The following is a 72,089-nucleotide window of genomic DNA, read 5'->3' on the forward strand; positions in this document are numbered from 1 at the left end:
TTTCTTTGTGATATTCCCTCTCCCCGACAGATACAATCAGAGTTTATAGTGTCAACTTCAGACGCCACACCACGAGTAACCCTAATAGTAATGCCTCAACCGGTAACAGGTAGAATTATGTATTTGAAGTGTGTATCAGAAATGTTGCAAGTATAAAGTTTGGAACCAATAACTTCAATTGAACTCCAAAATGTAATCTTCGAATCTGTCATATGTTGGTTGTGTTTATCCCGTTGTGTAGCGAAATGGCATGTTAAAGGTGCTCAAAGCGATGTCACGCGTTTTTTAGGCCAAAACATTTTTTGTCACATACAACAAACATCTCCTCACTATCCGCTAGCTGCCTGTCCTATGAACACACTGTAAAAAAACACGGTCTCTGCAAACACCCCAGGCTCCACAAACGGCAACAAAAACAAACTGGGCTTACCCGCACCACGAAACATAACAAACTGTTCCAGCCAATAACCGATAAGAAGGGTTTGGGGGGTTAGTTCGCGGATGAGGAGGAGGGAGGGTCTAGCTAGCCTTCGCTTTGTTTGACAATACTTTAAAAATCAACAAGAAGTGATGTCATCCAACATCGCTTTGAACACCTTTAAATCAGCAGGGAGGGGGTGGGCTTTTTGCCAGGCCACGCCTCCTTGGCATATTTTTTCTTGCGAGGCTCGTTGAGTGGCTCGGTGGAATAGGGTCCAGGAGCAGGGGTGGGGTTCAACATAGCGGGGGGCTGCACTGTTGTAGGCGAGAGATCCACCTCTGGCGCGGGGTTGGGGAAGGGCAAAGGCATCCCGCCCATGATAGCAGATGCCCCTCCTCCCTGACCTCCGCCCCCTTGTCCGCCTGCCTCGTGACTGGTGGGCGGCAGGTCGCCGTAGAGCCCAGCACTGAGCGGGAAGTTCTGTAACCGACGTGCTACGCTTTCTTCCAATCCCAGCGTGCTGTGGCTTTCCAGTTTCTTTTTCTGCTGTACAGAAGAAAAAAAATTCTTTAAAGGGGTGGTTGATTATGATTTCACTTTTTCAACTTTAGTTAGTGTGTAATGTTGCTGTCTGAGCATAAACAACATCTGCAAAGTCACAACGCTCAAAGCTCAAAGGAAATAGATATTTTCTTTTACAGAAATCGCTTTTTAAGGACTACAACAAACGGCTGGTAGGGACTACAACGAGCTTCTTCACAGGTTAGTGTCATCACTAACCCTAAAATTTACATAAACCCCAACCCCGGGAACGCGATTTATAGATTATCTTCTAGTCATTGATTAGTATATTCTGTCATGATAGTTAACTCCACATCAGCTACATAAAATTCATCAACTAACCATTCCGAAATGTCCTGTTTCATTCTACATGTTGTCACTTCTTCTTGAGTCTCTCCATCTTTGTATAATGAACATAAAAGGCTAAAAAAAATTGAAATAGTCAGTGTGTGTCCCCTTTAACAGCTCTAAGTAGCATGAAAAGAAAATAAGCTATTGCAAAGAACGACAAAGGCCTAAAGGCATCCAAGATTCAGGTTGGCTCTACATTAGGAGTCAGATATGACGAGTGAGACTATGCTGCAAACCAGCAGGCCAATGACTGTACCTTAATAGGAACAACAGCTGTCTGCACCATGTTTCTGAAGCGTCCTACAGAAGGGTCCACATCCTCTGTGTAAAGAAAAGAGCTTTTTAACTAAAGTCCCAACATGAACAAAGAATGAGAGAAGAGAGCATATAAAGACTAAGTCATTCCAAAAACAATTTAGATTAAAGTCGAAATATTTCGAGATTAAAGTCATAATATTTTGAGTATAAAGTCGAAATTACGAGTCTTTCGTATAAGTTTTCAACAAAAGGAAATTCTACAGGTGCTAATATACTAACATGGCATTACCATTTGTCTTAGGATTTTACAAAATATACTGCGCTGTAATAGACTTTACAGGCAAAAAAACACTTTTCAGACTGGATGTAGCCAGCTTTATATCTGAGGAAAGCGCGGGATCCGGCCAAATGATTAAATAAACAAAAAATATACGTTTTACTCCTACATTTCACAAAAACATGTCGCTCCTCCTTATTTTGTACTGAAGATATGTCTCCCACTCATAGATGAGATAGCAGTGTACAGGTCAATCTGTTTATCATATAAACAAATCTTGTCTCTTCAGAAAATTTTGACTAACCCACTCAGTTTATATGGATTAGTTTTATGTGATCTCTTTATAAACTTTTTGAAGCATCAAAATTGTAGTTGCGTATACTGTCAATGGAGGTACAGAAATCTCTCAGATTTTATTTAAAAAAATCTTAATTTGTGTTCCGAGGATGTACGAGAGTCTTTCAGGTTTGGAACGACATGAGTGTGGGTAAATAATGTAATTGTTTGGGTGAATTAACCTTTTAATTCGGTTTGCTAATCACACCTATTTGTGAACATTTGTGAAATGGACTAATCCGATAGCATCTGTTCCTGAGTTAACAACTCAAATGATCAGGTCGGAGTGAGTCTCCAGTTAGCAATTCATTGAATTGTATACTGAATTGTATACCCTATATGGTGCCCACACTACTATTGGCGCAAAAAGTAAGTTACTAATGCAAAATTTTAAGATTATTTATTGTAAATGAAAATTATATTTAGGTCACCAGTCAGTTTGTGAACTAAATCTGCTGTTTGTGAACTAAATCTGCTGTAAAATGGCGAGCTGATTAAACCCACTGTATGCAGTGTTAGAATGTGGACATGTCCACATTTGTGTATCACTGTCTGAATGGGGTGGGTTTTAGGTAAAAACTAAATATATTAATGTTCATGCATCTTGCCTGCTGCCATAGTACTTTCAAATAATATACAACTAGTGTTTGCATATCATTCTTCTTAAAATGAAAAATGAAAATTCTTCTTAAACACATTTTGCCCTCTGTGATTATTATTTTATTAATAAACATTTTATCAAGATACCTTGATACAGAGTTCAAAAGAACAGTATTTATTCTAAAATTATATTAATGTCACTTTAGCTCAATTTAATGCATTCTTGTTGAATAAAAGTAGTAATATCTTTCCTACAAAAAAAAAATTCTTACTGAGCCCAAACTTTTGAACAGCAATCTACATTTATATTTACATTCTATGAGTAGTTGTTTGTGTACCTGGGTTTATGATCTCCTCTTCTTCACTAAAAGACACTCTCGAGCTTCTCCTTTTCCTCTTGGGTCTCTGGATCTCCAGGTTTCCTTCCTCAATGGTGAGTGTAGAAATGCGTTTGTTATGAGCCGTGTTGAATTCAGTCAGGTTCTGTGTGTATGGGGGGTGGGGGGGACATTCAGAAAACTAGAAATTAACAACATGAAACTCCAGTGACACTTCTATATTTTGCATTTGCATAAAGCGTGTTATATACGGGATTTCACGTAAGCACTTTTAACATGCAATGACAAATATCTGATTAAACTGACACACTGTTTGATTTTCATTTGCATGAATGTAACATCAGTATAGACATGTTGTACTTTGAATGTACAATACATACATTAGACCTGCATGATTCTGGATACATTGAGAATTGGGATTTTCTTTTTAAATAGAAATCACGATTTTGAATAAACAACTAAACAAATATTTAAAATATATATGTAACTCTTTCCCTGCCACTGACGGAATTTTCCGGCTTTCCGTGTTTTCACTGTTATATGGTAGGGGGTGCTATGACAAATCTTCTGAAAGAGTACTGAATCTCCTAATTAAAACACGTGTGAGGAAGATGCAGAAACAAGAGATCTTATGTAATTACATGCACATGTAAAATAACGCGATAATCAACATTAAACAGCATATAAATCAAAACTGCCTAATATTACTGGATGAAATGTTGATCCAGGTCGAGCTACAGGACTGTGCAACTTTATCTACTCTATCTATGTTTTGATCATCATTCTGAATAAGATCCAGATGTATTCTTTGACAAAAAAAAGGTGATTTTTCCACTAATAAAACATTTTGTTGTATTTTTCGTTTAAGAGCAGAGAGTCTGTTCTTTCTTTTGATATATTGCCTGTTTAGATATTCATACAACAAAATATTCTGAGCCGGGGGTTATGAAATTTCGGTGAAAATGGTTAAAAATTGCTGGCAACTTTTCTTTTTTTTTAATAACGCTGGCGGGAAAGAGTTAATTTTTTTTTTATCTAATGACTAATACATTTTTTAACAGTCACTTCTCGCCACTTACTGGTGTATTGATGTAACTGATAGAATCTTTATTTGAAGCATCAAGTTACTTTTAAAAGGTGATTTCCTCTATTTTGATCGCTACCAGACATCAGTGTTTATATACAAACTATAAACTTTATTATAGTATTTCTGCGATAATATGAATTATTGTAAAAGACAGAAATAATGAGACTGTGTGGTTGAAAAGACATATCTACACATGACGACAACTGCTCACTCTGCACCAGCGGCAGAACCAACGCAGATCTGAACGTTCTCTGTGATCGTACTTGTCAAAGGTTTAATAGACCAGTGGTTCCCAACCTTTTTTTGTCTGAGACCCCCTTTTTCCCAAGAAAATATTTTAGGGCCCCCCTTCACATTTAATGATATTGTCGCTCTTGTAAGCTTGCAGCAAGGGTGACATTTTTTTTTTTTTAAACAAACAGTATGTTTTTTACTAAAACCAGATATCTTTATGCACAAATAATAGCGTATAATATTGAAAATACTATAACAAAAACATCAGTAGGCCATTTGTAATTTAAAAACATAAGCCTAGGATTAACTATTAATTGGCCCCTATCAGCCAGGGGATCATGAATAAAATTAGCTAATGTAATATGATCGTTTGGCGCTCTAGTGATTAATAAAAATGCGTTTATTAACAGAATAATGCGTCTTGCAGGAGAACATTGTAGCCGGAGCTACTTCTCTCTGTTTATGTCTATGACGAGTCACGCAGGCACTGGGCTACACTGCAGCGGTACGACCCGAACCAGTGTACAATAGTCCCAATATAAAACCTTATTATAGGTGTCCCATAGTGACTCAGGATAAGACAAAAACACGGTTTGGAAAATGGATTCATGATGTACTCGCTCATTATATAAATTTAGTAAATTTTGAACACAAAAAAAGTTACGGACTGCTGCTTTAATGCTCATTGTTCAACACTTTTCAAAATATGACGCGACCCCCCCAAAAAGCTCGCTGACATTTAGGAATAAGATCGCATGGGTGTCGAGATTCCAATCTTTTAATGATTAAATGTGCAGCTCTAACATACATATACAAACATATAACGGTAGAAGGTTCCCACACACTTGACAAATTAATTCCTGTCATTTGTGATTTAGCATTTTAACAAGAACACACTTCATATTCATTGACTACTAAAAATGTTATTATAATGGAAATAACAATTTTGAAAGTTCTTGAAACCCTGAAAGTGACATAAGATGTTACAACCACAGTGAACAGCACTCTTTTAACTAGAAGATTTGATTGTGAAAAGAATTAATCATTCTAGAATAATTGGGGTGACACGGAGTCCATATATTTTATACCTGCAAACCTTTTTCTTAAAATGAATTCTTAGAATAAGCAATTGAAACAAAATTCCCTCCATTGGCCCTTATCAACCATGGCCTCCTAATAATCTCCCTCCATTTAATTGAATTGTAAGATATGAACTTGCAATTCTGGGTTTTTTTTTCCCTCACAATTGAGAGTTTATATCAGAAACCAGCTTCCCCCGCAGCGTTGGTCTGGTTTCACAATCAACTTGATTCTATTGAACCCTGTTGCATTTTAATTTACCTTACATAATCACAAAAGTGAACGCCGCATGAAAGAAAACAGGATACAGTTCAATATATTGTATTTGTTTATCAATTTGATACTATTACGTATAGCAGAGTGAATGACACTTGGGTTTATGGAATGTTCATCGCATGAAAGCGGCTTTCTGCTATGGAAGCATATGGGTAGCAATATTCAATTTGAAACGTATTATGCAAAATGATAATGCAATATGTAAAATGGCAATGCATTTCTGTATTTAAATTTACATTTTCCATTACATTTGTGCAACGTTTGGTGCAAAATGAAAATGATAATTCAATTATATAATTTACATTTGCCATTTCATACACTAGTTTTAATTTGTAAATTGAATACATATTTTAAAGCTTTATAAGTTGCAAAATTAAAATTAAAATGTATTTAAGAAATGATTAGATCTGTTTAAAATGTTCAAGCAGAAACTGTAGCAAAACGATAATTTAAATGTTATTTTTCTTAATTGCATTTACACTCACAGTTAAGACACTTGCGATTGCATTTTCATTAAATGTCCCGCAATGAATGTAGCAAAATTTAATGTGCAAATTGAAAATACATTCCGAGCCGCCCTGCTCTTTTCAATCACTGCGTGAAGTTTGCACCGCTCCCACCCAATGCAAACCGTCGGCAAAATAGGCTCAATCGTTTTTACTTCGTTTGTGCTGTTACATCGCTTTTTTGTTTGTGCTGCTCCGGTTTTTTAGATTTATAGGTCATTCTGAGGTCACCCAGCCCCCCACATGGTCCAAATAAAATAGTCTTGTTCCTTTCTACCAGTTTGTGCCGGTTAAATTTTTGTTTGTGCTGCTTCGGTTTTTAAGATATTAGACATTTAATTAAAGGTTATGGCGGCACCAGCCCCTACCTCCAAAATAGGCTCAATCGTTTGTGCTTCGGTCAACGTTTATTTTTTGCTGCTTCGGTTTCTTAGATATTAAAATTATATTTATTGGTCATTCTGAGCAATAAAACGAACCAGCATCAGACAACAGCAGCGCAGCATAATGTTCACACCAAACGGGTGACGACTCCTGATAAGGCAGAAAATTATCACAGACGTTCCAACAACATACTGATTCTATCACCTGCAGAAGCGTAATAATCTTTGGAAACACTACAATTTCTCTGTTCACGCTCCCCTTCATCTGCCAGTATATTTAACGCTCGTATCAGCTCTGCCGCCGCCATGTTCCCTTCCAACAACTCAAAATATGTAACATATATAGCCTATGTTTACCTGTTGCCGAGCCCCGCCTTGATGCAGTGATTGACGGGTTGGGAGGGGGCGGTGACGTGATCGGCTCGGAATGCATTTTCAGTTTGCAAAATTGAATTTTGCTACATTCATTGCAGGACATGAAATGAAAATGAAATCACAAGTGTCTTAACTGCGAGTGTAAATGCAATTAAGAAAAATAACATTGAAATGATAATTTTGCAACAGTTTTTGCTTGAATATGTTAAAATATCAAATCATTTCTGTAATACATTTTAATTATAATTTTGTAACTTATAAAGCGTTAAAATATGTATTCAATTTACATATTAAAACTAGTGTATGAAATGGCAAATGTAAATCATATAATTGATTTTTCATTTTGCACCAACGTTGCAGAAAATGTAATGGAAAATGTAAATTTAAATACAGAAATGCATTGCCATTTTACATACTGCATTGTCATTTTGCATATTACATTTCAAATTGAATATTGCTACTCATATGCTTCCATATTCTGCTGCTTGCAAACAGACTCTTTTAACGAGACAGTGGACTACGAGGCATTCATTTGCTTCTCTGACTGCACTCACTATGCACAAACACACTGCACACTCACTCTCGCTTGCATCCAAGGTAAATCATCAGCACTTTTAACAGAAGCTTTTTGCACAGTCGTGGGGATACTGGCTAATTACCGGATGTCGCTAAGGATTGTGGGATTTGTAGTTTGTTCGATACCTTATGCATTTAATGGGCTCATTGGGCTGGCCTGCATAGGTTACAGTTTATATTGTTATTAGGGGCTCAAGGACCGAAGGTACTGATAACATCCTCCTCCTTCCTGTATTCTGCCAGTTGGGAGTGCTATAATAAGGCTATTTACATTTTAGATCATAACTTTTGAACCATAAGGGTTAGAAACAAAATTATTTTACAAACAGAATCCTCGAGTCATATCTTCCGCCTATTTCCGTTGTCATTGGCTAAAATGCATGTGCAGGTTACTTTACTTCCTTAACAAGTATGCGCCTGAGTACGTGCATCCACATTCATGCGAATCACGCCACAGTTCCAGTAAGTAAACTGTGTGACAGTTTTTAACAGTTTTTCATGCCACATTTTAAACTAAAGTGTCAGTGTGAAAGTACCCAAAAAGTAATTAATAACAGTCTGACCACTAAAGAGCATAATTTACCATGAGGTCAGCTGTATGTGACTCATTCACACAGGCACACACACCTCCAGCTCTGTCTCTTCCTCTGGCAGTCCCAGCAATCCCTTCAGCTCCTCATCCTCCACTCCTTTGCTGTCTCCTGCAGCCGAGCCGCTCTGTGTCTGAGGCTTCTCTCTCAGCGTGTACACTCGTGTGGACGCCCCAAACGACATGGTCGAGTCGATGGGCACCTGCTGAGGTTTGTTGGGCTCAAGGCGAATTCTGCCCAGAAATGTGCCATGGGCTAAACAAGGATAAATCGAGATAAGATGAAAGCAAAGCAATTCTGTTGATCATTTGTTACATTTGTGTCTTCTGCCGAGCTGCACTCACTACTGTTGAGGTCGATGAGAAAGACTCTCTTAAGGTGTCTGTGGTAGACCAGCGCCGCATGGACACGCGAGCATGACTGGTGGTCTATCGTAAAATCACATTGGTCTGGGTTCCTCCCAAACAGATAGAACTTCTTCTCATCAATAATCAACTTCTGCAGATGACAAAAAGGATGTATAGTCTGGGTTATTAAGACCATGGAATTAATTATTCCATGCTTGTTGGAACCTTGTTTAATTTTCTCAGCAGAATACCTATATTTATATCATGTGGAAACTATCCCACCACGACAAAGTTCAAGGGTCATAATAATAATTTCCATTATACTCAGTTAACACAGTCTTACCTCTACTAATTTGTCTCCTTTAACCACGTCCAGATGGAGTCCAGGTGGAGGTTTTCCTGCCCTGAGGTTAAATTTAATTTAATAAACAATCAATGGGACAAAATTCATTAATTCTCTAATCTCTTAGAACTTTCATATTAACAGTTTAATTTATATATGCTCTATGCACAAATGTATGAGTGCATTTATTTGTAAGATTGATGTACTATTTATCTTAATACATTATAATATTAAAGTAGAATAAAAGGCAGATTAGTCTGCCTGCTTGATGCGACCTATGAACTTTATTCAACACTAAACACCCGAATCGCCAATGCATCACTAGATCACATCCCTGGATTTATATATACCATAAATCAGACATAAAAGAGAATTTAAATATTTTAATAGGCTAACGTTATATTTTAATGCATTCATGCTGAGTGGTTTGATATGCTGCTGTGTATTGAGTTACTGCCCGCGTCTGTTTGATCATAGGAGTGAGTTGCATTGTTTTTATTTATGCAGTCATAATTTACTCATCCGCTCCACAAACATGCATGCATGCATGTTTTTATTTTAATTGCAATAATGATGTAATTAGTTTCTCATCTCACCATGACGGGCAGTCAAAGGCAGCTGTGTTTGTGCTTGCATTCACCGCCATTTTGCACATTCGCGGGGAATACTGGGAAATTACCGGATGTCGCTAAGGATTGTGGGATTTGTAGTTCGTTCGATACCTCATGCAGTTAATTGGCTCACTGGGATGACCTGCATAGGTTACGACCTGTGCTTCGGCCAAAGCACCGAAGGTACTTATCATCTTCTTCTACTTCCTGTATCCTGCCAGTAGCTAGCGGTATAATAAGGCATTTTACATTTTGGATCATAACTTTGGAATCATAAGGGCTAGAAACAAAATTCTGCCAACAAAATGTTCACGCTATTTTGAATGTTCCTATTGGTTCAACAGTCCAAACTCCTCAGCAAGATAAAATTTGATTTGTTGAAGCATTGCAAAGTAATTTAATTGCCCAGACAATGCCCATTTTTACGATCTGACTTTAAAATGCTGAATGCAATGTCTAAGTTTAATTAAACTTGGCACACTATCCAGTTTCACAGACAAGGCTTACGACTAGCCCCTGACTAAAATGCATGTTTGAGCGTTTTAATCTTAAAATATGTCAGTGCCTTTTTTTGTCTCAAGATACACGCCGGGTATTTTAAAAGCTGCCTAAGTGCCCTAATTGATCTAAGGCCTAATCCAGGCTTAATCTAAGCCCCATCTTTGAAACTGGGCCAAAAATACTTAAAAAAAAAAAAAAAACATGTCCGCCAGCAGCCAATCAAATTCCAGCAGCTAATAATATCATATGAAAGGGCCTTTACATTTGCCAAAATAGAACTTTGTTGTTGCTTTTGTTATTAAACAACAAACAAGGAAGCCCAGTCTAGGTGAGAAAAAGTAATGAAAAAGTAACTTAATTCATTACTTTCCAAGTAAAGCAATTAGTTACTTTATAAGAGTAATGCAATATTGTAATCGTTACTTTTAAAAGTAACTTTCCCCAACACTGTACATCCCACATATTATATTCAAACCCTAAATTTCAGTAAAGATTCAAGATAGACTTTGCAATAAAAACCACGCTATAAAATACATTTCAGTTGGATTCATAAACATCCACATGGACCGTTAGTGCTTGGACCCTGATGATTGCCACTTGCAGCTGTATTCTTATTATTTTATATTTTAAATATATTGTTCTGTAAGTGTTTTTAAATATTTTTAAACTTCCTTCTGGAAATCTTAAATTTACTTCTTTTGTAATTAAGGTTTTTGTGCTGAAATTAAAGTCACATTGTGTATTAGGCCAACAACAAAAAACTACTTTCAGGTTGTTGTTTTTCAAACATGATAATACAGATATAATTTTTACATTTATGACAATAATATTATAATGCTTTATCTGTAAGAAATAGGAACAGGTTTTACGAGACATTCAACTCAACAATAAAAATGCCCATAAAACAGCCATTTCAGTCTTGATTAAATACTAATAACAGGTCAACGTACGTCTGTATCTGCAGCCAGTCTATTCAGTTTTGTAAACACTGATAATGATATGATATCTTGCTTTGATCTTCCAAACTCATCACTGAATGCATAAATAATTGTCTTTTCATTCCTTTGATCTAATTTCAGTTATATTTCAGGCATTTTTTGGCATGCTAGCAAAGTTCTTTGGGGCGTCTGTAAAAGACTGAAGGGCAAATACTTTCAGACCACTCAACATTTTATAACAAAATGAGACTTCACCAAATGTATGCAATAAGCTTTTGTATTATTATTTTTTGTATTTTGTTATGTCATATGAAAGGGCATTTACATTTGCCAAAATATAACTTCGTTTTTGCTGTTGTTATTAAACAACAAACAAGCAAGCCCAGTCCAGGTGAGAAAAAGTACTTCACTGTAAATTTTAACATTTACAGTGAAAATAATCTTTGCAGGAACACAACATATTGTAAAATCTACTGTAAAAAAGTTGCTGCCTTAAATTTTTATGTAGAATTAACTTGGATGTTTAAGTAATTTCAACTTAAAGGGACACTATGTAGTTTTTACAACCTTCATAAAATATTTCCAAGACCCTTGAGATGGTACATCGACTTAAAACAGGTTGAATGACACGTCTGCCGTAGCCTGACAGTGTCTGTATCGCTTTTACTGGCACTATGTAACTTCGGGTTTCGGGTAGTAACCCGACCACAAAAAGAACTACAAAATTCGACTGCTTTACGGCATACGTCACTTCCCCCACTTCCTCAAATTCTGACATGAGAGCCTGTTAGAAATGGAAATGAAATGGTCCAAACGAAAAGTGCCCCGAACCTTGGTCCTTTATTATGAACAGATAATACAATACACCAGCACCCAACTAGCGTTTGATACCCGTCTTATGTTGTTGTCATGGCCGAAGCAACAACTAAAAGGAAGAAGGCAAAGGTTTTGTCACAGGGGACTAAAAGAAGAAAAAGGGAGTGTGACTAATTAAAAGGCCGATCGAGGATCAATATTGGAGCGAGAGCAAGACAGTTTGAAGACGATGAGAGTGTGCGCGCGCGACACCGGCTCTCTCTATCTCTCTCTCTATGCTCGTTCTTTCAGTAACATGTTGTAACCCTGTCACAAGCGCAGCAGTCACTCATCTATAAAGTGTTTATAAATGTATAAATAAATCAGGGAGTCAGGGAGCTGACTACCGCGCAAAAGTAAAAGGCTGAATAACATGGCTGTCCATGTTACGGAATCTATCTGGTCCTCCATTTATCTTCATGAATCAAGTAATGCTAGTAGAGTAGCGAATTATCAATCTGGTAGCTAGTAACGTCAAACACTAACATGCTAGTTTACGATGGTTATAATAAATAATCTTTCAGGTTAATTATCCTAATGTCTGCAGGCTGATAGTCATGTTTGTTTATATATTTTTCTGGTGAACGTGTCTTGCCTCAGGCTATAATGCAAATCGATTTTCAAAATTGCAATAAGCATGTCTAACATCATAACTGACATTGTTACGAAATAATGCGACGTACATGTAACTTTATTGATGTCATCTGGCATTTTGTAATGTTTAAATTACACTCAAAAAACACAAATGAAATTACACAGTAGGGCTAGGCTATAGGCGATTTACTTGTAATTTAGCAGCAATCATGTAAAAACGTTATAAGCCATAAGAGACGCTCTGTGTGAGTGGTAGGCTATTTACGACAGTAACGTTAAATACAAGTACTCTACAGCGACTCATGGGGCATAGTGTGCCTTTAAATTACTGTAAACTGACTTAAGAAATTAGATGAATCTTGTATAACTTATAAAAAAAATGAAATTGCACTTATTTTGATGATTTCAATGTAAAATCATGTTGTCATAACTATGTTGTCATATAATTTTCTACAGTGCAGGAAGGTCAAGGATCCTGGTGCTCCTGTTTTGTTTTTCAAACTGTTAGTTCACCGCTGTTACCTGTGCTAACCTGCAATAGAGAATGTTCACCACAGTAAACATTATCATTAAATACATGATATCATTACCTAAAAGAGTACAGTTATGTAAAAATATACAGGTTTCACTTTCAAGTTTATCATCTTGTTATCCTGACTAAAACGGTTTAATTACCAACATTTAAAAAAAAAAATAGTTCTGCAGGTTTGGAACATGATGAATTTTCACTTTTGGGTGATCCTAAATATGTCTATAGAAGTTAAAGATATTTTATAGTAAACTGAGAAAAATGTTGCCGCTTTGTCCCAAATTTGGTCACTATTAAAGTTGCTTTTAATGTTGTTTATATGTGGTGTCTTTAATATGCTTTAAGACAAATCATGTCCAAATTCATAATTCAACACCATTGCTAAGTATTTTCTCCTCAGTCTCAAAAACGCAGTTTGAAATCGCTGGTGTTTCTGACGTCACAAAGTAGCCTACCTTGTAACCAATCACATCAACGTGTGATCGTCAACAAGTAGATCTCTGAGCTGGTGTGAGTGGAGGCAGGGCTAATTTGCATATTCATAGAACGGCATATACTAATGAGGCAAGTGTGTAGAGTTACATTCAAGCTATTTTAAGGCATGAAGAATTTTTTTTTCAAGGAAAAACCTTTTAAATATTCCATTTGGTGATCAAATGTGGGTTTTAATGGATAAAATTATTGACTACAGGGGGACTTTAACAAACTATTAAATACAACTTTTGCCTCAAACTCTTAATTACTGCTTATTAATAGTTACGGTATTTGTTAAGTTTATGTATTGGGTAGGAATTGGGCAGGATTAAGGGATGTAGAATATGGTCATGCAGAATAAGGCATTATGTGCTTTATAAGTAAAAATAAACAGCCAATATCCTAGTAATATGTATATGCTAATATACATGAATATAGCATGTATGCTAATAAGCAACTTGTTAATAGTGAGAATTGACCCTACACGTATTAAGATTTATAAATAAAAAAGAATATTATTAATATCCTGTTAATATTTTCTGCTATCTGTGATATTGTATTTCAAAGACTCTATAACGGTAAAAAAATTCAGTTGTTAGAACATGATGCATACCAGTTTTTATGGCTCTATAAAGTAACTATAATTTCTGAGTACTCGCTGGCAAAAAGCTAATGGATGACCTTCCACTTTATAAACGGGTCATTAACCCCTTAGCTGTCATCCCCCTTTTGATAATTGACATTAAAATGCAGTATACAAACCTAAATGGTTGTAATTCAAGAATGCTTTGGAATATAGACCTAAGTTTGGTCTTGTTTTAAAGAAAACAATCGGCAGATTATTACTGAAGTGAAAGCACTTCAAAAAATTAAAGTATGAAAAAGTTATGGAAGTTAAAATTTACAGTAAATCAAATATACTTTATTAATATATTTTTTTTAATATAAAATAAAGATTTTACAAAATATTTTTTACTATAAAATTACTATAAAATGAAAGCTATATATCTAACCAAGTTGTGTTCCAAATTTAAAGTTGATATCACAAAAATTGAAGTTCCCATGAGATTTTGTTTAGGCGTTATACCAAAAATAGCCACCGGGTGCCATGGCATTCCATTGAATTTAATTGTATGCATTCTGCCATAACAAATTAATACATTTCTATCCAAATATCACTTCTGTCACTAAATATGGAACCTTGAGACTCAGACCTTTCTGACAATATGTGTTTTGTCAAGATTAGAACATTTTTGATAATAAATTATGAAAGATGATGCCCAAAAGGGGAGGGGCCTAATAAAAAAATGCCGTTTCTATGGTAACGCAACGTCCAATTTCAAAACGGTTTTTACAGGATGAATTCTGAGTTCGTAAGCTTTCAAATGATACCTAATTTATGATAACTACTAAAATATGTGATATAATAATAATAAAAAATGATAGATATATATATATAATATATAATATACTTTTTAGAGGACTTTTTACTTTACTTTTTAAAATATAATTTTATCTTTTTTTATTGACAAATACTAGATTATGTTTTATTATGAACTTTTAGCATTAAAAAACCAAAGTTTCAGTTATTAAAAGTGTGTACGTCGACTTTTTGTGACAAAGGTCAGAAACTCCTGTAATGACGTCGATTTTTTGAGGTGCACTCTTGTCATAAATTCATATATTACTGTTCATACAAAATTTGTAAGAAAAAAACAGCGCTAAAATATCTATTCAGGAGTCTTAGACCATTCCAACGATATATAGTTTGTCATGATTAAATTAGGATTTAATAGTAATATTTTGAAGTAAATTTCGGTTGCCCGTATACGGGCAAGTTGACAGTTAATGTAATCTTGGCCAAATCAGAGACTTTGTCTGCATTTATCAATAAATAAATACTTCAATAAAACATGATTCAAGTAAAAGTTTTATTAATAAAGCCAACCCCAACAATAAATTACACATTCACTTAGAAGATCCCCTCTCATGAAATTCTGTTTATCTCAAAATACTTTACAAGAACACAAAGTGTCTGTGAAAAAGAAAATAAATAAAAGCACTTTTCAAGTCACAGTGCAACACCACCAAGTTCCCAGTAGTTGTTCGTAAATCAGGTCAGGCTTTCGGAGGCTCGTAGTGCTTGTTTGAAACAAGATTTTTTGTTTTTTTTACAAAATTTAAATACAGTTGTGCTCCCAGTTTTAACACAAAAGACATTCACCCTTCATATATCAGATCATATCAGTAGACAAACTGAAACAGCACAGAAAACCAGAAAAATAGAGAAGGGCATGAAATCATGTCAGCACGCCACTAGTAACAACCAATGATGGACAGCCCAGCCCACAATATAAACTCACCAATCATTTAAACACATAAAACCATCAGGAAGTTATCTGTGCATTTCAGGCTAAGACGTTCATGTACAGTATGTACAGAGGACAGAAAAAAGTGAAAATTATTGTGGGTCATTTTATTAGTCAAGAGGGAAAAACTCATGCCAGGTTAAAATAGGTGCATCTATAAAACAAATTTGGGGTGCTTTAAGTCCGTTCACACCGCAGGATAAGACACCCAAACTGAATTTTCTGCTCCAATCAGGCTGTTGCCATAATTTTTTTAAATGTGTCCCATATCAGACGCTAATCTTAAATTGACCTGTGAGTAAAGCAGGCATTTTGATTATAACATCATTATTTTATTTTATGAAATTGCACTACTGTTCAAAAGTTGGGGTCCGTAAGATTTTTTTTTAAATTCCTTTATTTAGCAAGGATGCATTTAATCAAAAATGACAGTATAGACTTTTAAATTGTTACCAAAAAAAAAAATTTGAACATAAATGCTGTTCTTTTAAACATTCTATCCATCAAAAATCCTAAAAAGAAATGCTTCACTGTTTCCACAAACATTAATGAACACAACTGTTTTCATCATCGATGATTATAAGAAATGTTTCTTGAGCAGCAAATCAGCATATTAGAATGATTTCTGAAGGATCATGTGACACTGAAGACTGGAGTAATCAGCTTTGCCATCACATGATAAATTAGATCTTAATATACATTAATATAATTGTTTATTAAGAATAATTGTAAAAAATTAAAAGTGTAATATTTGAAAATATTACTGGTTTTACTGTATTTTTGATCAAATAAATACAACCTTGATGAGCATAAGAGAATCTTAACGACCCTAAACCTTTGAACCATATATGAAAGTATTTGCAACTTTTGACTTCATGAATCTATGCATTGACATATTAACTGATGTTGTGACAAAGTCAAGCGTTAGTGGAACATGCTTATAATTGTTATGAACTACACCTGTGGTTAGGACACCTGGGTGAACTTAAGGAGAACTTTCTTAATACATCCATTAAAAATCACCGGACTTGCCAGTTGATTAAAAGTCATTGCAAAAAATGGCTCAGAGAATTGAAATCAGTTTTGAGAAAAGCTCTAGCAGCATTTAAGGGCAGACGATTATTTGACATTTTGTCTAAAACGGTAAAATTCACCCAAAAAATAAAAATTCTGTCATCAATTACTCACCCTCATGTCATTCCAATCCAAACCCGTAAGACTTTCGTTCATCTTCGGAACACAAATGAAGATATTTTTAATTAAATGAGACATTTTTGTCCCTCCATTGACAGTATACGCAACTACCACTTTGATGCTTCAAAAAGTTCATAAAGAGATCGTAAAACTAATCCATATAAATTGAACGGTTTAGTCCAAATTTTCTGAAGAGACACGATCGCTTTATATGCAAAACAGATTAAATTTAGGAATTTATTGACATATAAACATTCATCAACTCACACCTCAGTTATGATAAAAGGAAGCTCAAGCATGTTCGCTTGACATGCAAGAACCAATTAGGTTCTTTCTTGGTAAAAGCCTAAATTCAATCTGTTCATCATATAAAACTATCATGTCTCTTGGAAATTTGGACTAAACCACTCAATTCATATTGATTAGTTTTACGATCTTTTTATGAACTTTTTGAAGCGTCAAACTGGCGTAGCTGCCAATGTAGAGTATAGAACTGGCTCAGACTTGATTAAAAATATCTTCATTGTTTTCCCCGAAGATGAATGAAAATCTTAGGTTTGGAACAACACAAGGCAGAGCAAATGGTGACAGAATTTAAATTTCTGGGTGAACTGACCCTTTAAGTGTGACTTAAGTGTCCATTTTTGTGCACTATATATTTTAAACCAGACACAGGTCAATAAAATTACATATGTATCAAAATAATACATAAGTGGCAGAGATCATTTTTGCTGTTCACACAGATCAGTCTCAAACCAAGTTTGGGACACACGGAACTGCAGCGTAAACATAGCGTAAAGCCTGGTTCACACTGCAGGATAATTAGGCCGATTTTAGTCCCGATTTACCCCTTCCGACAATCTTAAGGATACTCCGATAATCGAAAAATAATCTGATCAGATATTCCTGCCGTGTGTGGTGTGTTAAGACTGCTCTCGTCTGCTCGGAAGAACGTCAGGATCGCTCCGATCTCAAATAGGGGATATCCAACATTTTGGATTTTTTGCCCCGATTTCTCCTCGTGTGTGTGGTCCCCCCCGGGGACAAACGAGCACGCAGCCTGTGGACTGTGGTGTGTAGCCAATCAGAAAGTGAGTCGAGGAGGCGCAGAGGAAGCATCGGGAAACAAAATCAAAACAGCCGTCCATGCTCGCGTTAATTTTCTCCACTTCTTTGACCATCGCCTTTGTTTTTAACCGAAAAAACGTTATCAAAAGAAAACTACAAACTATCGCCACTTTATCCTCTTCTTCCGCCATGATTGTTTACTCTGAAGTCACGTTTGATTGAGGGATTTTGCGAGATTTTCCGTCTGACCTGGGAATGCTCGGGAGTCAAATCGGTTGTGTGTGATGTGTTGATTTTGCCATGTGGCTGCGCACCACACACTGTACGACCAAAACTGTTAGACCCGTGGTTTTTTATCGCCGTGTCTGGGGTCTCTCAGGTTTGGAAAATCGGCCGACAATTTTAAAATCGTCCCATGTGAACCAGTCTTAAGAGAGCACCACGCCTTTATTTTGCTCTTTTCCCACAATGTTTCTATTGGGCCACGAGTTTACATTCCAGTGACATTCATCTGCATGTCGGCTTCATGGCTGCTAAATCCAAGTCTTGCTTAAAGGGATAGTTCACCCAAAAATAAAAAATGTCAATTACTCGCCTTCATGTTGTTCCCAACCTGTATGAGTTTCTTTCTACTGCTGAACACAAAAGATGATATTTTGAAGAATTTTGGTTACCACAAAGTGGACGGCACCAATTGACTTCCATAGTATTTTTTTTCCTATGGAAGCCAATAGATCTGTCTGGTTACAAACATTCTTCAAAATATCTTCTTTTGTGTTCAACAGAAGGAAGAAACTCATTCAGGTTTGGAACAATGTGAGGGTGAGTAAATGATGACAACATTTAAACTTTTAGGGGAACCATCCCCTTTAAGTTGACAACAACACATATATTTAATTGGACAGATCGGCCCCTTCCATGAAGTTCTCTTATTAATACTGACAAACAGAAACATTTGATAAAGAATCATTTCAAACCAACACAACTAGGTGCTTATCAGGAAAATGTAGCTATGTCCTTTGAGAGAACTCCAGGAAACACACGGACGAATCAAGTGCTCATAAGGGCAACAGGATTTAAAAATAAGGCATAGCCTAAATTATGGTAATCTACAAGAAAAAGGAAGATTAAACAATATTTGGGTGATTAAGAAGTAGTGGCTCTGTGAAAATAATCCCTTTATCCTTTATTCTTGTGATAATGTGGATTATAGCATAATACCACAGTTGGAAGAGAAGCTTCCACAAAAGGGAAAAAAAACATTTTGAGAGGGATGATTTAAACCATTGCTCTGAATTAAAATTGGTGTGGTTCTGTCATTTACATCATGCCCCTCTTGACAAGGTGAAAAAATATGGATCTACACTTTGTCACTTAGGAAAAAGATGTGTTGTGTGTTTAAAGGGACAGAGGTACTACTACCACGAGGATTCCTGTCTAAATTGCCAGTAAAATTGTACAAAATGTTGACCTGAATGGCAGTTTCTGTCCCAGAGAATGCAGTCTTAGCCTAATACCTCAGAAACGTAACAAGCTTAGCGTTAGTCTGTCGTGAGCGTAGCGGAAGGGATTACCGGTAAGATTCAGCACTCTGGGATTCCAGGCAGAAATGACACAGTGAAGTGGAGTTAAAATTCAGCTCGCTGGTATCATGTGTCACAAGATGTGAGATCCCCGACTCACAGAGGCTTAAGGTTGTGTGTGTGTTGGCATCAAAGTTTTTACCGTTCACACTCCCTGTACGCATTTCCCTGAAGGTGAGAGGAGTTGCATGCATTAGTACACTGGTGTTTGTTGTAGTGCGTAACTCTCTCGGTGCCAATACATGAGGTTTCCTGTTTTTGATCGAGGCTTGTTGTTCACAGCGTTCATGTGAGGATCACTGGGTGTAAATATTACAAGTTGTGAGCAAGAATCTCTAATTAACTTGTAAGCCACAATGGCATGGTCCATTACAAACTGACTTTCAGTCTATGAATTCAAGTCAATGTTTAAGCGAATCCTCAGATCAATCAGCTAAAGTAATTGTAGCCATTCTGTCTCAAAAGAGCAGATGGTACTTTCCACAAATAGAGTACAAATGGTGTTACTTTGTTTAAAGAAATTGGAAATCATTTAACGTAGGATTACAATCAAAAACATTCTCTTAAGTTTGACTCTTTGTATAGCATGGTGTGACGTAAATCTTGTTATTTTCTTAATTTTTACACAAATTGTAGAGTATTCGTCAAGCTAAACCATTCAGCCTGTTATTGAAGTCTTTCAAAAACTATAAACCAACAACTGGGGTAAAAACTAGACAACTAGTTGCTGGCGCAACTGTTCCTCATTACTCTGTTAAACATTCTGGTGTATTTTTTTTAAATTATAATGCATTCAATTATAATTGTATAATAATCACGTTTATTCAATGATTATTACTCAACTTCAAACTCTCAGAGATGTTAAGAATTTTGGTAACATGGCTGCAAAAAATAAATATAAATAAAACCTCAGAACAGTCGAACAGAAAATAAAATAGCTAATTTAATGTTTTTCACTGACCATTTTACTTTCCCATTTATACCGTTTGTGGAAAGTGCCAGCTTTCCCCTTTTTAAATCTGATCCACAGTCCAAAAGAGAAAACTTATATCCTCAATTCAAGAAATTATGTCGAACCACTTCACATCTGGTGTTCTGAAATGGACACATATCCTTCACACATACAGTACACAGAGCTTCCTTTAATCGTTTAGTTTCCAGTAGGAAGTAAAGACAGAATAAGTCTGTATATATTCATACCTGGCAGTTCATATCAGATACTACGTCTGAATTCCCTTGAAACTCGACCTTTTTTTTTCTTCATTAAAATGGGTATTCACTGATTATTCAAAATTCCAGCAGGATGATTAATACTACAGAATAAATTATCTTTTGAATGTCTTTTGACAGACTATAAACTATTGCCTTTAACGTTTTTGTAGAAAAGATTGAGTGATACAAATACAACTCCCTGAAGCCCTTTTGTTTGTGAATTATAGAAAAACAGATATTGATCCTTTTGTAAAAAAAAAAAAAAACTGCTAAATTGAGTGTAAAAAAAATAAATAAAAATAAATCAAGGTGGCTGTTAAAGAAACCGTTATTTGCTGCATGTTTTCCGCTTTGCATTACGAGTTGAATTAGCACCAGGAGTGAGGTGAGACTAGCTCTCATAGAGAACTAAAGCGATCCCAAGAAAGATGGAAGTCTTTTTGCTGTGCTATAAAAATCTACAATGGGGCTGGACGATAATTGAATATATGTTCACCATTTTGTTGATGACAAAATGAGCAAACATGATTTTAATGCAATTACAATTCCTTATGACCATGTCAGTAAACCAGTTCCTCCAATTCATGAGCAAAGAAAATAAATACAAACCAAAGACCATCAAAAGGAAAATATCGAATATTTCATGAAGCCAAAATATTTTACAAATTTATATTGTAGCTATATCGCCCAGCCCTAATCTACATGCTATCTGATGTTTTAGTTCTGGGAATGTTCTAGGAAATTCTGTGGACCTCTGTGTTTATCTGGGTCAATGTGGTTTATGGTCAGTGGAAGGTGGATATCTGATGTTTTTCATTAATGAAACCCCACTGAAGCCCATCTTGACTCCTGTCAATTAAAGCCCCAATGTGCTTGTGAACATGAGTCAGTAATAAGAATTTAACATTGTAAAGGCTGTTTTTCATCAATGAATGTTGTACCAAACTGGAGGACCAGTGCAACCGCCCCCTAAAAACTCAATCCTGCCCACAAAGACCCTGTCCCAAAGGGCACTCTCACCCAGTGAGATATTCCTCAAAGCCTATACTTTTCAGCACAGATGATGTTAGGTAATCGTCTACACCATTGTGAGTTAAGCAAAAGGGACCTAAAATCTGAATTGACAACTCGGAAACCCTAGAGTATTTTGGATTTCACAGACACTTCAGAGCATAGACCACAATACCCTAAGTCAACATCAAGTGTGCCATTAGGGACAGGGCCAAACAACATGTTTTTACGTTTACCAAGCTCAGAGCATGTTTTTCTATAAGTTTACCCCATGTCCAAGATGCTTTCCTTTCACGTATCCCAATCAAGTTCCCTGCATGCAATCCGAACCAGCCTGAGCTCCAGTTCAACAGCGTCGGGTCGCTCCTGTGGATTGGCAGACAGCATCTCTCGAATCAGCTGCTTCATGCCAGCATTCATGCTTTTTTTACGGGCCGGGATGAGGAGCTCCATCTTGGGATTCTCCAGCAGAGCCTCCCCCAGGGGGACAATATCCTCCCCCTGCTGTACATAGCTCCCTAAAAGCTCCTTCTGAGTCTCTACATCCACAAATGTTATCCGTTCCACCATGGCCCATATGATCACCCCCAAAGCAAAAATGTCAGCCTTTGCGGTGTAGTGGCCCTCCCAGACCTCAGGGGCCATGTAGAAGTCCGTTCCACAAGCTGTGGACAAGAAACATTTATTGACGCTGGCCGGTTCTTCGGGGTTCAGGCCCGAACAGGAGCAGACCTTGCTGAGGCCAAAGTCAGCCACCTTCAGGGTGGGTTCGGGGAACCCGGCTGGGGTGCGGCCCTGCGAGATGAGAATGTTGTCAGGTTTGAGGTCTCGGTGGATGATCTGGTTGCGATGCAGGAAGGCAAGAGCGCTGCCCAGTTGCAGCATGAAGCTGGTGTTAGTCTTGCGGCTGGGTTTGCGGGACAGTATATAGGCATTCATGTCTCCACCATCGCAGAAGTCCATGACGAACCACAGGTAGTAGGCGCAGCGGGGGTCAAACGTGATCTCACCTTTCAAAGATGTCTCCACCAACTGAGTGGATATAAAGAAATAAAAAAGTTAAAACCAATTGTGTAAAACAGAACTCTTCAACTCTATTCCTGGGTGGCATGTGTACTGCAGATTTTAGAACCAATCCCAATTTAACCCACCTGTCTGTAAATTGGAAGCTGATTAGCTTGTTAGAGTGTGGTTAGGGTTAGAGCTAAACTCAGCAGGACACTGACCCTCTAGGGTTGGAGTTGAAGGGTGTAAAGGTTCACATTTTGTATAGATTTATGCAATGGCACTTATGGTTGAAATTTTAATGGCCAGTTCTAATGACAAGGTCAACAAAAAAAGGTATCATTTTACAGAATAGTTGCTCAATTCACAAAATAAATGTGTTAACAGAAAATGTGCACGGCCCACCGAGATAACTGGCTTCTCATTATGGAAAGGACACTAGACATAAGACCCACTTCTGTTAATTAGTGGATAATCTAAAGCAGGTGTGCCCAACCCTGCTCCTGCCCGTCCACTGTCCTGCACAGTTCATCTCCAACCCTAATCAAACACACCTGAAGCAACCAATTAAGGTCTTCAGGATCTGAACCAACCAATTAAGGTCTTCAGGATCACTTGAAAATTAAAGGCAGGTGTGTTTAATTAGGGTTGGAGATAAACTGTGCAGGACAGTCGATGGGCAGGAGCAGGGTTGGGCACCCCTGATCTAAAGTATCATGTAAATTCATGTTCAGCTATTTTAAACAGACTTTTTTTTTTTTTTTTACAGTTCATGATGGGGAACATCAACCTTTATAATTTGCCCAGCAGTTTTATCCAAAGATACTTAGATTGCCCTAAATGTATACCTATAAGTTAATGCATTCCCTTGGATTAGGACCCATGACCATTGCTAGTGCCATGATATACTGTTTAACTACAGGAATGCTTGCCTGTGCAAAACTATGCACCATGACACCAGGGTGTTGTGTGGTTTGCCAAAGCTTATATATTTAGCTGCTAAGGTGTTGTAATTGGAGTATTTTTTTTCAGGATGGTTGATAGGCCATTGCTTGGACCAATAAGCAACCACTGATTGAATCCCACCTTCAATTTAAGTATTTTTGTATTCACGTTTTTTGTATTCATTTAAGTATTCACTTTCATTGTCACTAAGAGAAAATCATAAGTTAGATTGCTTAGAAAAGTAATTGCACACCTCTCAACAACTACCCGCATGATTTGAGGAATCATTCATGTTTTTAAAAGAAAAGATGTGGAATAAGTTTTTTTTTTTTTATTAAACTTCCAGCTATTTCATCCTGTTCCAGTATTATCTGCTTGCCGAGGACACTCTAGGCAAAGTTTAGTAGGATAAAACTAAAGATGTTCCGGGATAGAAGCCAAACTTCATGGATGAAATCTTAAGCTGACTTACAACCCACATTCCATCAAGCAAATATAAATCCCATCTATCCACATCAACATCCATCAAAACACAATCACTGTTCCAAAACTTAATGAGCTGCTATTGAGTTTGATGTTAGCATGTTGTTATGCTAATGATGGGTTCCATCCAAAATTAGATTTAGAATATTCCTTCCAACTCGAACCATAAAGGTGTTGAATTGCATATTCTCATAAGTTGATGTATGGAAAAAAAAAAAGTTATTTTGTTAATGTGTGACAGCCTCCTGTCAAGTTGTGGAGGACAATGTATGCCATGCATTGTTAGCGTTTATCGCACAGGTGTATAATTATCAACAGAGAGAATAATTTACTGTGCTTTGTCTTTGCGAACAGTTACTAAAGAGGTCATTTTAGAACGTGGAAACACTGAAGCAAATTAATTTGACTAAAAGTAAATGTTTATTAGGTGTCCATGTACATCATTTTCAACCCAACATTATCACATCTTTGTAAAAATTTTAATTTTAGATTTTTAGGAGGAAGATAAAAATGCGACTGAATGAAATGCAGAATAAGCACAAAAGACATAGCACATTAATAATATTTAAATTAGATATTACTTTGTAGAACTGAATTAAAAGTGCAAGTTTATTTATAATTTCTTTGCATATAGTCTGTCACCTTGCACAAAAACGAGATGGAAAAATATGCTGTATTAGATATTTAACAGTGGCTTTAAACAGAGGTGTCTTATACAAAAGAGTGACATCACAGTTAGTCAGTTTCATATTGACTGGATGATCAATTACACAACCAGCTTTGGCAGCTATGTTTTCTTCACCATCTTGCAGGGTATTGCAAAACAGAGCACTAACCGATGAACACCACACCATCTGTCTGCACAAGGAACCAATCAGAGCACAAAAGCAACAGCACTGGCCATAGAGGAGATTTGTGTTACAGACACTCCTGCATGTCATGTGTTGGTACATTCAACCACATCCTTCCCCTGATAACCTCCACATTGGATTTGTGTTTTAAGTTTAGCTCTGTTTTAAAAATAAATAAATAATAATAATAATTCAAAACAAAATTATCTTTACATTAAGCAGAACCATTATTAAACTGCTTATAGACTTATTGAAGATTGACTTATGTTTAGTGTAACCAAATGCACTAATCTATTTTCCCAAGTAAAACAAAAAAGGGCTTTAGACACTTAAAATAGTAACCACAGTATTGCATTAATACAATACATGTAATTCATATTCACACACTGTACATTGTAAATATTGGGATGACATTCTTATTTACATATTTGCAAGATTAGATACAAGATTAAAAGTGATTGGACAAGCACATCACACAAGGAACATGTGTTCTGTAGTAATACCTTCTAGTCTATGTAACTGTTGTCAAGAAAAATCCCTCTGACAGTCTTTCAGGTTTTTTTTTTTTTACCATTTCCCTAAGATTCTGAAAGTCTATGTGCAAGAATCTTTAAAGAGGTAAACCTCCTTTGGTTTATGATTATTTGTCTGTTGCTAAACAGCTGTAGTATTCAATTCAATGCAAAACAGGGTTAAATTGGCTCTAGAGGTTCAAAATGGTGTTAACCTCAAAATTATATGTTTGAAATGTTATTTTACCTAGGGTTGAAAAGTGATATTAAATGGATATTAACGTGGTAAAAAGTTAAGAACCTTTACAAGTACTTTTGGGGATTTCTGTGTCTATCTGAGCCACGTTTCCCCTTCTTCAGCTGCCTTTTGACAGAAGATGCTGAAAGCTTTGAGGTCAGCAGACAAACGGCCCTCTGCAGGCTCACAATTATAGCAGCAAGAGTGCTAATCAACCACATCTCAAAGGCCAGGAATAACAACCTCTTACTGAGCTGCACTCTGGCTTATTTCCATCCAGTCACAACATCCTCACGTCTTTATGCAACTTGACCCAACACAAAATGGCATACAATACTATAATCATCCACTTGTATTATAGAGTGCTGTCTCCTTTGTAGAGTAGTCCAAGTAGTTTGTATTCCTGCTCTTTTTGCATATTCATCATCAGAATAATCATCTGGGAGGCTGATTTTGTGGCCTTTTTTAAAAAAAAAATTTTACCGTCTTTTAGCATGCTGTACTTCACCATGTTAACAGTCACTGTCAGAACAGAGCTGTACATCTGCATTGTGAAGACTATGATAATATTAAGCAGTAAAAAGCTATTTATTTGTTGAATGTGTCAATTGCTGCGCTTGCCTTACAGTCCATATTTTAAGAAACAAGTCTGGTCAGTGTCTGTGGGACATGATCATAAACCCTAATTATACAGAGAATATGCTCCTTTAAGTCCTCCTGGGAAGTTCCTACTTACAGGAGTAGTAATTACAATGTAATGTGTGATTTTCAGAATAAAATGGATGCAAGGGGCAACTCATTTTCAATTAAAATAACATAGTAAACAGCAAATTATGCATATTAATTGATTTGTTTTTTAATTGATGTATATGTATTTTTTACAATAATGTCAGAAAGAATGATGGGTAATGTATTAGTCACACAAAATTAGTATAGTACAAGTACAATAAATCAATAATAAATGAGCCACGCTTCATAAATAGCATAGAAAATTGGGCTGCATGACATCACAATAAAATCGATATTGCGATTTGGTTCAGAGTGATTATCAAAACAGAAAGGCTGCGATTTATTTAAACAAATATTTGCACTGCAGGTTTACAGGCATACAGACAACAACATTGTCAAAACGATCCCCTTCACACGAATCCGCACAAACTACTAAATACTGTACTACGCTGCCAGGCCAGTAGTTGGCGATGTCACTTTGTAAAGAAAAACTATGCGCCTATACACTTAACAAACATGTGATATGCTCAAGATGTCATGCATAAATTCACGTTTTGTAGTTTACACAGAGATAATGACATCGTTTTCAAAAACATGCACTTTGAAAGCAGTTTTCAAAAGTTTGCGTTTACAGTCCTCCAAAACACTGTTATCTTGTAAATAAACAGCCTGAACACTGTTCACTGTTCAGAACAAAGGTTTTGGTTTTCAGTTGAAAATGGTGTTGTGAAAGTATGAATGGAAAGAGACACACAAAATATTGCAATGTCAGTTTTCCCAATATCATGCAGCCCTAATGCTTACAAAAATGGTACAGCGGAAAAAAAAAAACTTCCAACTGTTGAAGGGGCTCAAGAATTCAAAACATTGTGGTGCTGTTCATGCCCACTCATTTCCTATATACTATATACCCCATGATGAAGGCAGCAGACAACCCACCAATTCATTTTGTCCATCCCCATTAAAGGGGTCACATGGTCCGATTTCTTGTTTTGCTTTTTCTTTAGTGTGTTATGTAGCTGTTTGTGCATGTATAAGATCTGCAGTTTCAAAGCTCAAAGTCTCTAACGCAAAGAGATATTCTTTGTAAAAGTTAAGGCTCAGCCACACCTTCCTAAAAACGCTTTATTCAAACACGCCCCCTATAAATCTAGCTCACTATGTGGGGGCAGAGTTTCATAACACCTCCCAAATGTATATGCAAAGAAATGCAGCGTAACTTTTATTGTAACTGTATTATTGTTGCCGTCGGCGCCGCCATGTCGTGGAGACGCTGTGTTTTCCTTTGCGAAAGCCAAACTACAATAACAAATCACAAACAACAATCACAAATGCAGACATGATTTTATGTTTACATTGTGTTCTCACACCGTCATATGACCCCTTTAATAAACCAAAAAAAACTACTGTCAGCTGAATTAGCCACTTCCTGTTTCCTGGGAGGATACTGAAGTAATACGCAGATAATAAATTAATTTCATTCAGTAATTGTTCCTAAAGTGTCCAGAAATGGTAAATATGTCCCATTAATTGAGTACTATCAGAGACTATTTATATAGAGACATGCAACTTCCTCGACCCTCAATACAACTATATAGGGAAAACCCGTAACGCCAAAAGATGGCAGTTGTATGCACATGCCCCGCCCCTCCCGCTGGAAAGCCAATCGTCTGCTTTTAACAGTCAAGCTGGGAAACATTTAAGCCTATCGTCTGGTTCCACTGACGCATGCGCACAGATGAGGTTTGCGACAGGGGAAAATACGTTACTGTTTGAAAAGGCAGCAGAATTTATATGCAGTGTATGTGTGCGTTGTGTAAATATCAGACATCCCAAGTCTCCCGGAAGTTCCGGGAGTCTCCCGCATTATGATAGCGGCTCCCTGATGCCCGAAAATTAGTTCAAATCTCCCGGAATCTAGAGCGAGCGAGCAAGAGTGCGCACATACTGTGCTCAAACCGTGTGGTGCGCGCATGACAGAGAGGGAGAGAACCCTTGCGCATGCGTAGTAAAAGTATAACCTGTGGGGAAAAAGGCGTTTTAAACCTTATTTTGGGGCAAAGTCATCAAACTTTTTCAGCGAGTTTTATCATATTTTACTGCTGTTTCTATACATGCAGTTTTTATGTCCCAGTGACCAGTGAAAGCGCAGTTCTGACTCTCTGCCCATTCAATTAGATAGGAGCCTGGTCTTGTTAGTCCGAAATAGCTGCCCGGAGGCGTTGCCAAGATGGCGGCCGAGTGGCATGACTTGCCTAAAAGGACTTTGGTACTATCAATGGGTATGAATAGTTAGAAATAAATATATGAATGTAGTGACATGCATTTCCTTTTCATTGTTATCAAGTTTTTCAATTTGACTCTAGTAAACAATATGAACCTAAAATGGATTTGCTTCATGTTTGCTGTACTTGCAGGTTGGAAACACACCTCCAGATAGAGCGAGGAGCTGGAGCCGTGGCTCATTCTCTGGGCGAGACCGTCTCTCTGGAGAACGCATTCCTCCAGGTGGATGACGTTGGGATGCTGGCTCTGGATACTGCTCAGGGCCCAGAATTCCCTCAAGGCCAGCTCTACGTTCTCTGGGGAGTGACAGCGAATCTTCTTCACAGCCACACGAGCGCCGGTCTGCCGTACAGCTGCCTCGTATACTACACCGTAACTGCCCCTGCCCACCTCCTGGATCAGCTCGTACTTGGCTTGACTGCTCACCATCCTCTTCTTCCTCACCTGTATTGTGTGAAGAAAGCAGCAACATACAATTTACCATGAATGGAGTCACTATAGTATCTGCTGGGAACTCTAAAGCCGCTACTAATGACAAACCTAACTTTGTTAGGTAAATATCTTCGGTTTTCAATTTAATTGTAAAGTTTTTGTAATTTTTTAAAAAGTTTTTATAAAATGGGTCTATATAATTTGTATTTACTTTTATAAGTTTGAGTTAAAATAACTAATGTAACTACATATAAATAAATATTAACACAATTTAAGTTAATTTTTGTTTTATTTTAAGTAATGAAAATATTTGTCAGTTTTATTTGATTTATTTATTAATTAATGATAATAACCGTAGATATTTGATATATATTGGTGTCTGCTCATTCCCCTGGTTATAACAGTGTAATTTAATAAAACTATTAAATATAATTTTTAGACATTCTAAACATAAATTTAATTTTTCATACAGTGCATTATAATGTTCACATGCAGTCGGTAGAATTACTTATTTCAGTGTGTTTTGTTTGCATAGATATTACATTTCTATAGTATACATTTTTTAATATTTATACTACAAAATAGTATAGAATTGTTGGCCAATTTGGCCATATAATGGCAATTATATGAACATAATAATCACCTTATTTGTATCAGCCAAAATTTCTATATTTGCACCCCTATTCCAAAGCAGGGATGAGCTCGCTATTTCAAGCACACATTGCTGTTCCATCATTATTACTGTGATTCCATATGGCATGGAACTTTCATACCAATATCATCTGCTGTTGATGTTACCTATAGAGTTGGGAAGGGTAGACCTGCTAAGCGTCTATGGCCCATTAGTCAAGCCACCTGTATTTATACAGCACTTTATATACAGATTGATTCAAACCCGCTTTAAAGTGATACACAGGATTTAATTTTAGTTGTTCAGCTGAAGTCAGTTCAGAGCAGCAAGCGGTTGTATTAGATTTCTCTTAACATCATTTGTATTACAACAATTAGTCTCAGACAAACTGTCTGATACATTCTGTACTCTAAATTGCCAAGAATAGCTAATTCCAGAATTAGTCGACATTTGTGGGCTAAGGGTTCACAGCTATGAATCTTTGAAAGATATTCCGCTTTGATTGAGGCAATTAGCAAATGATCATCAATATAGCAAACAAGTTATCTCTGGATCATAACTGTAAGCCACTAATTTCTTTATTGTTAAATGTACATTGTGCACACTGTTGTGCCATTATTTGAATAAGCTGAAATAGTATCCAATTTCAGATTTTACTTAAAAGCAAACAGTGGTTGGTAAGACTCAGATGCCAGCTTTTTTCTGTTAATTGGGTGGTGTTTAGCCAGAACCCAATGAAAGACTTGCCAATAGTCTGGCTCTTCAAGATAATACAACATTTGGCTTTATCTGACACTGAAATAACCAAAACCTATTTGCCACATCACAGTTTCTCTAGAGTTTATAAAGACAGAAAAACTGTTTATTGCCAGGAAAATGTTAAATAAATCAACATAGAATTATATAAATGAAAAACACAACGTAGGCTAATATATAGAAAGTATGAAGTGTTGCCAAATTTGCACACACAAAAAAAAAAAAAAAATAAAATAATATTAATAATAATAATATATATATAATATATATATATATATATATATATATATATATATATATATATATATATATATATATATATATATATATATTAAGACGTCAGGTTAACACACTCGACAGATTGAGAATTTTGGGGAGTTAAAACTGTTTGAAGAGAGACTTACTATTTCATTCTCAAATGAAACAAAATACAGATATTTAGTACACTTCTTGTATCAATAATGTGTACCGGTAAGTGCAATTTTCTTTCCTGTGTTGACATTTCCTACTAAAATTCGACAGAGCGGGACTTAAGGATCGCACTTTTTTCCTTTCTTTTTAATTGGCTAATGGCAATTAACCATAATTTGCTTCTTTGGTTATCTTTTATTACTAGTACGTAAAATGTGGTACGGGGGACTCAATAAGGCATTTGATAGTAGCCCACAAAAAAGTACAACACGCCACATGCAGTCACTTAAAACTCTAATTTCTCTAAAAAGCTTTTTTTCCTTGAAATTCATCATAGAAGTTCTACAAATTTAGCCATTGCTCATAATACATTTAATCTTTAGCATGACAGTTTCTCTAAATGGGATTCACGAACAGTTAAAATCTCTCGCTTTTGTACCGAAGTGACCAGAAACAATTTAAAAACACGCCATTAGTGCAAATGGTAAACAGACTCAACAGCGCTGCCAACACGTGTGCGCGCGTGTGTGCGGAAGCAGCTTGACATGAGGAAACAGCGATCAAAGGGCAAAGCCAACGCACTCTGTTTTACTATTTGACCGAGTACAGTGAAGCACATGAGCAGAAATCGTGAGAAAACAATCGTCTGTTGTGTTTGTAATGCAGTCATGTGCTTGTGCTGCCGTGTAACAGGCCTGTCGGTTTTGTCTGTTTCGGCCGCAGCGCCGCAGTTTTTTCCTCTCCAGCTGGATATAGCTGTCTAAGCGTGTTACACACAGCAGCTGCCCATCACACGAGAGAACATATGCACGATGCTAATATGCTGCTGTGACAGTAACAGTAAAGGTGTATTTCAATGCAAAGCCCTTCCAGTAGCAGCGCATGCACCTGCGTAGCAGTCCGACACACATGCTCAGACAAAGAGTCCCGCTGCACACACACTCACGAACACAAGAAACATTTACCTGTGCACGACCTTATTCCCAATGTAACTGATTTTCCTCAGCTCTGCTTTTCCTGGCAGCCATTATAAGCTCTCTCGCTTTCTCTTTTTTTGTGTATGTCCGTGAGCGCGTACCCGTTAGCGCACTCGCGCTCAGTGTACCGTCCGCGTCGAAGATTTCTCATGCGCGTACCCTTTGCCTGTCTTATAAATTTGGGCAGTGTAGCGAAAGTGAGAAACAACGCCCTCTCTCTCTAATAACATAATATGCCTATCTAATAGGCGAATAATGTTCAGAATATTCGGTGATGGCCTTAATAAAAAACAAGGGGGAAAACACAACTTTTACGGACAACAACATAAACATTTTTAAAAAAAATACTGCGCTTGTTTGACTATTGTCACCCATAGGCTAAATATGATCCAAAATTCCTTTAAAAACTGAAAAATTAAATGTGACATGACTTTTTTCCCCTTCAAAACATGTCACAATATTGATATTTTAGTAAAAGTCTAACAGACGCCTTTGTTTAATTCATATTGTAAACTTTTAAGTTCAAGAACAAGCTCCAAGAAACAGTGTCTGTGACCATTGTATTTTGACAATTTTGTCTTTGTCAGCTCAAAAAGTTTAAAGGGACAGTTTAAATAAAATTCTGCTATGGTGAATGAATGAATGAATGAATGAATGCCATATATTGTGCCAAAAGTACCAAAGGACATTGTGATAAAAGAAGTATTACAAATAAAGGCTTTATTACAAAAGTAATTCAAGTTTGGGTTCTGATCTGGTGTACCAGCACTCCTGCTTCCAATGCTGGTGACCAGCAAACCAACAATCAGCATGCAAAACTTATGCTGGTGACCAACAATGCTGGATTTTTCAGCAGGTTTATTAAATTGAGAATCCTGGTGCATACATTATACAACCTCGATTAAATAAAGCAATGTTTCTGCAATAGGCTACTGCTTGGCGTTAGATGGAAATCATCATCCCTGCAGTTCAGCCTCCAGTGGTTGAAGTAAAGCATCTGTGCATACAGCCTCTTATCGAATGTCCAATGCACGGGTTGACAGGATATTGTCTACAGATGTGTTCAATCTTTCCAGCAGCGACATGTGACAAATGTTATGTATGCTTACCATTAAGTTGTTTTTGTAGAAGAAAAAAAAAATTTAAGTCTCAATGTTAGTTTATAGCTACTTTTAGCTCGCTGAGCAGCATAAGACACATTCAAAAAAATCACCCATGTCCACATACTATGTTGTCGTCTGTGTACAATTCTGCGACAAAACAGAGAGAGAGAATTACAGATAAAATGGTAAAATAACATTTAACCAGACAAGGCTTGTGTTAATAACAGTAATCTTGGGTGGTGGACTCATTTAAAGTAATGTAATCGTCTGGTTTTAGCCAGGTTTCTGTCAAACACATCAGCTTATGATCTGTATCATTTACAATAAGTGCTTTTGAAGTAAGGGATCGAATACTCACCAATCCAAGCTTTATTTACATTTATTAATTTAGCTGACGCTTTTATCCAAAGCGACTTACAATTGCTAGATATGTCAGAGGTCGCACGCCTCTGGAGCAACTAGGGGTTAAGTGTCTTGCTCACATTGGTGAGCAAGACACTTAACCTTGCAAGACACATTGGTGTCTCACAGTGGATTCGAACCCGGGTCTCTCACACCACAGGCATGTGTCTTATCCACTGCGCCATCACCACCCCACCATACCTTTATCAGTTGTTAAATTCTTTCCCTTAAAGGGGTGGTAAAATGCCCTTTTCACAAGATGTAAAATAAATCTCTGATGTCCCCAGACAACCGCGGCGGTAGCACCCACCCAATTTGACCCAGGCCGTGAGTAGTGAGTGATTTTCATTCTAGCAGTTCATCCAATAAGCAGCCCGAGGAAAGCTTTGAGTGAAAGCTTCTCAACCAATCAGCGGTTTCTACCCCACATGTGACTTCGAACACTTTATTCTCTATGAGTGTGTACACACACCGGCGGCACCATTCGTCGCCTGTCTGCAACGGCTCAGGAGGACCTTGTTCAAAATCCTGCCGCACCACAGAGCGCCATTTGTTTTGTTTTATATTACATTTAAATGTATTTGTCTCAAATCGTCGTTAATGTATATACTGACTTCACCCTGTGCTGCAATATACATTTAGTGTTATATTCATTTACAGAAATCAGCTGCTTGAATGAAAATTGCTGATGTTATCGGATTTTCAGCTGATATTCTCAATTCATTCAGTTAACAGACGCTCTGAGGTAAAGTGTTCAGACTGCAAAGTCAGCATCGATTGTATTTAATTGTACAGTACAATCATAACATAGTACACTACAGACATTATCTTAATTCCATAATGTCCTTAAACATAACAGTATTGCTGGCCATAAACTGAGAAAGTGCGCGTCCAGTGTGCGATACCTCGAGTTGACACGACACGGCACAGCGCTGCGCTTCTTGTCCAGTGTGCGAACCCCCAGTTAGGCTAATGTTACTGCACTGAGCTGAGGACAGCGACACAAGAGCCACACAGGTAGGCTACTGAGTCGCTGTCCTCAGTGCGGCAGAAAAGCATTGAAACGGAGATGAAGAGGAACCCGTTTTTTTGTTTGTTTGTTTTTTGCTTATTTTAACTGGCCCATCCAGTTTTCTGGAGGCCCACCTACAATCAAATTCCTGGTGCCGCTAGTGTCCCCAGAGTGTGTGTGTGAAGTTTTAGCTCAAAACACCCCACAGATATTTTTATATAGCATGTTAAAGTTGTCATTTTTTGAGGGTTAGCAAAAACGCACCGTTTTGTGCCTGGCCCTTTAAATGCAAATGAGCTGCCTCAGAGGGCGGAGTTTCAAGAGCGTAGACACACTAAAATGACAGAAACTGTTCTGCCTTTAATGTTAAAACAGAGTCAGACAAAGATGGAGAGACTCAAGAAGAAGTGACAACATGTAGAATGCAACAGGACGTCTCTGAATGGTTAGTTGATGAATTTATGTTGCTGATGTGGAGTTAACTATCTTCAATTAGCATATTCTGTCATGATAATCTATAAATCGCTCTTATAGCGATGTTCGCCGGAGTCAAATGTGACGTCACGATATGGGTGTGGGCGCGAACTGGTTGGCAGAAAGAACCAAAACATGTCGCAGCAGTCTACCTGTGTTTTGTCAGCATTTGCTAATTCTTTGTCCAAAGAAGCTAAAAGGAGTTATAAGGTTAAGCTTTTATATAACCAGGGTTCATGTTCTCTGCCTGATCCTATCACCTGAGTGGGAACTGGAGCAAAAGCCCGTCCACATGGCCAGATTTGACATTCGGCGACATCTACCTGCATCTCATCGACACGCCATCTATGTTTACCAGAGAGTCGATGAAGGCGTACAAATCTTTAGATGCCTATAAGTCATAATTACGAATATTACTTGTTTTAACTAAGGATAACTGGTAAATGTGTTACAACTAGAGTAAAATAGAGGTGTCATTTATCAAATGTAGGTAGCAGACGCGATCGTGGTCCGCTGGCTCCCATTGTTTTCCGCTGGGTTCTAGACGCCTAATTGCAGAAATCCACAGCTTTCTTCTTGATTCAGGCTGTTTAGATACGCGGTAGTAGCTCTTGGGGTTACTCTTATCGAACCTGTTAACATAGCCGATCACACAGCACGATACAACTATTTTTCTTCTGTGTTTGCGCTGCGCAGCAAGCGGCCATTACTTTTCTTCTGCCAACTAGAGCGCATGTAATCGCGTCGTGACGTCATGGGCGAAGATCGCTATAAGAACTGTTGTAAGATGCACACAGAGTGACTTTTTATTGCATGTGAAAAGAAGGATGCTAAAGTTTGAGCTGACTCACAAATGTACTCTTATACAACTTTTCCTCTTCTCAACATGGACTGCGTGTTCCCGGGGGCGGGGTTTATGTACATTTTAAGGTTGCTGATGTCACTAACCCGGGAGGAATGTTGTGTAGTCCCTACCAGCCGTTTGTTGTAGCCCTTTGCTTTGAACTTTGAGCATTGTAACTTTGCAGATGTTGTTTATGCTCAAACAGCAACATTTCACACTAGCTAAAAAGTGAAATCGTGTTTTACCACCCCTTCAAATGGGTTTGGGAGGTGAAAGAGTCTCTATGTGATGGGGTTTATCTGACTTCTGTGATGTGAGACAGCTAGCAGACGGTCGGTTTATCCAGTTTGTCTGCTTCCTGACCTGAACCCCAGATAGTAAAGCTTAAACTCTAAGACTATGTTCCATATGACTAAGAGCGGCACCACCCCAAAAGGGATGAACCTCTTTTCAACTAGTCTGGGGCCTCATTTATAACCATTGCGTACGCACAAAACAGGCCCTGAAAGAGGTGTACGCCACTTACGACGCACAAGTTGTGATTTATAAAAACAAACTTGACGGGAAAATTTGCGCACCTGCACGCAAACTCTGACCCATGCGCACGAACATTTTGGAGATGGAGCAGTTTGGCGACACCGATGGTGAGCTGGAGTTAAATGTCTTTTTGGTCACTTTTAGACAGTAAATCTAAAGAAAATAATACATATACAGAAAGATAATACAAATATAATTTCACTAACCAAGCCTATCATATGAAGCAAACATCATCCCTTCTTAAATGTTCGCGCCAGCGAGCGCGTTGGGCCGTTTAGTGAAACTGACGCATATCTAAAACCGTAAATCTTCATTTTAAGTCCTAATCATAAATACAGTTCATGTTCACAATAACAGTTTAAGTAAATAAAACAATGATTTAAACTTTGTTTTACTTCTGTTGTAAAGATTTAGATTAAATATGTATGTAGTTAAACACTTAAATTAGCCTATACATTAAATCATTACTGAGAAGTTACAACATTTTTTTATATTCAATTAATAGAAATATATGTTGTGGATGCACTGCTTTCGAACACTTTTCCTCTCTCATGCTGTGTTTTAATGTTTTAACTAAAGAGATAATTGCTTATCATGATAATAGCAGATTGTCTGAGAAAATGGTTTCGTGCAAATAATGCACAACAAGGTTTATCAGTTTCCATTAAAAACATAAATCAATTAAAAATACTCTTTGGCCAGTGGAAAAGATTAAGAAAAACTTTCTCCGAAATGTTTTTTATACTATTTGATTGATTTATTCAAAAACAAGGCAAGGATAGGCTACTAATTTTTATTAATGTAACTAATGTGACAGCACACCCACATTTCATATTTTCCTAATGTCTTGTACCGTTAAACATGTTATCACGTGGATGAATAATCATATGCAAATAATATGCAGATGAGGATATGCATAGTAAAACTAGGCGTTGTAAGCTCCATATATGGTTGTTTCAGGGAGGAGACACATGTGCGCACAATCTTCCGCTAACTGGGATTTATAAAGTGAATTCTGTGCAGGTTCTGGCATACGCACGGTTTTATCATAAAAGTCTGAAAATTTTTTTGAGTATGCGATTTTTGTCCTTCTGGCGCACGTACACTTTTAGTAAGGATCCTACGCACCGTTTTATAAATGAGGCCCAAGGTCTGCCCCAAAAACTTTTCCAATATTATTCTGCAGACACCACTTCAGCCAGCCATTGAGTGAGGACAGTCTACTAAGTATCTCATCACTCCGGCGAACAGGAAGAGGGCCAGAGCAAATTATAGTGTCTAACATTGTACTTGTGAGTTCACACACCTCTTTAATGTTTAGTGATCTCTGACTGTCAAAGTCAGACATCCTTTGTGCCAACATGAATAATAATCTTGGAGAATTTATGATAAGGAAAGGCAGGAACTGAGGCATGGTAGCGGGAGAGACCAGTGTGGTGATGAACGTGGGAGAACCCAGGAGCAGGAGGAGCCTGGAGGGGACCCAGACCACAGCCAGGACGATGGCCCACAGCAGAGTCGAGGGAGGGGGAAGCCATGATGGAGACTTGGCTGACAACACCAGGGGAACGACTAATGGAGATGAAGCTGATGGAGGTGGAGAACCAGTTGGAGCTGAAGAGCCAATGAGCCCACGCAACATTGATGGCTCTGGAGACTGAGGTGGAGCCAGGGTGACTGAGGACCAAGGCGGAGCCCTCGAAACTGGGAGAGTGACTTTGATCATAGCTGATTGGTCCAATGTCAGTTTTTCTATAATTTTTCCCAAAAAAATTACAGCCACAGTTCTAATATAATTTGAGTTGAAATTTGATGTGAGAATGAAAAATCAAAATAACACCATTTGTTAACAATATTTTTATTGTGCCTTTTTTTTCACTGAAGAAAATAAAGTTTATAGCAGGAATATAACAGATATTGAAAATAAAGAAAATAAAAACGAGGCGGCAAGTTTCTGATACTTGCTACAAGCCAACAAAACTCATTTAAAAGAATCCCCTCCCTCTTAACCTCACACACCCAACACCATCACACCGCTTGTGAAAGTAACAAAATACCAGCATAATCATAAAAAGATATTTATTCACTAGAAAGCAGTTGTCAACACTGAAAACACATTTTTTGGGCACAACATTCTTTGCATGCTTTGTCACGATAAACAGAAAATGAAATAGTTCTCTCTGAAACCAATTAACATGGATCAATGCAGAGGACACTCCATAAACCAAGCTCCACGCTATTTGTTTGCCATATTCAATGTGGCTACATTCTTTGGTCACTGGAATATAAACATATTTGCCTTCATCAAACGCACATGAAACACAGTCTTAACCACAGTCTACCACCTGCAACGAGAACGCAAGAAGACCAAAGGAAATACTAACTCGACATGAGCAGGGTTTCGTATCTGTGCAGCATTTGGAACCCTGAGCATCAGTAAGCATCAGCAATAATTATAATCATGATAACACAAAAAATCAAGGTCACCAACATTGATTATCCTCTTCATTAAAAACAAACAAGAAATAATTAACACATATTCCTGAGTTGACAATCTCAGAGTACATTACAGTAAAAAAAAGATTTTAAAAAAAGACAACTTGAGCAATATTACAGTTGCAATTCTCTTGTGAGTTGGTCTAAATGTAAACCAAAAATTCAAACACTTTTGATCGAAACTCACACCGCCAAAATTAAATACATTAAACCTAGAAAAATAAAACAAAAAAGCACACACACATCACATACACACTTAAACGGACAATGTACCGGTAACAATGTCCATTTAATTCATTTCAACACACCCTGAGGTAGATTTGTATAGATTCAAAACAAGTTACGTATCTTGTTCTCACTTTAAATAAAGATTAAAAAACAAAATAAAAATATTGAAATAATAATGTAATATACAATAATGGCATGAACTAAGATTCATCGGAAAGAAACCTTCACATCCCTTAAACTGAAAAGTTTTGAACAGGTTGTTCTAGGCAAGACCCATCCACCCAATCCTATTAAACTACTCTAATACCTACTTCCATGCAATAAAATACAGAAACCGAAAGTGATGTGCTGATAGTTTTGAGGTTACTAACAAACCAATGTAACATTAAACCATGAGTTCAATGCATGCAGTGATTATTTTAAATGACCATTCCCATTGCGTCTTGTTTAAAATAGAAGATTTTCCCTAAGTCAGTTTATTTGAGTTGGAACCAAACTGGTTTGTGCTTTGCTGCAAGCATTATTAATTAATGGTACAAGTGTTTAGTTTTGTTTTTTTCCACTGAGTTTCTGAAAGTTTGAAGACTACGTCAAATATACAAAAAGGCTAAAAGAATACACAATTCATTATGCTTTAATTTGGCAAAGACTATGCTTTCCTCAAACAGCGAAGCTTGACAACTCAGTTGCTCCCTGTCAAAAAGAGAACAAACAAACTTTTTTTTAAAGAAAGGCCATAAATAAAATGAGTGCATCACACAATTATGCTCAGCCTATTTTAAACACTGTGAATCCTGGTCCCCAGCTGTCAATCAACACATTACTTACAGTTAACACTGTTAATTACAGTTAAAAACATCATTAGACTATGAAATAATTAGCAAAAGAATTTAGCTCTTGTTGTGACTGAGAGCAAACTGAGTCCATTACAACATCCCATAGTTTGAGGTCAGTTTGTTGCTACAAATAAATAACAATGGTTTGGAAAAAAAAATACAATTATTATATACAATAAAGTGAGATCAAAGAAGTCAGGATCTCTTGGAATAAGCTTTGACAAACCTGGCACATCATTTGAGTATCATTTAACGCTTAGAAAGAAAAAAGATTATCGGTTTAAAAAATGGCTCTAGTTTTCAAGTACCATTTGGGAATATGGTCGATTTCTTCAGGACATTTTCTAGAATTTCCCAGATTTTTTAAATGAGAGCAAGCCTTGCGTTACAATTACATAGCATTAAACAATCTAAGAAAGTCACTGTGTCTTTCACATAGTAACTAACTAGTGACAGTGCAGTCAAAATAATTCCACTGATGGTGATACAGAGAGACGGATATATGATCTGCACAAACGCAAGCTTTTAACATTCATTTGGCCTGTGGATTAGAACAATCACAAAGAGTGTCAGAACACGTCAGCAAAAAAAAAAGGAAATTCAGTGATTTCTCAAAATAGTGGTGGATGACAATGGTAATTTTGTCATCAGACAGCAAGTGATCATTTGTACTTAAGCACAAAGACAGATATGCATAATATCCAGGCTTATTGCAATTTGTCAACATGATGTGTTTTGATTGTTTCAAATCTAAGACACTTTGCTAGCTAAGGCAGAAAATTAAAATCTTTCTCTCGAACACTTTCTTCTTACTTTTAGGGTAGATCTCACAAAACCTGTCAAGTACATTAGTTCTGTACTAAATACAACATTTTACCCAATAATCAAAAAAATGGGATTATCATTTAACCTAATTATAAGATTTGTTGTTGTTGTTGCAATGTGACAACCAACTTGCATTCCTTAAAATTATGAAAATAATAAAATACAATTGGAGCATATAAATATGGATTAACTCTAGATAATATTTAGAAAAGGACAAGGAAACATGATTTATAAAAAGATCTTAATGGTCCTAAAATTCCAAATAAGTGTCTGACTTGGACATGTTTTTGTGAGATTTGCCCTCTGAATACACGCATATCATCATCCATCTAAAATATCTGGAATTCATCCCAAATCAATTCTTTGAATAGACAGAAGGACCCGCAAAGCTGAACTACAGATATTTTTACGAACATGATGGCTAACATATAAAGATGGATAGGATAGTAATCATATTTCTTAGTATAACTTTCTATATTAATTTAATCTTGTTTTTAATTACCTGACTGACATTCATTTCTGCTGTTTGAAAAAGAAAAACCTGAGTTAGTTCCAAAAGCAGCTTGACAATTTTTGATTGGTGCTTGTGTTCCCTGACAAACTTCCCCCAACTAATCAGAGCTCTCGGGAGGTAAGGGGGTGTGGCTCACGTCATCATCTTCTCCTGTAGAGGTTGTTGATTTTCCCTGAGATCCTGGTGACAACTGTTGTGCTTTGATTGGACAGTTGGCCACCATGTGGGAGATGCTTTGGCAAAAATGGCACTTTTTAGGCTGAGGTGGTAGTTGGCATTCTTTGGCATGATGATTTGGCCCTCCACAGTTGAAGCATCTGTAAATGGTGTGGATAAACAAAGGTGTCATTTGCATGAGAGTCCACTAGATGGCGGTCACATGTTTGAAATCAACGGCCACTGAGAAAGAATTATCATTCTAGGGTAGGAATTATTATGAGAGAGCCAATTAGTACACTGAAAAAAATTTGGAGTAGGATTTACTTGAAAAAAGCTAGGCAACTTTTTCCACTCAGAAAATGCTAGTAAATTTACAAAGATTTGCCAAGTAAAAACCTAAACATATTTATCAGTAGCTTTAATTAGAAATCTTAAAGTTAAAATTTACTTAGAATATGGAATTAAGTAAACTTTACTTAACCTAGTTAAGTGAAAGTAACAAAGAAAATTTTCTAGTAATTTTAACTTGGCTAGTAAAAGGTTGATTAATATCAATTTAGTTGAAATTTCCTTTGCATTAAATTTCACTCAAACAATTTTATTGAATTATACCAGTCATTTATAGTATGTGTTTTACTTAGAGTATTTAAGTTATTTATACTTCATCATGTCAGATGGAATGCAAAGAGCTCAATACTTGGTAGACAATACACAATGACGGTAACATTTGATGGATCGTTTTTGTGTTTGAATGTGTCATTTTGAACAGAATGGCAAGTTACTAATCCTGACAAAAGCAAAAGCAATGATAAAACAGTGTAAATACAGCTGAAAACCAGTGAAAAATGAACCTCATTAATTATGCAAGGTCCAGTGCATGATGGGAACCCCAGTATCAGAAAAGTTGAGTAATATTTACTTAATTTTATTGAGTTGATATTTACGCTTTCATTTCTACTCGCTTGAATTAAGTACTGATGTGGAATTTACTTAGTTTTTTTTTTAAATTCTTGCCTGAACTAACTTTTTCTTGTAAATTACATTGTTTTTTTTTCAGTAGTATAAAAGTAAATTAAAAAAAATTGAGTTTAGTATGTTAACTTATTCACAACTTATTTACTATTCACATAAATAAATAAAAATTAATTCAATTGATTTAAGTTTAGTATGATGACTTATTCACAACTCATTTACTCAACAGATAAAGAAATAAACGTATTTGAGTGAAGTATGATACCTTTTTCACAATTTACTTAAAATATTAACAAATAAACAATCAAATAAAAGTACATGATTGGTGCTATATTCCAAGTCTTCTGAAGCTGTACAGAATAGAGCTGTATTAGTGGAGTTTACAACATCTTCTTATCATATTTTACATATCATATTTTAAATATAATGAATAAATAATTATTTGTTCACATGATTTGTGCTACATTCAAAGTCTTCTAAAGCAGAGTGGAGTTAAGCACAATACTTCAGTGTCACCTAAAAATATAACCTTTTCCATTTTTAGGTATGCTATTCATTTAAATGAAAACTTCCTGTGCATTTAAGCCCATCAGTCTCCCTGCAGCAGAACCGATGGGGGGGGGGGGGGGGGGGGGGTATTGATCGGCCAGAGGAAGGTGGTGTGCTTTGGAGGAGGTTGGGCATCTCTTTGGCTCTTTGTTTCAATATGCAGCATGACCTTTGCACTTTGATCCCTGCTCTCTCCTGCCCACCCCCACCCGGTTCACATACATCACACCTCAGGGTTGCTATGGCAGCATTCACCTCTGACCTTTCTCAGGCACCTACATCTGTTATTAATTAAAAGGGCAGGATCTGATCCTCCATCAGGAGCAGAAGATGGAGTATCAATAAGAAGCAGGAGAAAGTACATTTTGGAAAATTGTCATGTTAAATGTGTTGTGTTTGCTGATTATGGCAGCTGCTCTCGTAGAAATGACAGGACTGTTACTACTGTGTAACTGAGCTTATGACACCTTCATTCATGCACAATTGCCAAAACTGGAATCGCTTTGATTTGTCCAGATCCACACTCAGCTAACCACTGTGATTAGGTACAGCTGAGGATTGTGGGAGGTGCTTATCAATAACCTGCAGTTGTGCTGTGGGGGGTGGGCGACTGTGTGTGCCTAAATTCTGAGCTATGAGATTTTAAACAACCTATTGATTCAGCAGGTCAAGTCACCAATGCACAGGTAGTGGGAAGGAAATGCTCTTCAAGATACTGCGTCAGAGCAATTCAAAAGCAACATCCTGAACATTTATATATATTTATATATATATATATATATATATATATATAGTAATAAAAAAAAATATATATATATATATATATATATATATTGACGGCCTGACGGCCCACCACTGATATATATATATATCAGTGGTGGGCCGTCAGGGCCAGCAAGGCCTTCTCTGCTGGCCTAAACACTATCAGAATCACCGACTTGCACTTTAATATATTTTTTCCATGAATGAGTAATAAATTATTCCTTATAGTCCATTCTCTTAATCTCACAGCTTTTCTCTTGGTTGTGCTGCTTCCAGTATTGTATATTTATTTTAGCGCTTTTATCCAATTATATTTCAGCCATCGTGTGTTGCCAGGGTAAAATAAATCTCCCTTGAGGCCTTCAGAATCGACAGTGCGGGCGCCTGTAGCTTAAAATGAATGGAAATGAAACCGTTGCTTTAACCAATCAGGTAATCAGTCAGATTGAATCAGCCAATCAGATTTCGATTTGACTGCACCGGGGCCATCTAGCAGGCGTACAATGACGTTCGCCATTTTCACGTCTTTTGATTGGATGGTCAAAGCGCGTACTATTAGGCTGAGCTAGCTAACCGCATCTGTATCAAACTGCATAAACTAAAATACATTCCTGTAGATTTAATAGTTTTTCAACCCACAAATTAATGTTTCTTTCCCTCCACGACCTCCAGCAGGTTCAATACTACCGGAAAAAATTCCTTATTCAGCCTGAGCTTAACGCAGAGTCACAGAACTCTATTCAATCTGTCCGGGTAAAAACAGAACTGACTGGAATGTATGCCACGAATGATTTTGAAGGCAAAAGTCCCGCTGATCTTATTGATTTCGTTCAAAACTGAGAGCATTGGTCAGCTGTGTCCACTGCTTCTGTCAAGCAAACACTCTCAGCCCTAAAGCGAATTAAAACTTAAGCCAGAAATACGACGGGACAGACTCGATTTTCAGCATAGCCTCGATGGCGATAGAAAAGGTTGTTGGGACAGAAACTCACAGATAACCTGTAGCTACACCAGATCAATTTAAGTATTTTTGAGTAAAGACATTAGGATGGATTCGTTTCTTCCGTGGTGAATAGGATTTTCTTATTCATTTTTCTTGTAAATTTATGATCTAATGTTTTTTTCAAACATTCAAACTATTGTAACGTCTGACAAGGGACTATTGTAACCCTTGAAGGACAAGACAAGGGAGGCTCCATTTCTGAACTTATAATCGTAACGCAAGAATCACTGTAGCCTACACTAACGCACAAGCCGAACTCACTCGCTCGTTTCTCTCTACCGGCCTTTTCCCAACTCACCGCATTAACCCTATAACTGCCGGAGCAACATAAAAACAGCAATTTCACAACAATTATAGAGTCTGTAACTATTAAAAGTTATTAATTCACTGAAGGCCTAGGCGTGAAATGCATGGCCCGCCACTGATATATGTACACACACACATAGGCTACACATTTTACCCATTGATTTTGTGAAATATTATATTCTATATTTGAGAGTTTAACCTTGGTATTGGCCATGCCCACCGTAGGAGAATGACTGGTAAAAACATAAATGTGAAAAGACTCAATTATCAAATTGATGAATTCTGTATTCATGAACTTCATGAAGCATTCATCACATAGTGAAGATGTTCTATTACAGAACAGACAGCACTTACCGATCTCCTTTTGAACGGCGTTTTTGGGAACCCTTGGGTTTTTTCTCGCTGCCTACGCATTGTGCCCCATCTGGCCCTGTCACCCATAAGGACTCCAGACCCTTAGATGATCTTTTGAAGGTGAACTCCACAGCTTCCCCTTCCTTCAGACTGCGGAAGCCCTCCATATGAAGCTTGCTCTGCAGAGATATAATAGAAACACTCTGCTTTAAATGCTTGGATCAAATGTACATTATGAAACTGCTGATTTATCTTTTTTAAACAAATGCTTAATAAAAAATAAATTAATATTCAATATTTATTATAAATTTTAATACTTTTATTTAAAAAGAGTTGGTAATCATTTGTGTCTATTTATAGACATACATATAATTTAATATTTATTATAAATTTAAATAGTTTTATTTAAAAAGGGTAGGTAATCATTTGTGTCTATTTATATACATACATACATATAATTTATTTATTTACATGAATATAGAGTTGGGTATCATCACCTTTCACAATTTCGATTTTGATTCCAATTCCGATTCTGCTTATTGATTTAGATTCTAATCGATTCTCAGTTTCGATTCCAATATGGTAAAAAAAAAGTCAAATATTTAGATATCAAACTTATTCTGTCTTTTTGCAATTATGTTGCAGCTAAAATACTATGAACAAAATTATCGAACATCCGACACCACCCACACTGCTGAGAGCGGCGTTTAGGAGTATCTCCTTTCACGCTTTCCTCTCAATAACAGAATAAACACACAACAAAGTTGAGAAAATAGCAAGTTTTTTAAAAAAATAAAGTATTAGAAAAGCATCTGATCATAGCAACATGGATATGTTTGCACAAGCTCTGCATTTCGGCATACTAGTAGTAACGTCACATTTATTTATATAGCCCTTTATACAAAATAGTTTAAAATCAAGCAGCTTTACCCTATTAAACATGAAAAACCGTGTCAGAGTCTCATTTCATCAGAAGTACAACTTCATTTTCTACAATAAAGCAGCTCTCCAGAGTGTTAATGTTTTCACTCGCGGATGTATGACATCGGAGGAGTGAACAGGAGAAACAAACCGGAAAAGATTTCTACTTAAAGAAGGCAGAGCCTCTGCGCACACCTACCTATTATGTAAACGGCATGGACCAATGGTTGTACAAAGGTGTTTATCAGCCTTTTATTTTTCCGGAAACTTTGCTTTGGCTAGCTGTATTGAACTCCCAAAACGAACTCTAAACGAAGTTAAGTTTGGCTTGATTTTGTATGAAATGACGTTACAGCAGTTTGTTCTTCGATTTCACTTGAAATATAGTGGGGCCTTTATTAGGCTGCTGTCCCTTTATGACCTAATGCACGGATCCATTTTTTGTAAATGTTTACATTCACTTAAGACATAACCAACTGTGTTTACGAGGACATTTCGACATAATTTTGTGTGTTTGTCCGTTCAAGCACAAGAAGACTTGAAAGAGAACTCAATTCCGTTTTGTGCACTAGGCCTATATGAGTGGCGGCTGTCCCAGCACAGAAAACAGCGTGCGAGTGCCGATTTGAGTTCTCTTTTGCATCTTCTTGCACTTGAATGGTTCAAACCCACATTAAAATAAAGCAAACATGAATCGATAAGCGGAATCAATTTAGATTTTTTAACAAATATCTGATTCTGACATTAAGTATCCGATTCCAGAATTGGAATCAATTTTCTAATTCCAAGCCTATATACAAATTTTTATGATTACCAGCCCCTCCTCTTGCCAAATTATAATTTAATAGAAATTTGATATAAAAAAAATATATATGCACAAATATTCATGCAAATATGCAGTTCTTAAAGATCGTTTTTATGCCATGTAAGAAATTATATGTAATACATTATTATGAACTCTCGGGTCTCAATTGCTCGATTGCTTGTATCTTTGAAAAATGTAAACTATCACCCAGATCTATTCTGCTAAATGTAGTATATTACTTTGTTGTTGCAAGTTGCATTTGAGTGCCATCCAGTTCTGGGCAATGAAAAAAAAAACAAATTTGTTTGATTCTTTTTTATTTATCATTTTAATTTTGTATTAAAAGGCTTTTTTAACTTTTGGAAGTATAGTCAAATAAAAAGTTGAAAATTAAACACGATAATTACTTCTGAATTTTTCACACTGTAGGTGGAAGATCAAGTTTTCTTATTTGCATACTGCACATTTTAGCAAAATTCCCACTTTCAGCATGCCATCACAACAAAATAAGTTGAACTAAGCCACATTGAATACTCAATTCACTTCAGCATTAACATTTCTCGCAGAGCAGTGCAATTCAGTAAGAACCAGTAAAAACACCATCTTCCCTACCCCCAACAATGTTGCTACTTGCAACATCCCCTTTCACTCTGGCATCGACACAACAACCTCTTCATATAACACTCAGTTCAAAATGACTTCTCCATCTGGTCTCACCACCAATTAACTATGAAGATCTGTGTCCATCAATGGCTGCATCCAAAACTAAAGACTCAAACCACCAGCATACATGCAGAATATTATAAGATATCATAGCTAGTGAAAGATACATCTCTGCTTTCAAAATTCAACCAGCCAGTACCATCTTAGGAGATTGGATGTTACTCAAACATCACATTTGTATCTTTATTGTTTCTCTAAAAAAGCAATGAATGTGCAGCTATTGAAAAGACTGGGATGAGCAGATGAGCTTTCCCAAAATAACGCCATCTGGTTAAATCTCACCCTGGCCATCAAGCTCTGGGTTTGCTATGGGAAAAGGTGGGGGAAGCTCACATTCCTGAGATACTTGCTCTACAGTTGCATGGAAATGGGGCTTTAGAAAGGATCTACCTTTAACAACCTCAACCTTCTTACTTGTACTCTTAACAAACAACACCTTGGAGACCAAATATCGGACAAGTTGGTGTATGTGTGAGATCATGGTATTAAGTTGACAACAGCCATTGTGTTTAGAAAATAATTGGTCACACTTTATATTAGGTGTCTTTAACTACTATGTACTTACATAAAAAAAGTATATTTTGTCCATGGTGTATTGCAAAACACTTGCTGCTATTGAGGTGGGACACGGGTAAGGTTAGGGACAGGTTTGGTGTTATAGGTAGGTTTAGGGGTGGGTAAAGAGGTAGGGGAAAGGGTCAACAGTGTAATTAGATGTAAATACAGAAATGAATTACAGATGTAATTAAATGCAGGTTTTTTTAAATAAATAAATACATTTAATAAATAGAAGTACAATGTAAAAGTACACACTAAGTGCATTGTATCAGATAATTCATTTAAATGTTAGTTCATAGAAGTTAAATATACCTAATATAAAGTGGGACTGAAGTATTTACCTAAGTTGGTAGTGTTGGTTCTGTACCTTAAAATATGTCCTTATATTAAAATTGCTTATCTTCTCGTGAGGACATGCTTTAGAAGAATGTTTTTAGTGTTTTACCCATTAAACTCTTAATGGTCTGTAATAAATTCCACACATTCTCTCTAAGAGCAAAACACCAGGCTGCTGCTCTTGTTTATTTTGCAAACTTTTTATTACATTAGTAGTTGTATGTATTGGGGCAGTTCGGAAATTAAATGTCCGGTGAGTGGTGCAAAAAGGTTAATGTTCAATCGCATTTCTAAATAACTCACCACTTACACTAAACCCAGCCAAAAACTAAAAAGGCATTTGCTAATGTAACCATGCCGTTTTAGCTTGATTCTACAAGTCTTTGAGCTCTTTTATCAAGTTGCAAGACTTGTGTCTCAATGCTGAGCTACCGAGCAAGTTTACCATGTCAGAAAAGCCATACATTGGAGATTGGACAAATCATACACCAAAAGCATTTTGAGATCACAACATAGTATTGTACAAGGAACCAAGCGAAAATGAGTCTTCATTAATTGATAATCAGCCCCTGTAATCATAATTTGTGTGAAAAGGAAAAAAAAATGTTGTTTTTTTTACTGCGACTAGTGTTCATTTTAGCTGGAAACTGCAATGAATTGTTTGTAGATGTGTGTTTTTGGAGTTTTGCAGGAAATTAAGAGGTAGAGGCCCATTTTTCCAGTGAGCTTCTGTTGGGAGGGAAAAAGATGGGCTGTTTAACTTCTTTAAACTTTAGTTTGTTAAAAGGCTGACCATTTCAATGTAGCAATTCCCAATACTGCTAGCTACACCAGGTGAGACATCTATAGTGGTCCACACTTTGGCTCTCACATGACGTCAGTCTTTACTCTGACACCCATCTCACACAGGAGCGGGTCGCTGGAGAAGGAATCAGGCCCCAACCCCCGCCAGAGCTTCCTGAAACCATCCGCGGCTCTATCCTTTGACCTTCTCTACCACTCACCCTCCTCTTTTACTACAGAGGGTTTTTTTTTATCAATGAATTTAGCTAACAAACCCCTCCCCCAAAATAGTCTCTCCCTGCCCCCCTTTTTCCAATCTCTTGGTCTCCATTCCCAACATTCTCTTTCAGCATGTCTTTCAACTATTTTTCACAATTAATTATGAAATCTCTCTCCACTGACCCCTCTTTTTGGTCATCCTCGCACACAAACACCATTCATTCAGTGATTCAAAGATTTAAGGAAGGCAGGATTTCCTTTCTGAAGGTTTGACAATAACAGCCATTGTCTTTTTTTAACCTGGTAGGTCCCATGGCAGTCACCCTACTCTGAGCATTATCAATACATCCACAGAAAGAGACTCAGGTTGGTTTGAGAGCTGCCTGCATCCAGATTATTAAAACCTAACCACCCAAAAATGTGGAAATCTTTCTCCAAGCAAACAAGGTCAAATTCAGACTGCATTTGTTCTGAAGTGTTGGGCGCAGTTAACCTACATTTCAATATTGAATAGGTCTTAAAGGGACAGTTGACCCCAAAATGAAAATTCTATCATTTTACTAATCCTCATGTTGTTCCAATCATATATGACTTTTTTCTTCCATAGAAAACAGATTGGATCCACCTGACTTTCACTGTATAAACAAAAACATTTAAAATACTGTTAAAAGTATAATTGTTTTCTGTGTTCTGAAGAAGAAGAAAGGAATGTACTGAATGACATGAGGACAATTATGACAGAATTTTTATTTTGGGAGAAATATTGCTTTAAGGAGTTGTGCTATGCATTCATTGAGTTATCAGCCGATTCATGGGTGGCTATATGACTTTTTTTTTTTTTTTTTTTTACAAGTGACAACTATAGCCCATTTGGCTGGTTTATGAAGACTTACCCAAAACCTTGATGTGAGGTTTACATAAACACAAAAAAGGGAAACCAGATTATCTGATTTAATCATTTATGATTTAAAATATTGATTTGCTTCCAATTCATGTAATTCTCTAAAATGTGCAGTTTGCTAGATAACATTAGGTAAGTCAAATGTGAACCAATCAAATACTCAAATAATTTTTTGATGTTGAGAACTGAAACTGTAGCATGTTTTACATGTACAAATTATGTGCATGTTAATTGACTCATGTAGAACCGATGTACATGATAAAATCATGTAAATCCAACACACGTATTTTTTCAGTATATGATGTGAAAAACAGCCTTGAATGTTCCCTGCATTCAAATCACTTAATTAAATCAACATAACTGTCTTAATGCATTTATACATTCAGGGCATTTTTTTAAAAGGCATAATTCACCCAAAATGTATTTATTCACACTCATTATGTTCAAAATGTGTATGATTTTCTTTGATAATTTTAGAAATGTCTGCGGACAATGAAAGTTAATGGTTTGGAAGTTTGGAATGACATGAGGGTGAGTAAATTATGACAATATTATCAGGTTTTATTTGAAGTTTGTTTATTCCCATCTCAGTTTTACGTCATAATGTGCAGTCAATCAACTTACAGGTGATGTATGCTAAGCCCTAACACCCTCTGTTTAGCCTCCCAGACACCCAGTCTGGAGGTAACCGAAGACTTCTTAGAGACAGAGAGATCACTTAACACTATGTGTAGGGCTGCTTGCCCGTAAGATGCTCTAATCTCTGGGTAATTTTACACAATGACCTCAAGTCATGAGGCAGCAGCTCATTTGGCTCGGGGCGATAGGTGATCCACTGTTTGCCGACTTGCTGGTTGTTCTGTGGCAATAGCTTGTTAAATTATTGCTGAGTGAGAAGGTAAGTGTTCAGGACTGGAGACAGTAAACTCAACATGATTTTTAAAATATAGCACTTTGTGTGAATCACTGTAGCAATATGAGTGATTTTAAATTTAAGATATTCACTGTGGTTTCATATCTAGGCTGTTTGTCTTTATTTAAAAGATTGTATGAAGGAAAGTTGGATTAGTGAGTAGACATGGAACAAGGACACATGCAGACCGGACTTGAACCTGTGAGAAAGCTCAGACACGAATGACAAGAAATAGCATATTTTTGGGACAGTTTGAGCTACAGGATTTCACCTAACATTACCAGAACTAAATCACTTTTGTTTTGCAAAATATTTCAGCTGCCAATCCTTGGAAGCAATGTAAAAGCACAGGCCTGCACGTAAAATTGAGTAAAAGGATATAAACATTGTAAATAGAAAGGTTAGTGTCACTGGTAAAGTTTGCACATACTTTATATTACATTGCACTTATATAGCATAGCATATAAATATAGCATTGATTAGTTTCAATGGCTTAATAATTTAAAATGCAATTTAAAAAAAATTCCAATCAGATAGTGCTTTCTGACTCTTCCGATTCTCATAAAACGCACTTAACAACATACAGTATCACAGTCTAAACCTCCAAATGCCACCAGAAATGTGAACATTTCCCAAATAAATTAAATCACTCAAAATAAAAACGACAACATCTTTATGTTAAAAAATAAAGGTCACAATTAGAGCCAAAACAAGAACTTTAAAGTCCTATGTCAAATAAAATATGCCTTTTAAACTAAGAACTTATTGTCCACTACACACAAAACATCACGCAGAGACCATGCACGACTTAACAAATCACCACACAGCCAACTGAAGAACCCTTTAAAGCGAAAAAAGGTTGCTGATAAAAAGAGGTTTCTTTGCTGAACGAACGAAGAACCTTTATTTTTAAGAATGCAGGTTTTGATAAGCCTATCGAATATTTAGGCGTTAATGTTCGTGCATCAACACCAGACACTAAATTAAAGCTTTATAAATGGTGCAAGATAATTATAAATGTACTATTACTGAACATATTTAGTTTAGGCGATTATAGTAACCAGAGTTTTTGTCGTATAAACCATGAGAAAATAAAGCTATTAGATGATAAGGGATAGAGGAAGGCCTTAGGCTATCAGGTCCGGTCCATAAAAACGGCAGGATTGATTTGCTCTCACCTGATGGACGAACACATCCACGGGTGGGTCCAGACAGATGTCCTCACGATGGGTCATGGACAGGAAGCCGAAACCCATCCGCACGTTAAACCATTTGCAGACCCCAGCGCCACGGAACGAGCCCGAGTCTTCCTCGGAGCTCGCGGCTTCCTCCTCCTCTGTCTTTGCACAGCCCCCTTCATAAAAGCGCAAAAACAAGAATATCAAAAAACTTTACAAACACAAATATCTATCTATCGAAAGTGGACAAAAATAAATCAACTAAATAAATCAGTAGGCTAAGCTCTAACTTTGTTGTTTCGACATAGTGAATTCATGACGCTTGGTGTGAAAATGCCAGAAGAGTCAATAGGCTGCGTGCGAAACGCGAGTGAATGAAATGTGTCTCGAAATGGATTTCTCCTTGCGAATACATTTACTTTCTCTTTGTTCAGTAGGCTACTCATTTTACACTATATAGACCAAAACAACGTTTTAACGCAAATAAATATGTCATTAGGCTACTTTGTAATAAGAGTAGAGTATCAATAGCCTACTTCAACAGGTAAATTCAACATTATTTTTTACGGATTTTGTTAATAGCATTGAAAGTGAAAACGCAATAATTCATTTAATTTCCCTCAAGAAATATATACATTTATGTTTTAAATTACAAGCATCACTAAATCTGGGAAATGCAAATTCCAAAATAGGGAATATTGTAGTCAGGCCACGAGAAACCTGAATAGGCCTAGGTATATTTTTTCCATGTGTCACCAGTGATTTATATGAACTCGTCACATAGACCCATTGTAAAAGATTATCAAACGACAATAATTTTTAAATCAGAAATCCATATTTTATCCCTTTAAATTATAGGCTACACAAGACTAAAATAGCTGAAGGTTGATTCGTCAATGCGCTTTCTCGTGCACTCTCAGTAATCAATCATAAGCACAAATATGTACCCGCTCACCTGTGTAATATTGCTCATAAACCGAGCCCATTTCACCCATCTCGCCCATCAATCTCCAAATAAATCCCGTGTAGCAACTGAAAAAGCTTCAGACTTTCGTCCACATATCAAAACTCCAGCTAAAACAAACTCAAACAAAATAATACTTTACCGATGACAGAAGAAACGAACAAACAAAAGATTTGGGGTATACATTTTAGCGGTAACGACGCGAAAATGTCAGGGCTTCTGGGAAGAGCCCTTTGTAAAGATCCCCAAATCTGAAAGACAATGCAGAAGATCCGTCCCACCCCCTCTTCTTTATTCCACTCTCCCTTCACTGACCCCCCACTGGAAGATCACCCACGACCTCACCTTCAGCCATGTCTCCAGGATGTCTTCAACCTCTTCTTGGTTCACACCACGAAAAAAGATCACAAAACAGTGGTCAGTGTTAATTCCTGAGAAAATCATATAGGACACGGGTCACTGTAGCATCTCCTCTATTAGGCTATCCTCCCTCAGTTTTAGGTCAAGTCTACGTGATGCTCAACTTGAGCTGATGAATTGCACATTTCTGCAGCGGTGTAGGGTCCAAATTCGCCAATGAGCCAATCACAGATTGAGAACAAGTAAGCTTGGGGAATAGGAAGTGACCTCCCCTCTTAAACCCATGAAATGACCCTCAGCATGCTGACACACACCACATAGTGGATAGACATTGGGACAGCAATAAAAGCCTAACCACTTTCTTCATAAAAAAATATTGATTTGTTACAGAAGGAATTTGTTAATCTATCTCACATCCATCTTAAAAAATATATATGTTTTTCGAAAACATTATATTTTTAATATTGTGTTAGCCTTTATTTAACAGGCCAACATGTTACTTAGGAGAACTACAGACTACACAGTAGACTGTATTTTTTTCAAAGTTTTTAATGTGTGTGTGTGTGTGTGTGTGTGTGTGCGTGTGTGTGTGTGTGTGTGTGTGCGCGCGCGTGTGTGTGTGTGTGTGTGTGTGTGTATTTCGTAATGTTACACAAATAATACTCTTAGTATAAGAAAGTGTATTTCATTTAATAATAAAAAATCAATGCACACAAAATGCATAGGCCTAATTGCCTGGTTCTGTCATGCCACTTGTCACTTTTTTGAATTAAAATGGCAGAAAACATTAAATAAATTCATCAATTAATGTGTCTCTGTAGCTAATGATGTTGACAGACTAAGTTGAAAAATGACAGAAGTTCTGGTTTGAGCTTCATGAAGCGCACATGTTCACAGGGTCTTACTGTTCTCACACCTCAAGCAGAGATAAAAAAGAGAACAATGAGACACTGAGACGTGTAAATGCTATTTAATTGATCACTGACGCCAGCGCGTAATGAATGCGAATTGCGTCAAGTGTTTCACACAGCAATTTACAATTACACGCATGTGCATAATTCCTTCAAGCATAGAGGGAAATGTAAAAGCTTTATTTTTTATCATCACAGCATGACAAAATGGCTAAATTACAAATGTATGCTCCATTATTTTCATACTGGAGATATCAATTGTATGCGTATTGCATACATTATTATTATTATTATTATTATTATTATTATTATTATTATTATTATATACATTATGTCTGTTTCAACAGTATTTTAATTTATTCGTCAGCTATTTTAGAATGCTCTTTGACTATCATAAATTTCTCACCTGTGTGATTCAGATGCGGATTCGCCGGGGCATCTTGATAGATATAAAAATCTTTAAGTTTCTCTCTGTTGTGTAATCTACTAATGTGGATTGGAGTCCAGCTTGCGAAAACCTCAAAGCCTCCCAACTATCCCCCTCCTCCTCCTTCTCGAAGGCATTTTATAGGCTATAGGCCGAGCGTGTGTGAATGAATGAGGAGCAGTGAGTCAGTCAGGGCTCCTGCTGTGGCTCTGCTGATGACTGTATTTGGATTGTCATGCGTCCCGTCAAACACAATTAAGCCGCATCCACTTTCCAATTAAATATTCATGCACGATTCTTGGATGGCGTTCATCTGCTTCCCAGACGCACTCTCAACAAGGGCACAGGTTGCTGACTCATGTCGAAGGAAACAGTGCAGCACCTGTTCGATGAGTTAGTCAGGAAGCTTTACATAATGAAACATTCCGAACAGAACCAGTAGAACTCTCTTCATAATTGTCATATGACTCGGCGGATCACATGACGCACTCATTAAATGTCAACCAAAGGTGCAGCTGGATCTCTGGCTCTGCACGGATTGCTATATGGCCTTCAAGCGAACTACTTACTGCGCATTAATAAAAGCGAAATATGTATGAAAAAAAGAGAAAAGAATGAAGCATGTAGCCTAAACATATAAAACAGTCACATGACATTTTTAAGTCACGTTGTTCATGTTTTTTTTTTTTTGTTTTTTTTTGCTTAATCAATTTGTGTGTATAAACGTTAATGAAAAATACTGAAAACCACGAGGAAACATAAAAGAAGAAGAGACAAACAAATAAACAAACATTGTTCGCACCGGAAATCAAAGCACATTGCATTTTGTGTATCTCGATTGTGTTGGTAAATGTAGTAAGTCCTTACATACAATGAATTCATAAAGGCTATTGTTTTTAAACAGCAAATTGTCTGATTGGGGTGATCGTTACACCTCAATGCAATGAGTTAAACATGACCTCCCAGTGCTTTCCAGTAGCCTATGATGTATGAACTAGAACATCCACAATGTTCATACAAGATGTTTAAAAAAAAATTGGATTTTAAAATACATAGCCATAAATATTTGATGTCTGATGTCTCCAGATATGATATCTGGACACTGAATGAAACAAGAATGAACTTAATAAGTTCTCTCTTCTCATCAACTCTAAATTATAAATGATCTAAGTATATTTAAATGTATTAAATACAAGGCATACAAATACCCATACCATCTTCCTACTAATTTTAGTTTTAGGCTACTGTGAGTAATCATGCTATATGAATATTTGTTTGCATTTTTCTAAAGGTAACATAACAACATCATGATAAAGCAGCTGCATGCATGCTTCCCTTAATAAAGACAAAAATATTACAATGGAGATCTCCTTAGTAACCAATGTCCTTGACTCAATCTCTGAACCAGAGGGGTATCCTAGAGGTGACCCATGTCAAGCAGAGCGGACTAAGGACAATCATCTGACACGTGCTTGGAACATCCCTCTTTATCTCTCCTCAACACACAATGAAGAATGGATTCAGTACATTACATTTCTAGATGTTTATTTACATTACATGTTTTATTTAAAGATCTTCTGCAATGTGTTTGCCAAATTAGAAATTAATAATGATTATAATGTCCTCTATAATAACTTTTTTGGAACATTTGAGAAATTTAATAAGACGATGAAAAAAAAACAATTTATTTGTCTAATGTTGCCACATTTGCAATTATATGCATGGAAAGCTTGGGCCACACTATTGAGAATGAGGGTCATATCCCAATGGGAAAGATGTCAGTTCAGTTCTTTCTCAAAGACCTTAGGGAATCGGTGGACAATCAATACCTGGAAAGCAAGTGTGAAACCGTGGAACGGCCAGTCACATCTAGGATCTGATTTCAGTGATCTTCTCAGGCTGTGAGTCATGACAATGAAGAATGAGTCTCGTCCTCTGACTCACCATCAGAAACTAGAGAACTGAAGCAAAACAGTTCAAGGCTGTTTTTTTTTCATTCCTGTATCATTCTCACCTATTTCTCATGTATCTGTCATTTTCACCTCTTTCTTTTGCATAAGAAGAACAAGGCTGAGTGAAAACATTTTGTTAGTGTGTGCAGACTAAATATTAGCAACTGGTGATACCATTTCAGCACCATGGACAACTCCGCATTATGTCTCTCTGAAACTTACTGTACGTTTGGAAATATCTTGTGTATTACAGCTATTTAAAATCTCTTGAGCACCAACCACCAAACTAGACAAGATTGGGATTGTAGACATGTAATATTCATCTATGAGAGTATATTTATGCACAGCTGCACTTCTGATATAATTTTTTTCCTTGTGATTCAACATGAGGTTTCAATCGAAGATTGTGCTGTACTACTTTCCTCTTAAGTCCCTTTTGATAAAAGTTTCTGCTAAGTGAACCATTGAAAATGTTAATATTTGAAGATTAGACATGCCTGTTCAACTATTTTAGAACATTGTGAAACACCAGCAAGGATAAAATGCCAGGATGGGTTACATTTAATCTTTAGGTAGGCTTTCAAAAGTGAAATAATAGTGGAATTAATTGTTTCCCCTTTCTTTGAAGACCAATATGGGAAAATGTTATATGGTTGAAGCATGCCTGAGTCAGAGCGTTGGTCTTAGATGAGCAGAGAGTTAAGATAATTCACAACTGTATTAATCAGTAGCCTATATGAAGATCAGAATTTCCTGGGGGAGTTAGGGTTACTGGTACATCAAGAGTTAAATTCCAACACATATTACAAACATAATAGAAGAACTAACGATGAGCTTTATTATATATACAGGTCCTTCTCAAAAAATTAGCATATTGTGATAAAGTTCATTATTTTCCATAATGTAATGATAAAAATTAAACTTTCATATATTTTAGATTCATTGCACACCAACTGAAATATTTCAGGTCTTTTATTGTTTTAATACTGATGATTTTGGCATACAGCTCATGAAAACCCAAAATTCCTATCTCAAAAAATTTGCATATCATGTAAAGGGTCTCTAAACGAGCTATTAACCTAATCATCTGAATCAACTAATTAACTCTAAACACTTGCAAAAGATTCCTGAGGCTTTTAAAAACTCCCAGCCTGTTTCATTACTCAAAACCGCAATCATGGGTAAGACTGCCGACCTGACTGCTGTCCAGAAGGCCATCATTGACTCCATCAAGCAAGAGGGTAAGACACAGAAAGAAATTTCTGAACAAATAGGCTGTTCCCAGAGTGCTGTATCAAGGCACCTCAATGGGAAGTCTGTGGGAAGGAAAAAGTGTGGCAAAAAACGCTACGCAACGAGAAGAGGTGACCGGACCCTGAGGAAGATTGTGGAGAAGGACCGATTCCAGACCTTGGGGGACCTGCGGAAGCAGTGGACTGAGTCTGGAGTAGAAACATCCAGAGCCACCGTGCACAGGCGTGTGCCGCATTCCCCAGGTCAAGCCACTTTTGAACCAGAAACAGCGGCAGAAGCGCCTGACCTGGGCTACAGAGAAGCAGCACTGGACTGTTGCTCGGTGGTCCAAAGTACTTTTTTCGGATGAAAGCAAATTTTGCATGTCATTCGGAAATCAAGGTGTCAGAGTCTGGAGGAAGACTGGGGAGAAGGAAATGCCAAAATGCCTGAAGTCCAGTGTCAAGTACCCACAGTCAGTGATGGTCTGGGGTGCCATGTCAGCTGCTGGTGTTGGTCCACTGTGTTTTATCAAGGGCAGGGTCAATGCAGCTAGCTATCAGGAGATTTCAGAGCACTTCATGCTTCCATCTGCTGAAAAGCTTTATGGAGATGAAGATTTCATTTTTCAGCACGACCTGGCACCTGCTCACAGTGCCAAAACCACTGGTAAATGGTTTACTGACCATGGTATTACTGTGCTCAATTGGCCTGCCAACTCTCCTGACCTGAACTCCATAGAGAATCTGTGGGATATTGTGAAGAGAAAGTTGAGAGACGCAATGCCCAACACTCTGGATGAGCTTAAGGCCGCTATCGAATCATCCTGGGCCTCCATAACACCTCAGCAGTGCCACAGGCTGATTGCCTCCATGCCACGCCGCATTGAAGCAGTCATTTCTGCAAAAGGATTCCCGACCAAGTATTGAGTGCATAACTGAACATAATTATTTGAAGGTTGACTTTTTTTGTATTAAAAAAACTTATTTTATTGGTCGGATGAAATATGCAAATTTTTTGAGATAGGAATTTTGGGTTTTCATGAGCTGTATGCCAAAATCATCAGTATTAAAACAATAAAAGACCTGAAATATTTCAGTTGGTGTGCAATGAATCTAAAATATATGAAAGTTTAATTTTTATCATTACATTATGGAAAATAATGAACTTTATCACAATATGTTATTTTTTTTTGAGAAGGACCTGTATATATATATATATATATATATATATATATATATATATATATATATATATATACACATTCTACGTCTGTTGGGTTGTGTTGTGAGTTTTTGTTGCAGTTCAATTCACAGGTAACTCAAAGACAAAAGAGTTATTGATAATTTGAGACCGATTACCCTACTCAATGTTGATTATAAAATTCTTACATCTGCTATTGCAAACAGGCTAAAATTTATGTTGAGTCAAGTTATAAGTGAAACACAATCTGGTTTTATTAAAGGAAGGTTAATACACAACAATATTAGACTTATTTTGGATTTGATTGATTATGCACATTTGATTAAGGATGATGGGTTTATTTTGTTTCTTGATTTCTATAAGGCATTCGATACTGTGGAACATACGTTCATTTTACATACACTTACATCCTTTGGATTTGGTTATAAATTTGTCAAATTGATAGAGATGTTGTATAAAGATATTAATAGTTCAGTATCGCTTCCAGGTGGGACTTCTAAGCGTTTTAACATAAACAGAGGTATTAGACAAGGAGATCCGACTAGTCCCTATTTGTTTATTTTAATAGCTGAACTTTTGGCAATTTATGTGAAAAATAGTAAAGATGTTAAGCCGTTGAATGTTTTGGGGAGTCAGCTATTAATAAGTCAACTAGCAGACGATACTACTCTGTTTCTCAGGGATGCAGAGCAGATCCCAGCTGCCATTAATTTAGTGTCACATTTTTCCAAAGCTTCTGGTTTGAATTTAAATGTAAAAAAGTGTGAGTTGATGGCAGTGCATAATCGGACTGAATCTCAACTATTTAATATTCCATTAAAAAATGAGGTAAAATATTTAGGTATTGTTATTACTAAAGACACTAAAACTAGAGAAAAAAATAATTTGCCTGACAATATAACAAAAAGTCAAAATATGTTAAATGTGTGGTTACAAAGGGATATTTCCATTTTTGGCAGAATTTTATTACAGAAAACTGAGGTACTTTCTAGGCTGATTTATCCTGCATATTCTTTAGGTATCTCTGACAGGTGGATAAAGGATATCAATCAAATTCAGTATAAATTTCTTTGGAAAAACAAACACCATTACATAAGAAAATCAGATGTAGTGAAGCCAATCAGTGAGGGAGGTTTGAATATTATTGATTTCGATGTTATGAATGCCACTCTTAAATTGAGATGGCTCCAAGCTTTCCTTAGGAATAAACATTCTGTTTGGTCGAGTTTTTCTTCCAAAATCTTTGATTTTTTGGGGGGCATTGATTTTCTTTTGAGATGTGATTTTGAGCCAGCAAAACTAAAGTGTAAATTGTCATCTTTTCATAGTCAGGTATTATTGTATTGGAAACTGATTTACAAACACAGTTTTCCCCACATAGTTGTTCTTTGTGGAATAATAAGTGTATCCTTATTAATAGGAAATCTGTGTTCTTTCAGGACTGGATGGATAAAGGTGTCTGGTCCATTGTACACATTATGGATGGGGAAGGGAATTTCCTTAGTTATGACAATTTTTGTGAAAAATATAATATTATTTGCACTCAGAAATTATATGTGGCTTTATTTAAAGCTGTTCCTGGTGGTTTGGTTCAGCTGGTTAAAGGTGCATTGTGTTATTCACCTGTGATTCCAAGATTGAAGAGTTTATTCATTTCTGGTTATAATTTTACAGAGGAGGGCTGTAAGATTAAAGTTTTAAGATCATTGGTAAATATAGAGACTTTCCCTTGTAAAGTTAAAAAGAGACCTCTTATATTTGATTTCCCGAAAGACAAAGTGTGCCAAATTAGAACAAGATTTCTCACTTTTCCTCTTTTTCCAAAGGTAAAAGAGGTTCAGTTTAAAATTATTAATGATATTTATCCTTGTAATGATTTCCTCAGACACAGATTTAATATGGATTGTAATGAGTGCTCTTTTTGTGAAGCAGACATAGAGTCGTTGGAACATTTATTTTATTTATGCAAATTCTCAAAGAAATTCTGGGTTGACCTTTATGTTTGGTTAAGTTTGAAATATGTAATACCTGACTTTAATTTTAAAACTATAAAGTATTTGTCTTTTTCTTCGAATTACGATCATGAATTTTTGGTGAACAATATGGTGATGTTGGCCAATTACTTCATACACAAATCCAGATTCTTTAAGAACAATCCCACTTTCTTACTTTTCTATAAAGATTTAATGATCTTCTTCAAATCTTTAAGACTTGTGCATAACAAAAGAGCCCTTAAATTATATAATCTTTTTAAGGTATTTTTTGATGATAACCCCCTTGTGTAATATTTTATTTATTATTTATTTTACTTTTTGTTCTTTGTGTTTTATTTAGATTTATGGTGTTTGTTTATATTTTGTGCTGCTATTCGGACTTCTTTGTAATCGAATAAGATTTGTATCTTAAGGTTTGTTTGGTGTTTGTATCTTTCTTTAAGCAATAAAAATAAAAAAAATAAAAAATTCACAGGTAACTGACCTGACTGCCCTCTGGTGGATGCAATGTGAAAATGATCAGCAAACGCTAAAGACCAGAGTAACTTTAGGTGACATCAAGGGTGCTTCTCAATACTCAAAATGGATTTTTCATCGTTTTCTCGCTCCTCCACCCTCCGGCCTGTGACCCAGAAAGCGATTAAAGTTAGTCATCTTGAAGGACATCTCAGTTCTCTAAGGCTGCCTGCGTTTAAGTTAAATTTTCTATGCCTTACTTCCCTCTATCTCGTACACTCGGATGTAGCCTATACGTCATTGCTTACGTTGCACGAGTGCCCAATACTGGCTGAACGTAGTTTAAATTGAATACTATATAATTGCATCACGAGCAGGCGAAGAACGAGGAGCAATAAAATGTCGGCTATTAAACAGTATCGTTTTATTTGCTTTTTACTTGTGGATATTGTTTCCAAATAGTCCTATAATTTAACATAAATTTCAAAAAGTTAACATTTTTTATCCCATTTAATGAATAGGTTTTAAAAAAAAATAATTTGACAAAAAACACAATTTTCCATGTTCACTAGCCTACTACAGAACGTATTCCGCCATATTGCGCGTTGTAGTTTCTCCCATCCATAGGTAGGAGTAAATCGTCTTTCTATATCTATAGTCACTTTTAGATTTATGCTGCGTTCCAGTCAAAAACTGTCATGCCGAGTCCGTAGGCCATCCCATTCATCAATTTAACAGCCTACTCTTGAAGCGGTCTTCCACGAAAGCCGCGTTGATGCAGGCTCCACACACTTTAAGTACCCAGGAATCCTTGCGAAAGGCCAATCAGAAAACGGATGGGAGGAGATTTCGCTCACGGACAATTGTTAACATGGCTTAGAAGAAAATATTTAAGAGTAAGTATCATTACGGTTTTGATGACCTAGGTCATACACTAGGTTTATAGATTATGGTCATCGACCAGTTGTTGATGTCTCAAACATAGGCTAATAATAGTGCACTGAATAATTCGATCGCATTATGATTCATTAAATAAATAGAACCGAATGTCAGGGCTTTACTGAGTCATATGTAACAACAACAATAGGCAGCATATTTCCCCGAACCTGCAGCTCCTGTCCATAACAACAACCAGACCGTCATCCTATTTCAGCCGGGACGATCAGTCTGTCCCAAAAATACCTCTCAATGCGCCCTCGTGGACTCGCGCCAAGGGCCCTATAGGTCTGCACTACATGACGTCACCAAAGTGTGGACTCAGAGGAAGTCCACAAGTCCGAAGTGTGCCATTTGGGACAGGGCCAACATTTACACTTCAGGCAGATCCATAGACCACAATGCAATAGTGAAGTTAGCAGTTCACGCTTAATACCCCCACCCCACAAAATGTATGATATTGGAGTTATTTTGACATTTAACCGCATTTAGTTGTAGCCTCCGTAAGCTGACTGTTTATTTAGGGTTATGGTATTTGCATTATTTATTTATTTATTTATTTATTTATTTATTTATTTATTTATTTTATATTATATATTAATATTGAATGTTTATATTTAACAGCCAAAGCATTTACAGGCCTCTAGAATGGTGCGTAAACCAATTTATAAGAAAAAAAAACAACTGTAAATATTAAATCAGCACCATATGGGATTCCAAGTTATCAAAGGCTTATGCACTGCATGGTGTAGCAGAGTGTAAGTAGCGCAGGAGCAGTGCGTACGGTGAGCGGAAGAAGGACACTATGGCGTTCCGATTGGCTCTTTAATATGACTTTGCTATGGTGCTCGCTTTGTGTCATTTCTTTCCTAACTATGAGGTGTGGTTTGTGCACTTTTTGGCGATCGCTAAGCAAACTGAGAGTTGAACTACACGTCGTCCCTCTGTACTCGGATCATAAAACGCCTGATACACACGTCGTCCCTCTGTACGTCGGATCATAAAACGCCTGATAAACACGTCGTCCCCATTTATGTCGCCTTTAAAACATTTCAAAGTTTGCATTAGGTGTACTTGTTATAGGCTATTGCTTTTAAAGTAGGCCTAATTAGTTAACTTATTTACCAAAAAGGGCGACTGGTGCTAATAACTAAATGCAGTGGGGCAAAGAGTGGGTATGAGCTATATGCGGCGCATGGGGGCGCCAAAGCGATGGTTAAAACAAAAACAAAAAATTCTAACTTATATAAGTTATATAAATTTATATAAAAGTAATATAAGTTAAATATAAAAAAAGTTATATACATTTTAGAGGACTAACAGGCTAGAGTAGGCGCCGGCACCCTCATAAGATTCCATCACATACAGGTCCTTCTCAAAAAATTAGCATATTGTGATAAAGTTAATTATTTTCTATAATGTAACGATAAAAATTAAACTTTCATATATTTTAGATTCATTGCACACCAACTGAAATATGTCAGGTCTTTTATTGTTTTAATACCGATGATTTTGGCATACAGCTCATGAAAACCCAAAATTCCTATCTCAAAAAATTAGCATATCATGAAAAGGGTCTCTAAACGAGCTATTAACCTAATCATCTGAATCATCTAATTAACTCTAAACACTTGCAAAAGATTCCTGATCGCATTATGATTCATTAAATAAATAGAACCGAATGTCAGGGCTTTACTGAGTCATATGTAACAACAACAATAGGCAGCATATTTCCCCGAACCTGCAGCTCCTGTCCATAACAACAACCAGACCGTCATCCTATTTCAGCCGGGACGATCAGTCTGTCCCAGGTGCTGATTTGGTGCTGATTTAATATTTACAGTTGTTTTTTTTTCTAATTAATTGGCGTGCGTGATTCGCATCACACAGTCCGCCTCCGCGGCGCGGGTATAAATACGGAAGTGGATGCACGCACTAGTTGCCTTTCGCTTCGGAGCCGATCGTTTGATGTCTCTGAGAGTGCTGTTGTCTACAACGAGCGAGTGTGTCGGTGTTCTTCAGGATGACTCTCCCAGTGCTGGTGTTCTACAGCGCTTTGAGCTTTGAGCTCTCAACTGCTGTTTTAACAGCAACAAATTTCTAAATGTTTGTGTGTGTTGATGGCTGGTTAGAGGGCGGAAAAGGGAGTGTTTCACTGTTTCAGTTCTCTGTTCAGTGTTGACGCGGTCATTCCCCTGTGTGCTCCGGCACTGGTGACGGTCCTATTTTCTGAAAGAGCAACATGGGTGCGTTTGCGTCTTTTTCAAGATTTCATTCCGCCCGTGCGTTTCTGGGTGCGGTCGTTCCCTGTCTCTCTCTGATGGTCACAACTGTTGTGTCACGTGTTTGGGCTTACAGCATGCTGAGACAGCTTTTGTGGACAGCTCATGTTTTCACTGTGGGAACATGACTGTCGCAGTGTTGAGGGCGAGACTCGCCTTCGTTCGCGGAGAGCGAGTCCCCATTACCATGCCCCACCCTCGGGTGCTGTGTGGGATGGGTGACCGGAGGATAGTGTTGGATGTTCCGCCCGGTAACCATTCCCTGTGGGCTCCTCACTCCTCCCTTCCACTGCAACCACTGGAGCCTCCTGTGTTGTCTGCTGGTCCATCTGTAATGGGTGGGCCAGCGGTTTCACTCGGGGCTCCCCTGGAGGACAGGACGCCGATTGCAGCATCGGAGGGTGAGCTGACTTCTAGAGCTGATGACTTGGCTGCATTGTCTCCCTCCGGGAGTTCAATGTTGCCCGAGCCGGATCCCGAATTATCAGCTATGCTGAAACGGGCCGCCGAGGCTGCCGGGCTCGAGTGGAACCTCCACCGTGTCCCGTTGAGTCTCGGTTGGAATCTGGAGTTTGGTATCTTGGGGGCGGGCCGCGCTGGTTCTCAGCTCGCCGCCCCAGTGCCTTTCTTTCCCGAAATGCATGGAGAGCTTATCAGGTGGTGAACAGCATCTTTCTCTGCCAGAAACTGCCTGAATAGATTTTCCCCCTCATTACCCCTTGATGGAGGAACGGTGAAGGGTTGCGAGGTGTCCCTCCATTGGAGCGGTCTGTCGACACAGGTGCACCTGTGTCCGGCGGCCGCTGCCTTTTGGGGGGATCCTCGTCTCCCCCCTAAGGCCTGTGAGTTTTCGTCCGTTCCGACGGGCAGAGCTTACAAAGCCTGTGGGCAAGCCGCTTCCTCTTGCGTGCTATGGCGTTGCTGCAGGCTAGGGCACCCATGGCATGCACGAGGGTAATCCAGACCGTGCTCTCATAGGTGAGCACCGCACTGAATTCGACCTCACCCTCCGGGGCATGAGTGTCGTAGTGATCGGTCTGGCGATGTCCACCTTGGTGGTCCAGTAGCGCCTTCGTTGGCTCAGCCTGGTTGGTATGGCGGATGCGGACAAGGTTCGGTTCCTGGTCTCCCCAATTTCCCAGGTTGGGCTGGTCGGCGACGCGGTGGAGAACTGCATCCAACAGTTCTCTGCCGCTCAAGCGCAGACGGAGGTCATCCGGCACATCCTGCCCCGGTGGCCAGCTGCTGCCTCCACCCGCCGCCGGTGGCAGCTCCTCCGCCTGCTCGTCGCCGTGGTCGTCCCCCGGCCGCCGCTCCTGCTGGCCCTCCGCAGCAGCCTCCACCCAGGCCTCAGCATGGAGCCGGCCGCAGTAGAGACGCCCAGCCCGCTCCAGGCGCTGCCAAGCCAGGTGGCAAGCGACAGCGAAAGCATTCCGGAGCTGGCCGCCGAGGAATGGATGAGATGCTCTTGGAGTGGCACGATCACTCCCTCCCCCCGGGTGAGGGCCGGGTGGAGCCTTTGTTTGTGTGTGTGTCTGTTCCGCCGCTGGCTCCCTAAAAAAAAAAAAAAAAAAAACGGCGCAAGCGGTACCCACACTTCAAAGAGAGAGCAATTTCATCTGTTCCTGGGTCCCAAGAGGGCCAGTCTGGCGGGTGTGACCCTGTATAGCCTTACACCCCTCAGCTCCCCCTTGGTCGCCAGCAGGCAGCTTGGTGCGTTCGAGGACCTGGTCATCTGCCTTCTCACGCGCCCCCTGCCGCTTGTGGAGACAGGTAAGTGTTGCACAGCACACTAACACCACTCTCTCTACTTTACTGCCCCACCTCAGGCTCGGCTACCCCGCTCAAGTATGTGATAGTCATCACATTAGGTGTTGAGCAGACATGCTCCTGAAAATTCAGTGATATTCATCACACCGAGTGTTGAGCAGTGCTCCTGACTTGTGCGTGCTTATCTTATCCTGCTGGCGAAGGATTTGATATAGCCGCTCCTCCAGCCGGTACGAAGGCCAGTTGTAAACTCGTTCTTCGTGCTACTAGGTGGGGGGTCGTGACCATCTTGGCCCAAGATTGGTCTGCAGCTCCGACCTGAAAGACATGTGCTTAAAAACAGATCTCTACCTTCCGCACCGCAGGCCATCCTGTGGGTTGCGTGTAAGGGTGGAGTATCAGTACAGTGTCCTTCCCTTCGAGTGCTCCAGAGCCCGTTGGGTCTTCAGGTCAACTGGAAGAGAGTAATCTCGCCCACGGGCTTAGTATCTCTTTTTCAGTTTTGGAGATGGACTCAGTCTAACACGTCTCTCCAATGAGAATGTGTTCAGCTGGTGTTTGAAGTGAGAAAGGGTCCCACTGAAAGAACTTTCAGAGGCTCCTGGGGTATATGGTAGTTGCAGCCATTGGCTTCCTCCATATGTGACCGCTTCAGCGCTAGCTTCATGATTGAGTCCCGAGGTGACCGTGGCAGAGCAGCTCACCCTGTGTGACTATAGTTCATCCCGGTCTGCTGCCAAACCCTCTTCAACAGAGGGGCCATGTACAAAGGGCGTGTTTTAACGGGGGCCTGGGCGACCCTCGACTACACGGGCATTCGTGCCTCGAGTTGTTAGACATTGCGACCGTTGTGCAAGCTTCCCTTGCATGTCACAACTCACCCGTCACCTCCTCCTTGGAGTCAGAAGCTTTTGAGGACGCTTTGTTCCACTCTTCCCGCTTTACTCAATCGTGGCGCCATCGAGCCTCACGACAGTTATAGCCAGGGCAAGTGGAGACTCCATCCCCTGGGTCCAGCTGGGTCATGACCATTCCGGGGCCGCTCAGTTGCCCCTCCGGTTTCGTCTTCCTGCCAGTGTTTGTACAAACCGAGCGGACTACCCTTGGACAAACACTGGCTCTCAGCTGCCCCAGGGGCCCGCAGAAATGCGTTTAACCCCAGTGAGCCTTCTAAAAGCGACTGCGACTCATGGTCGCCTTGCGCCTGCTCAAGTCAGTGAATTCATCACACTTCATGTTGAGCAGAAATGCTCCTGAAACTCAGTGAAGTTCATCGCACTCAGCTGTTGAGCAGCAATGCTCCTGTAGCTCAGTGAGTTCATCACACTCAGGTGTTGAGCAGAAATGCTCCTGTAGCTCAGTGAATTCATCACACGCAGTGCTGAGCAGAAATGCTCCTGGTGTTCAGTGAAGTTCTTCGCACTCAAGTGTTGAGCAGAAATGCTCCTGAAGCTCAGTGAGTTTATCACACTCAGGTGTTGAGCAGGAATGCTCCTGAAGCTCAGTGAACTTATCACACTCTAGTGCTGAGCAGAAAATGCTCCTGAAGCCCAGTGATCTTCACATGTTGTGTTGAGCAATGCTCCTGTCTTTTTGCGCCCGTCCCTTGCACCTACGTGCCAAGTCAGGAGAGGAAAAGGGTCTTCATAGTTGCCCCTTATTGGCCCAACTAGACCTGGTTCCCATCGACAGCCTTCCTGACTTCCCCTGAAAACTCTTTCAGGGACGATGGCACCCGCGTTCTTCCCCCGGAGATTCCGGGCGGTCTTACATCTGAACGCGGAGGTTCAGGTGGCTATCACAGGGACATGTGATAGTTACCATCACTTCTGCGAGCACCCCCTAGAAATGGGTAACGTGCTTACGTCTTTAGAAGTGGAACCTAATTGTTGATTGCGTCTTCTCTCCAGAGGAGATCCTGAAAGCTTTCGATCACTTCAGTGCTCTCTTTCCTGCAAAATGGGTTGGAGTAGGCTGTTTTCCTTCACCCTCAAAATGATGTTGCCTCGGTGTTTAAACGACGCTCATCGTGTTGCAGAAGTGTGCAGAAGCACGTTCTGATCGTCAGGTTCCTGAGGAGCAAGGTCTTGTAAATCCTTGCGTCCCTATTTATCCTCTTGGGCCTTGTCCCTGGTGCGACTGCACTGCAGAGACCGCCCCTGAGGCAGTGAGTTAAAAATTCTGTTATATCAGTTCTCCTGCTCGCGTGGTCTCTACTAGAGGGTAGGGACTTGCTCGCTTTCGGTCAACGTATTGTGCCTGGAGTCTGGGCCGGCTAACTCTCACAAGCTGAGACCCCGGCTCGGATTGTGCCCAAGGTTCCTACCTCTCCCGTAATACGAGCAGGTGGTGAGCCTGCAAGCGCTGCCCTGGAGGAGGCAGATCCAGCCCTGGCTTCTCTGTCCGTTCGCTTGGACGTGTATAGAATGCAAGCCATAGACCTCAGACCAGCTCTACAAATATCTGTTGGAACTCAGCAAAGAGGGAAGGCTGTTTTCATGCAAAGTTGCACTTAGTGCTTGCCTTCATTTCGGTAAAAATCCGAGATGCAACATGTCCACTTAGGTGTTGAGCTCCTCTATGATGAGTGTAAAGTGCTCCGCCTGGGCGTTGACGATATGCTTTGCTAAACAGATTCTGAAGTTGGGGGCTGGACGACACCTAGTTGAACCGCTGCTTCCCATGGGCTCCCTTCTCATGAAGCCAGTTTCACCGTGAGCCCGGTTCAAGTGTCGGCTTGCTGCGCCATTCCCCTCCTATGGACTGGATACGTGCGCCTTTCTACTCCAGTTGAGCTCCCTTAAAATTGAACCCTGTTGAGTTCCTCCACACCCCTCCGACGTCGGACGTGCGGAACGTCTGGTGTTAGGCCTACCACTCGTAAGCAGTGTGGAACCTGTGTTAGACTGGGTCCATATGTTGCGGTCCCTACGGCGACCCCATATGTGTATTCTTCCACGATACGGCTCCCTCCGGCGAGCCCGTGTCTTCCCTCAGCAGAGTCTCTCTGCCATCACTGTCCGGTGTGTCTCCACCCGTCTTAGGCTGGAGCCACCCCAGGGACATTCCATATGTTAGACTGCCCGGTTTCCGCCCAGTTCATATGTGTATTCTCTACGTTACCTCCCTCTGGGTTGGATGTGGCTTCCGCAGCGTCCCTTCCTTCCAATGTACGGGGAACGCTTTCCCAGTGGTCCTGTAGGAACAGCAGTGACTTCCCTGGCCTAAGCCCTGTCCTTCCCCACCTTAAATTTGCGGGGGCATCAGGAGGCTTTGGTTTAGGCACTGGAAGGTGGCAGCGTTAGTGGCGTTTTCAAAGGTTATCCCAATTCAGTCGACCGTCGACTACGTCTGACGTTATCGACAGAAAGGGAACGTCCTGGTTGCGTATGCAACCCACCGTTCGCTGAAGGAGAGAACGGAGGACGTAGTCCCCTTGCCACTACCGCTGGACCACCGCTGACCCCGGGTTACTCACGGGTCCTCAGCGAAAAGCAACTAGTGCGTGCATCCACTTCCGTATTTATACCCGCGCCGCGGGGGCGGAGTGTGTGATGCGAATCACGCACGCCAATTACATTGGCTGGTTCAATAGTACTCGAAGAGGATAGGCTCTCTAGCGAGATCCAATTCAGTCGACCGTCGACTACGTCCTCCGTTCCCTCCTTCAGGGAACGGTGGGTTGCATACGCAACCAGGACGTTGCTCAGTGGTCCAAAGTACTTTTTTCGGATGAAAGCAAATTTTGCATGTCATTCGGGAATCAAGGTGTCAGAGTCTGGAGGAAGACTGGGGAGAAGGAATGCCAAAATGCCTGAAGTCCAGTGTCAAGTACCCACAGTCAGTGATGGTCTGGGGTGCCATGTCAGCTGCTGGTGTTGGTCCACTGTGTTTTATCAAGGGCAGGGTCAATGCAGCTAGCTATCAGGAGATTTCGGAGCACTTCATGCTTCCATCTGCTGAAAAGCTTTATGGAGATGAAGATTTCATTTTTCAGCCCGACCTGGCACCTGCTCACAGTGCCAAAACCACTGGTAAATGGTTTACTGACCATGGTATTACTTTGCTCAATTGGCCTGCCAACTCTCCTGACCTGAACCCCATAGAGAATCTGTGGGATATTGTGAAGAGAAAGTTGAGAGACGCAATGCCCAACACTCTGGATGAGCTTAAGGCCGCTATCGAATCATCCTGGGCCTCCATAACACCTCAGCAGTGCCACAGGCTGATTGCCTCCATGCCACGCCGCACTGAAGCAGTCATTTCTGCAAAAGGATTCCCGACCAAGTATTGAGTGCATAACTGAACATAATTATTTGAAGGTTGACTTTTTTTGTATTAAAAAAACTTATTTTATTGGTCGGATGAAATATGCAAATTTTTTGAGATAGGAATTTTGGGTTTTCATGAGCTGTATGCCAAAATCATCAGTATTAAAACAATAAAAGACCTTAAATATTTCAGTTGGTGTGCAATGAATCTAAAATATATGAAAGTTAAATTTTTATCATTACATTATGGAAAATAATGAACTTTATCACAATATGCTATTTTTTTTAGAAGGACCTGTATATCCTGTTTGAGGGATGTTTACATCCCTCCAGACGCGTGCGTGAGCGCGGCGCTACAACAGCTGGCTGAACAAATATCTGAAACGGAACAAAGGTACCCAGACTCTCTTTTAATCATTCTTGGGGATTTTAACAAAGCAAATCTTTCCCGTGAACTACCAAAATACAGACAGCACGTTACAT

The 72,089-nt window shown here is 38.3% G+C and overlaps 3 protein-coding genes across 7 annotated transcripts in view; all 3 read right to left on the minus strand.

Moving 5' to 3' along the window:
* ppp1r8a (protein phosphatase 1, regulatory subunit 8a) overlaps window positions 1–9,699 on the minus strand; it is an 11,007-nt gene extending 1,308 nt beyond the window's left edge. Inside the window, exons 1-7 of one of the 2 annotated variants that reach the window (XM_077200083.1) lie at window positions 9,536–9,699; window positions 8,940–9,000; window positions 8,594–8,747; window positions 8,287–8,504; window positions 3,143–3,287; window positions 1,590–1,654; window positions 1–964 (exon numbers count right to left, since the gene is read on the minus strand). The exon at window positions 1–964 is cut by the window's left edge and continues 1,308 nt beyond it. In XM_077200083.1, coding sequence (XP_077056198.1) covers window positions 599–964; window positions 1,590–1,654; window positions 3,143–3,287; window positions 8,287–8,504; window positions 8,594–8,747; window positions 8,940–9,000; window positions 9,536–9,594 — 1,068 coding nt within the window. In that variant the 5' untranslated portion in view covers window positions 9,595–9,699 and the 3' untranslated portion in view covers window positions 1–598. Of the gene's footprint in view, window positions 965–1,589; window positions 1,655–3,142; window positions 3,288–8,242; window positions 8,505–8,593; window positions 8,748–8,939; window positions 9,001–9,535 lie in introns of those variants that run through there. The other variant, XM_077200084.1, reaches the window with a different exon arrangement.
* Window positions 9,700–15,358: 5,659 nt separating this feature from the next.
* On the minus strand, window positions 15,359–29,356 carry pdik1l (PDLIM1 interacting kinase 1 like). 2 transcript variants are annotated; one of them, XM_077200086.1, is made up of 3 exons: window positions 29,072–29,356; window positions 22,147–22,910; window positions 15,359–19,823 (listed from the first exon to the last, which is right to left on the minus strand). In XM_077200086.1, exons 1-2 carry the CDS (start codon window positions 29,354–29,356, stop codon window positions 22,170–22,172), a joined length of 1,026 nt encoding a protein of 341 aa, XP_077056201.1. In that variant the 3' UTR covers window positions 15,359–19,823; window positions 22,147–22,169. The 2 variants fall into 2 exon arrangements, with proteins under 2 accessions (XP_077056201.1, XP_077056200.1); XM_077200085.1 differs by having other exon boundaries at window positions 15,359–22,910.
* A 9,212-nt stretch (window positions 29,357–38,568) lies between these two features.
* lin28ab (lin-28 homolog Ab) lies at window positions 38,569–55,981 on the minus strand. Of its 3 annotated transcripts, XM_077200088.1 has the most exons (5): window positions 55,489–55,579; window positions 54,157–54,188; window positions 52,848–53,023; window positions 45,511–45,689; window positions 38,569–41,722 (listed from the first exon to the last, which is right to left on the minus strand). In XM_077200088.1, exons 2-5 carry the CDS (start codon window positions 54,164–54,166, stop codon window positions 41,503–41,505), a joined length of 585 nt encoding a protein of 194 aa, XP_077056203.1. In that variant the 5' UTR covers window positions 54,167–54,188; window positions 55,489–55,579; the 3' UTR covers window positions 38,569–41,502. The 3 variants fall into 3 exon arrangements, with proteins under 3 accessions (XP_077056203.1, XP_077056204.1, XP_077056202.1); XM_077200089.1 differs by lacking the exon at window positions 54,157–54,188 and having other exon boundaries at window positions 55,489–55,981; XM_077200087.1 differs by lacking the exon at window positions 55,489–55,579 and having other exon boundaries at window positions 54,157–54,280.
* Between the last annotated feature and the right edge of the window lie 16,108 nt (window positions 55,982–72,089).

This window comes from Siphateles boraxobius, unplaced genomic scaffold (genome assembly GCF_051911475.1).
Source record: "Siphateles boraxobius isolate OS27281-9 unplaced genomic scaffold, OSU_SipBor_1 43, whole genome shotgun sequence".
Lineage (NCBI taxonomy): Eukaryota > Metazoa > Chordata > Actinopteri > Cypriniformes > Leuciscidae > Siphateles > Siphateles boraxobius.

Excerpts from the sequence above, each read along its gene's own strand:
- pdik1l (XM_077200086.1), bottom strand. The coding sequence starts at position 29,356 with ATGGTGAGCAGTCAAGCCAAGTACGAGCTGATCCAGGAGGTGGGCAGG. Across the intron at positions 22,911-29,071 it reads GCTCCTCGCTCTATCTGGAG|TTGGTGGAGACATCTTTGAA; the intron begins GTGTGTTTCCAA and ends ATATCCACTCAG.
- lin28ab (XM_077200088.1), bottom strand. Across the intron at positions 45,690-52,847 it reads TGGATGTGTTCGTCCATCAG|AGCAAGCTTCATATGGAGGG; the intron begins GTGAGAGCAAAT and ends ATATCTCTGCAG. Across the intron at positions 41,723-45,510 it reads CGCCGTTCAAAAGGAGATCG|ATGCTTCAACTGTGGAGGGC; the intron begins GTAAGTGCTGTC and ends CACCATTTACAG.